The sequence below is a fragment of the Eretmochelys imbricata genome, chromosome 8, assembly GCF_965152235.1.
Source record: "Eretmochelys imbricata isolate rEreImb1 chromosome 8, rEreImb1.hap1, whole genome shotgun sequence".
Taxonomy (NCBI): domain Eukaryota; kingdom Metazoa; phylum Chordata; order Testudines; family Cheloniidae; genus Eretmochelys; species Eretmochelys imbricata.
In genome coordinates, this window is record NC_135579.1 from 592,381 (window position 1) to 658,786 (window position 66,406).

The window sequence follows — 66,406 nt, forward strand, 5'->3', positions numbered from 1 at the left end:
CCTCCTACCCCAAAGGATAAAAGCACCCTCTGGCCAATCACAGGCAACTTCCACCACTTGGCTCAAAAACACTCTGAGATATGCCCAGCTGCTGCTGGGCTTCAGTGTATACTTGGTCTAAACACTTGGTCCACAGCATCAGAGCTGATGTGGCACTTGGTCCTCCTGTACTGCTTCAGCCTTGGACTCCGTTCTGAAGCGCCCTCTTCCCTGTGGGGTGCTGCTCAGGAAGCACCTGAAGTGGGGCACCCGTGGGGACACTACTCAGAGAAGGAGAGTATGCCTGTGCAGTAATGGTAGTTCTGTGAGATGTGTCCCCCTGTGGGTGCCCCACTACCCACCCTCCTTCCCCTCTTTCTTGGGCAGTCAGATAGAGAAGGAACTGGGGCAGTTCGCCCGTGCAGCCCTATAGTCCCTCAGTGTGCAGCACAAGGTTGTACAGAGTGCATGTGTGGGCCGACCATACACTGCTAATGGAAAAGCTCTGGTCAAGGGTTTGCAAGGCTCCTGCATAGCTGAAGAGGCACACACATAGGGGGACATATCTCAAAGAACAACAATCACTGCACAGAGTGAGTGACCTCTTTTGCTGTGACATTCAGTGGTGCCTAGGTGTTGGACTTAGGCACCCAAAGTCCCTTTGTGAATCTAGCCTTTTGTCCAGGACTTGTTTTACACTCTCTCGCCCCCTCACTGCTTCAGCATCTGGTTGCGCTTCTCTGTGCTCCCTCCAGTTTGTCTGGAGTTCTAGTAATGTGTGCCGAGCACTGACAGCAGTACTCCAAGGGCAGGCTCCAGGGCTGCATGGGGAGGGCCAGGTACAGGCTGCCCTGGAATTGCACTGATGTTGTTGTATCATCATATTGTGTTGTAAACTTGTCTCATTTGCAGTTCTCCTCTCCTTAGTCTCCCAATCACTCCCGTTTTGCAAGGTTCCCCTTGCAAAGTGAAAAAGGAAAAGGAGTACTTGTGGCATCTTAGAGACTAACCAATTTATCTGAGCATAAGCTTTCATGAGCTGTAGCTCACGAAAGCTCATGCTCAAATAAATTGGTTAGTCTCTGAGGTGCCACAAGTACTCCTTTTCTTTTTGCGAATACAGACTAACACGGCTGCTACTCTGAAACCTTGCAAAGTGAGGAGCTGAGTTTCAGATCCTTTTTCCCCCAGATGGATTAAGTACATTTTTTAAAGACGATGCTCATTCTATTTCTGGCCCGTGTTTCTAATCACGGTCATCCTCTTCCACCTCCTGCTTCACCCATCAATTCTGTAATGATTTCAAAAGAAAGTAAATAAGATTTAGTCCTTATAACACACCCCCTCACCACCACTGCTTTTTCCCTTGGGACCATTAGATTCTCGTTCTTTATAGATATTTTTCTTAACATGTGCCATTTTCAATCACAAGAGAATTGGGGTTGATTTGACAGGTGCTAATTACCAGGATCACGCCTCTTTCCTTTTCTGCTCAGTGTCACATTTGGCTTTTCAGAAATAATTGCTAGTGGCTTGGCAAGTTAATTAGCTGTGTGATATAGATCACCCAAATCCACAGTTTCTTTCCAGCTTTCTTAAGCTCTTGCCATTTTCCTCTTGAGAACTGGGCCTAAGCATTCCAGTGTTTGGGGCTGCAGGGAGACAAAAATGAGACCTCCATCTCAGGGAGAGGGTGCCCACCCCCATCCAGGCAAGGTTAGGGGAGTCCTTAGGTATGTACAGTTGAGTTTCATGCCTCCTTCCAGACCCATGGATTTAACCAACATAAAGAGGCGCCTGTCCAAGGGCCAGATCTGGACCACAGCCCAATTCCAGCGGGACCTCATGCTGATGTTCCAGAATGCAGTGATGTATAACAGCTCTGACCATCACGTGCACCGCATGGCTGTGGAGATGCAGCGAGATGTCCTGGAGCAGCTTCAGCTGCTGGGTGAGGCCCTCCTATGCTCAGAGGAGAGGCTGGGCTTTGGGAGGATGTAGGAAGACGGTCAGATGAGGGGCCAGTTTTGGGGGGTAGTACCCTCCCCCAGCACTCTTCCAGACCCTGTTCCCCTGCCCTGCACTAGCAACCATTTCTCACAGCCCAGGAAGATGGATTAAAAAAACTAAATGCAATTTCTAGATTCCTGGGGCCTCCTCTGCCCTGGAAAGGACATCCCCTTCCTTGGCTTGGGGTGGGGCCGAGCACACATTCCCTGAGCTGGATGCCTCCTTCCTTGGCTGGGGTGGTGGTGATGTTCTCAAGGGTTGGGGACCTTTCCCAGGCCAGTAAAGAAAGATGGTGTCCCCAAAGAAATGAGCTGTATAGCCCTTGGTCCCTTTAAGAGTTCCTGTGATGGGCGTCTGTACCTCTGTCCCTGATTCATCGTTTAGCACAGTGGAGAATGAGGAAGGAAGGGTGTATTGGAACTCTGTCAGTCTGCATAGTTGAAAGGACAATACCAAAATTGGCAGAGACACAGCTATGCAGACTGTTCGTGAAATGCAGTCTCTGAGTAAGGTCATTTAAGCCTTTGAAAGGTGGCTGTTACGGCTCTTTGTTTCTACAATGTAATCCCTGTAATGAGGATATGAGGGGAAAAAACTACAAGGCCTTTAAAAATCTGTTTAACTTGAGGTCACCACACACTGAAGTGCCTTAATCATAATCATATGGCTACTGCATGATGTCACCACAGGGCAGAGTTAAGGTTGTTTAATGGTGCTTTTCCATCCCTTAACACATTTGGATTTAAGTGTAATCTAAACTTGAATTTCCTGGGTTTGTAATGTTTGGTTTGGGGATCATTACAACAGCTCTGTAAATGTTTTTACCCTTCCAGCACCGATATGTGTGCTTGCTTTTAACTGCATTTTTGGCTTGGAATCTAAGTCCGCTTGTAAACAGGGTAAAGCCTCAGCTTTTATTTCCATTTTCTCTGCTTTTAATAAATCTTGTGTGTGTGAAGTTGTGGTAGTCTCACACAGTTGTCCCCAGAAAGAACTCCTTAACTGCTACAGGGGGAAGTGTCTGGAACTCGCACGTGCCCCAGACTCAGCCCAGAGGTCCCATCCCAGCCAGCTACTGCCACGAGACCTCCCAGGGAGAGAGGCTTTGCAGTGCTTCAGGGCTTGTTCCCTGCCTTAGTCCGTCCTCCCTGCAGGTGCTGAGGAACCAGAGAGACTGGGCTGGGGTGAGGAGCTGGAGTCCAGACTTGACGCCTGAATTCCGTTCCGGTGAAAAGCCTGGCTGGTGTTCAGAGGTTAGGGAATCTGGTCCCGATCTGGATTCGCCCTGGGCCTGGGGCCGCTCCCTGGCACCCCCGACCCGGGCCCGCTCCCTGCCATCCCCGCCGGGTGCGTGGCCCGGTTGCGGCGGGGCGCTGGTAGCCCGGGCTGCAGCTGCGGGCTTGCAGCCAGAACCCGGGCCGGGCCGGGCCGCAGAGACCCGGGGCACGCGCACGGACGTGGCTCCAGCAGGCGCCTGTCTCCGAGGCGCGGGACTCACGCGCCTCCCTTCTTCCCGCAGGCGCGGCACATGGGACCGCGCCGCCAGGCCGCCGCCGCAGGGGCGGGGCACCCAAGGGAGGGCTGTTATTGGCTGGGGTGGAGGCGGGCGGAGTCTGTAACCAGGCCCTTCCCAGCGCGCCCCGCGCGCGTGCGGAAGTGGAGCCCGGGGCGGGCCACGTGTCTGTCGGTCATGGCCAGGGAGAAGTCGCTGGAGCCGGAGGCGGCGCCGGAGCCCGAAGTGGCGCCGGAACGATCGTACCAGGAGCTGCTGGGGAACCTGAACCCGATCGCGCGGCCGCTGGCCTCCCGCAGGCTCACCCGCAAGCTCTACAAGTGCATCAAGAAAGGTGGGGCCGGGGCCGGGGCCTGCGGAGGGGGCCGGGGCCGGGGCCTGCGGGGCAGGGCCCTGGGGAGAACCGCCGCGGGAACGAGACAGAGTCCCGTGCACGGGCCTGGGGAGCGGGGCCGGAGCGGGAGCCCCGCGGAGCCCGTGCTGAATCTGATGGCCGCTTATTTCTCTTCCAGCGGCGAAACACAAGCAGATCCGGCGGGGAGTAAAGGAAGTTCAGAAATTCATCAACAAGGGCGAGAAGGGGTAAGAACCCAGCAGCCCAGCTGCAGCCACCCCCAAAGCTGGGCCCTGCGGTATCTGACGGCAAGACAGGCGCTGGCCGGGGCCGAAGGACCAGACCCGTGGGTTCTCCGCTCCGAGAGCACAGGCCTGTGGCATCGTCCCGGGTAGGCTGCGTCCCACGGCCGGATACGCTTTGCTGGGGCACTGGCAGTGCTGGCCCCGGCCCCGGCCCCCTTCGTGACCAGTCACCGCCTCCTCAGCGCTTCTCGACGGGCACGTTCCGGTTCCCATCTCCCTGTCCACCGCTACTGATAAGTCGTCTCTCTCTGCTGTTTCAGGATCATAGTCCTTGCTGGAGACACGCTGCCCATTGAAGTTTATTGCCACCTCCCCGTCATGTGTGAAGACAGGTCCCTCCCCTACGCTTACATCCCCTCCAAGTCGGTAAGGTCAGGGGGCTCTCAGGAGTTGGGGGAATCTCCCCTTCGTGGGCACCAAGAGGGCATGAAACATTCCAGCAGGATAACAAGCTGTGGCTTAGGTGGTGCTTCCTTCCTCCCTCCCCGCTTTCTCTTTTTGGTGCTAAGAAGCTCTTGCCCAGGGCATAAAACCCAGGTCTTTGCTGCTCCTCCCCCATTCCCAAAGTCAGACTGAACACACGGGTGTCACTTGGCCTCCTGCACAACTCCCTAAAATCGACCATTTGAGCTAAGGGATCCCTAGCGGTGACACTCTACAGGCTGTTTGTCATCCTGCTTCAAGGGTGGGGCTGAAGGCGGGACACTGCCTAACACTGAAGCTGTTATTTTGCCAGAGGTAACACAGCCAGGCAAATGCTTTGAGCTGCCTGGGGTAATACTGTGAAGTGTGTTCTAGTCAAAGAGCTTTCATCTTTGTTCCTAAAGCATCCAGTTTTCCCCGCTGCAGCCAGGAGATCTCTATGTTCTGTTCTCGTCTGGCAGGTCCTTTAAATTGCCCAAATAGCAAAATAAAAAAAACCCCAATGGGAGCCCTGCACAATCTTCTCTAAGGGGGTGTCACCAACTGGCATCCTTAGGGCTTTAATATTCCTCCGACCTGGCAAGACATTGGCCCTGCTGACTTCATGCCATCCTTGCAGAGTACTGCTGGGCCCCATCAGGCCAGGTGCTGGATGTTTCTGGATCAGTAAGGACAGGCTGTGGGAGGAGTTGGGGAAGATAAGAAGTCCCTCTAATGCAGCCGTTCCCAAATGGGGTCGTGCCCTGAGCAGATGGGGCCTGGCAGTCCCTACTGTGCAACGGATGCTGTCTTGCTCTACACAGCGTGACCTCTCCTCTGGTGTGTGCAAGGTCACGGCAGATGGATAATGCCATTTTGTTCTGTGAAATGGCTTGCTAAGCACAGCATGACCTCACGCCACACAGCTACGAGGTCACGCTGCGTGGAGGATGCCATTTTGTGCTTCAGAATTAGGTACTCTGTACCCTCTGAGGTCCCAGAAGGAAATAATTCAAATGGGGTTGTCCCACAAAAAGTTTGGGACCCCTTGCTCTAATCTGGGGGGGCGGGAGGGTAAGAGACTGCTCAGTTGTGGGAAGGTTGCTTTACAATTTGGTTCAGTCACTTGGGGGTGGGGGTGACTGTAGGGTCAGAGGAGCCATACTTTCCCCTGTGGGGTGGAGTGCAGGGGTCTGCCCTCCTCCACAGAGGAGTGGTAGGATTCCCACTCCGCCCAGTGGGTGGAGGTCACCAGCAGCTTTCCTGGGCATCTCTGATATCCTCTTCCTCTTGTTCAGGATCTGGGAGCAGCTGGCGGCTCAAAGCGCCCAACCTGTGTGATAATGATCAAGCCACATGAGGAGTACCAGGAGGCATATAAGGAGTGTTGGGAGGAGGTTGTGTCTCTTCCTGTCCCCCTGTGAAGGACATGGGGAGTGCCTGCTCTGGAGCTTCTGGAAGGCTGGGCCTGCACTGCCCCAGCAATATTCGGTGGCCTCCGAGGACTTTACAAAATGAAACGTGAGCTGGTCCTGCAGCTACTTGCTGGGTGCTCAATGTGCGGGAGAGGGGGCTGCATGGACCCTGGGCTTTTTACCTTTAACCAAAAAAAACCTGTTCTGAAATAATTGAGTAGCAGCTGCTGAGGTTGAGGGCAGATGGTGACTGACCTCCCCCTTGAAGGAGGGGGACAGCAGGCTTACTGGACAGGCTAGCATTCCTGTGGGGGAAGAGTCCATGCCATGAGCAGCAAGTCAGACCTGTTCTGTGATGGATGAAATAAATGTATTTGTACAGCTGTTTGCTGTGGGTTTTAGTAAAGCAGCTAGGCCAGTGTCGGTGGCACCCTGGCTTTAAGGCTACATCAGAGCATGAGGCCACTGCTCCAGCATCAGCAGGGCTGGGCCTGAAGGCTAGATAATGGGGGAGGAACAGGGATGACTGTGTAGAAGTGACATTGACAGCACAGAAACCACTTTCTTTCTGGCCCACCAGCGTTTGCCCTGGAATAAATAGAGGCCATTCTGGGTGCAGATGGGGCTGGAGAGGGTTGGTGTCCCGTTCAGTTCAGTCCAGCCCCAGCTAGGTGGGAACCATTGTGTTTGGGGCCTGTGTTAGGAGGCAAAGTGGAGCGTGGGCTCAGTGAACAAAAGGCTACAGTGAAATTGGCTAAATGAATGTAAGGCAGGACCTGAGCCTAGCTACTGCACCATGCACTCCCCAACCATGGCACATGGCTGCCTGGTGGCCTCTCTGCATCAAAAATATCAGCCTCTTGCGGGATCACGGGGGGGAGAGGAATTTGGACTCATGTCCTTGGGGGCCGCTGCTTATGACCAGTCCCCACAACCCTTGGCTATGCCCAGCCTGCTGAGGGGGGTGGAGATGTATTGAAGTCTCGGACACATTTCTTCTCCCCCCTTACCACTGGTGGGGAGATGGCTCCAGCATGTGGGGTGTCTGCCAGGCAGTGGGGCTGGGGTCTCAACGCTGCAGTCAGCCACGCATGATGTGACTGTGCAGCATTGTGACACGTATTGATTCTATCCTACTTGGTGCAAAAAAAACCCTCCATCCTTTCCTGCCGTTGCCCCAGTGTGCCCCACTACAGTGCTGGCTGGGTCTAGGGGCAAACTGGAATGATGACAATTTATGAACCACCCCAGCCTCTGATTCAGCTGGGTCCAAAGAGCAGCAGAACCCGGGGTGAGGTACTGACCAACTACTGGGCACCTTGTACCAGGGAGCAGCACTCTCTGCACTCTGAGAAACTGATTGCTCTGCTGTTAGCAGCAGGTACTGGCGGCTATCCTGGATGTATAGGCTCGACCCCCACCACTACTGGACTCCATCCTTCACCGCCAGTTTTGGGTGATGAGAGACAGGGCTGCAGAGCTACTGCTGTCCTCATGCTCACACTGCAGAGTCAAGGCCAGGCTCTCAGCCTAGTCTCTGCTGGCCAGGCCAGCCTTGCCCCAAGAACAGCCCCAGCACCCTGAGCTCTAGACTAAATCGGCCAGGTGTAGCCATGCCCCACTTCTGTACACTCTGCAGCCTTTGAGACTGCCTCTGGGGCAGAACCAAAGGTGCCTAAGCCAGGGCACACTCAGGCTGCAGCTACACAAGGCAGTGAAACATTTCTCATTTCTGTACATAGCTCAGTGCAGCTGCAGTGCTCAGATGAACGAAACTCTCGGTCGAGATGCAGCTAGGACAACAGAAGAATTGTTCCATTAACCTAATTCCTGCTGCTCAGGGAGGTAAATTAGGCACAGAAAAACCCACCATTGCTGTAGCAAGTGCTTATGTTATGGCACCTCAGCGGCACAGCCCTTGATACCATCTGCTCATCAACAGGGCAGTAGTAAGTACCAGCAGGGAAGTCACCGTGAGCTGGAAGGCCCAGTATTACAATGGCAGCTGCAGTGCCCGGGTGCCTGCAAGTAACGCCCCTGCAGCCCTAAGCATGCGTGGAAATGCTGTGTGCCTAGAAGCCGGAAAGCCACTGGAGGCTAAGGAAACTATTGCTCTGCACTCAGCAGTGGCAGGCCCAGAAGCCCCAGCTGTACACACTGCATCCCATGCAGATGGTGGGGCAGGCAGGAAAGGGGTGCATAAATAATGAAAATGTTTGAGGATCAGTGTGTCCCTAGAAAACATGTTACTTGGGAAAGAGCTATTCAGGCTAAGAACACAGCAAAGGGAAAACAGAGGGATTTGTCACAAGACTAATTTTAAGTTAGTCCTGTGAATAAACGCTCAAAGACTAGATCGTCCCACTTGTAACAAAAAGTGAGTCTGAACGATTACTAAGTATGATGGCTCTGACATGCCAAGCAGCAGAACGTACACAAAAGATGCCGAAAGAAAGGCACAGAGCATGTGACTGAATACCATAGTGAAATCAGCAAGGCAAAAGGTCACAGAAATTAAAATTGGGCGAGGATAGAAAAATGGAAGCAGAAAATGACGTCAGTGATTTGGAAACCAGCATGAGTAAAAGAAATGGCCAGGATTCAGGCACTTGGTCAATGATTTAAAGCCCATTCAGACTTCATCTTCAGTGCTGCGATATTTTGCCCCATCTACAGAGATGCTTCAAAAGGAAGGCTGGGTGTGTCAGGGGACTGACTGGTTGCCAGTCTTTTATACATACAGGGGTATGAGAGCCGCAGAGAGGCTGTATACACACAGAGAGCCACTAGGTCTGGCATATTTCACTACTTTCTCTAGTGTTGTAGCTTCAAAGTAAAAACTGACCACAAATCACTGATTGCAATACACATAAAGAGACTTGAAAAGCATCACCAAGGATACTGAACCCTGAGGGGGGACCCAATCACGCTTCAAAGCTGTGAAAGGCTATTATAAACAGGACAGGGATCAGTTCTCCATGTCCACTGAAGGTAGGACCACAAGAAATGGCATAATCTGCAGCAAGGGAGATTTAGGTTAGATATTAGGAAAAACTTCCTAACTAGGCTTCGTGAGAAGGTTGTGGAATCCCCAGCATTGGAGGGTTTTAAAACCAGGTTGGACAAACACCTGCCAGGAATGGTCCAGATTTACTTGGGCCTCTCTCAATGCAGGGGGCTAGACTTGATGGCCTCAAAGTCCCTTCCAGCCCCACATTTCTCTGATCCTTCGGAATACTCAATTAGCAGCTATAGGACAAACAAAAGACGACTAAGGAGTCTGGGAAAGTGAGGCAAAGCCTACCCCACTTAAACACAAAGATTGGAGAGAGAGCGGCAAGATGGGCACTGGCCAGTCAAAGCAGCAGCGACCAAAGAAGAGTCACCTTAGATTCAGTGAGTACAGTCAAAGCAAAATCTTACCCTGGAATTGTAAGCATCTGCCATGATACCCAACAATGTGGCCACGACAAGTGAAGTGAGAGCAGACACAAGATGGAAACAAGCCACAAACTGACCATGAGGTGGACCAGCCTTACAGACCAGGGCTTGCCCAAAGAGAGGTTGCAGATGGGGAAGACTGCTGAAATGCCCTCAGGGACAGAGTGAGACGTATTAAGTGTTAAAGCAACCTGAAGGTGGTTAAATCAGTACTGTATTGGTTATAGTTTAAAGATAACAGTGTTTTAGTTCAGTAAAGAGATCTAAAAGAGGGACCACATGCTATAGAATAAATTCTCCAGGACGGCTAGCCATGCCACACTCCTGTACACTTTATCCAGTCTTTGGTTTCCCCGTGATCCCTCCGGCTGGGGAAGAACCAAAGGAGCCTAGGACAGGGCAGTCACAGTAGAATGTTTGTTACCTGGTTCTGTTTAGAATAAAGGGTTTATCTCAACACTGGTCTGCTTGTCATAAAGCTGCTACCCCACCCCCAGACTTAGTGTCCTGGAGCCCCCATGTGCCCCCTCCCATTCTGTCTCCTTACATCCCCTCTACATGCCCCCCACCTCACCCCTCCATTTTTCAGATCTAACAGCAGCTCTTCCCCCTCACTTCTGTGCCCTATTTCATAGGCTGATGCAGGGGAGGCGGGAGAACAGTCCCAGAGGGACAGCTAGCCCCAGCCCCCACATCAGAAAGCGGGTCCCCTCTTACAGTGGGGTTCATGTCATCTTTGGCCCCAAGCTGTTAAGGACCAGCCCTCCTTTCTCCCAAGGCGCTCAGAGAGCAAGGGGGAAAGACTAACAGGCTTTATTTTCTGGAATTTATAAAATGGCTCCAGGCAGCTCCCGCTTTAATATTTACAATGCAAAAAATATCAGTAAATGCACAAGGGACTGTACAGCATTGCACTGGCAGAGGGCTAGGAATGCTCCCGTAGCCATGTTTGAGGCCAGGAGGGGCTCTGCCTATTACTGAGCAGAAAGACAGCTGCCCAGCAGGCCAGACCGACAGGATGGGAGCACAGAGTGAGCAGGGCAGCGTAAGCCAGATCACTAGGAGAGCACACACTCAGGCCTCCCGGAGCTCACCGCAGCAAGCACGTCACACTGCTGCTCTGTCCATTTCAGCTCCCTTTCTCAGGCGGCGGTCAGGCTCAGGTCCACTGCTCTGGACTTTGCCCTAGCTCTGCAGGAGGAAGGGACCCCAATGGGGCTGCAGTGGACAGAGCTGCTCTCAGACCCACAGCCTAAGAGGCAGCCCACGCCCTGCTGTGGGCAGCACCACCGCCTCTCGCACTGCGAGGGTGGGACAGGCCACCTAAGGGGAAGAGCAGTGACCTGTTGCCACAGCCCTTCCAACCACACCAGCGTCAGAAGATGATGCGCTTCCCATCAGCTGGGTTCTGCTCCATGGGGCAGTAGGGACACTTCAGCCTGAGGAGAGGTCCAGAGACAAAGGCATCAGGTGGGAAGGCCGGGGAACACAGAGAAAATGGTAGAGCTCTGGGGCACTGCAGGGCCGACAGCAGCAGAAGTCTGCCCCTCCCGTCACAGCCCAGTCCCCAAGGCTCAGTCTAAGGAAGGCCTGGCATCCCCCAGGGGCACAGGGTTGGCCATGGGCAGGCAGCAGCACTGCGTGTGCACCCTACTTCCCAGCACCAGAGATAACAAGCCCTGCTCATCAGCATCCACGGCACCCAGCCCGTTCAGGCTCACTGCTACCTGCAGCACCGAGCTGCAGGAGAGCAGGGGGGCTGGGGAAGGTGATCTGGCCCAGACTAGCACAAGGCCAGCCAGGAACCCTGGCGGTACAGGGCACAGGCCAAGGGATCTTCAGAGCACTCACACTCCCATGGCACCAGGCTGCATCACACAAAGTGATGCCAGGCGAAGGCCCAGCCTGCGGGACAGGGGCTGCAGGGCAGAGGTGGGTCAGGGTCCACGGGTGAGCGTCAAGAAACCAAACTTACTTCCCCCCATTGATGAGCTTGTTGAGCGCGTCCCGGGAGATGACATGCCCGCAGATGAGTTTGATAGGCGGATTGGAGTCAGTTGTCTGCTGGCGAAGGATGGGGCAGGCAAACACTGAGTGGTACCAGCACTTCATGCCCAGCTCAATTTCAATCTGCCAAGAGAGCACAGGGAGGTCAGCCCCACTGCCCCACCCCACCCCGCCGCCCCACGAGATGACACTTACAGGCAGCTCATCCTTGTGGCTCCAGACACCTGTGCACTGTCTCTGCTCAATCACTGCCTTGATGTTCATCAGCACGGGCAGTGCCACACATCCGGACGCAAAGCTGCATGAAAGGGAGACGCCTTAGAACTTGGTGGTACTGCTAAGGGGGGCCCCACAGGCCCTGGCCTGGGGCTTACCTGACACTGAGAGGGGATTCCACCGAGAGTCCCAGCAAGGCACAGGCGTCGCGGGTGAAGGTCTCGCAGATCTCTGTCCAATGCCGGGCATCCAGCAGGTGGCAGTACGGGGAGTTCTCAATGCCCAGAGGCAGGTACACCAGGCTGCCCATCATGACCTGGATCTCTGAACAAAACAACACCCTGGTTGGCCTCAAGAAGCAACGTGGCCACAACCCCCCACCCTGTCCTATCAGTGCCTCCAGTACGGGGCTAGTGATGGGGCCCCCTGTAGCCTGGGAACGGGGCTACCCAGTGGACAGTTCCGTGCCCCACTCGGAAGGCCAGTGGCAGGGCCCACCTGGCACAGTCTCACCTCGCTGGTGCAGGCGGGCAAAGGGCTGGAAGTGGCGAGCGTAGCTCAGGGCCTCCAGCTGCTTGTCAGGGCCGCCAGCCAGGAGCCGGATGAAGTGGAGACGGTGCAGCTTGAATTCCAGGGAGCTGTTCAGCTCCAGCAGATGCTGCCTGTTTGAGATTGCCCAGCTGGATAGGAAAGAACAGGGGGCAGCTAAGTCCTGACTGTCCGGGGAAGGTGGGCCAGGACAGCCAGGAAGTTCTCGCTGATGCCCAACCTGACAAGACGAGGGTGGGGTTGTTCCCATTCCTGGAGACTGTTCTGTGTGAAATGCCCCTGGCCGGGCTGGCCTAGAGGGCTCCTTTCCCTCCAGTGTCTGTAATTCCAGGGACTACCCAGGTAGCACCAGAGTCAGCTGGGGTGAAAAAAGGAACATAAGTGGCTCATGGGCAAGAGGGTGTGTGTCAGGCCCTGCACATGGCGCTGCCCCAGGAGGGCTGGTTGGGGTGTTAAGGAGCATTGTGCTTGTAGGCCTCATTCTGACTGGGATGCAAGGTGCAAGGAGCATGCTCCAGCAGGCAGGGTGAGTGCGATCATCACATGTTAGCTGGGGTGCACCGTGCTCCCCCTTGACCAGCCAAAGCACCTCATACCCCAACCCAGACTCGGTGCATGAGTCAAGCAGAAGGGGAGGGGCCACTTTCAGTAAGGATGCGGAGGCTATGGGCAAGGAGGAGCACTGGGATGCTCAGCGCTCCCAGATGATTGGTTCTTACTCCAGAGCTGGACGCAGGTCCTGCTTGTGCAGCGCTTCCAGGATCCGGTTCAGCTCCAAGAACGGCTGCTTGAAGTCCAAGTCCACATTCAGGGTGGACTCCTGTGGAGAATGAGAGCCAGTGGTCACATCCCACCAGCCTCTTGGGGAGGGCGGCATACAGCAGGCAGCACCGGGGCGGAGGGGTGGTGCCAGGAGAGGCTCCCCAGCCAGAGATAGGCGAGGTTTCCTACCCTGCATGATGGAGAGAGGCCCTCCTCCTTGGAGCACAGAACACATGCAGGGGAGCAGCAGACTTGGCAGCCGCAATTCGGTCCCTGCAGAGCTGGGGAGGGCCTCATACCAACGGGCCTGGGTTGGCTAGAGGTGCTGGCCTGGAGCGAACCTTGCCAGGGGCGAATGCTGAGTAAGGCCCACTCACCAGAGAGCAGGCCCACAACACTGCTGGTGTCCCTGCCCCAGGGAGGCCACGCCCTCCCTCACACAATGCTGCTGTGTGGCAAGCTAGGACCAGTGTTGTTACCAGCAGCCCTGGTACCTGGGACAGCTCCTCTGCCACGCTCAGCATGCCCTGCTGGTACAAGTGCTCCACAATCGCCATCTGCAGAATCTGCTGCTGCTGCTGCTTCTCCCGCGACTCCCACACCGAATCCGAGACCACGCTGCAGAGCTCGGCATCGAAGTTCTGGAAAATGAATGAGAGGAGTCAGTGGTGCCCCTGAGAATGAGGCGATGCCCCCCCCCATCTATCACCTTCCGGCCTGATCACATGCTCACAAACAAAACCCCTGCAACTTCCTGCAAAGCCACCCCACAACAGCACGCTCCCACCCAAACCACTACAGCCCCTGCACTGAGCTGCTTTCAGTTGGCTGACTGGATCACAGCCTCAGAGCCACATCATCTCATTTCTGGGTGGCATAGTAGTAGAAGGTCATGACACTCTGTACCTCAAAGCAGCACCCTGGACCCCCCATATACACCCCATCATATAAGTATGATCTATTTCATACAAAGTATGTCATGTAAGGAATCATATGAAAGGTCATGATCCGCAGAAACCCATTGTTCTGACCAAATATGTATGCTGTTATTGTGTGTGAAGTTGTGAGATTTTGCTATATGGTTTTTACTGAAATATGTTGCTAGTTCTCTAGTGACAACAAAAGAGGTGATCCCCACCCAGGAGGGTGTTAAGTGTCCATTAAACAGCAGAGGAGTTGTAAACAAGGGATTTACAATGCAGTAAGAGGGCTGCACAAGCATCACACAAAGGGGGATTGCTCAACTCTGTGACTCAGCAAAGCCCACCTGGGCTGATGTTTTCCAGGCACATGGACTGAGGATATAAAATAGAGGACAATGGACTCATGCTTTGGCCTTTCTCCTCCCCCACCTATGCTGGAAGCAACAAGAACACAGGGAAGACAAAGACTTGAACTGAGGAGACTGGTCCCAGGCTTAAAGAGGAAGCCTATGTATTAAGAAATATCACCTACTTGCAACATCCAGTGGGGTGAGACAAACTGCTTGATCCAAATACTGCCTAATGTAATAAGGTTTAAGATTTAGACTGCACACTTAACTTTTATTTCCTTTGGTAACTATCTCTGACCTTTTGTGGCTACCACTTCTAATCACTTAAAATCTCTCTGTAGTTAATAAATCTGTTTTATATTTTACCTAAAGCAGTGTGTTTCAATTGAAGGGCTTCGTAAATCTCAGCTCAGTTTACAAAGGCTAGTGACTGTCCTCTCCACATCGAGGGAGGGGCAGACTGGGTAGTAAACATACACTGGTCAGGCTTCTAATCAGGGCAAGACGGAACAGCTTTGGGGTGCAAGGCTGGGGGCTTGGAAGATTTGCTGGTACCTTTCTCCATGTGATTCATGAGTAGTTCAGGGAGCATTCATGCAATTTAGCTAGGCGTGGTGTCCACATGCTGTTAGGATACTGAGTGATAATAGCGCCCGAAGGGGTTTGCTGCTTTTCACTAGCAAAGCATTGTGAGAGACAGCCCAGTCTGGAGAGCTAAGGGGGCACAGCAGTACCCCAGTTCCAAGTTGTACCCTGGGGAGTCCTTCACAGAGGTGAAATGTGAGCTCCTTAGGGCCAAGAACACGTCAGAACAGGAGGGCCCCGATCCTGACTGCAGCACATAAAACAGGCATGAACCCACAGGAGCAGGAGGCATTCAGGACCACAGAAAGCCCAACACCATGAGAACAGGCTCCCACCATGATGTCACTGGGCACCAGCAGATGAGGGAGACCTTGGGGGATATCTTCTCCCCATACTCCAGCCTGCAGAGGGCCAAAGAACCAATGGGAGTGAAAGCCATCACTAAGGCAGGGATTCCCATCTGGGCCCCTAGGTCCAACCCCTGGATCCTAGACAAAAGGGGGTACTCACCCTATCGATGGCTTTGCCCACCCTGGAGACACTGCTGTGAATATCTTTATGGTCCGAGGCCAGTTTCTGCACCGTGTCCTTGATCTTTCGACAGCACTGGGCCATCATCAGGGAGAGCGTGGCAGACAGCGGTGCCCCCTGCAGGGCTGCAGCAGAAAGGGTCTTCAGACCTAGCTGCGGGGACTAGCCAGGAGCCTATTCCAGGAAGTGCAAGTCCCTTACTGCCAAGGCTTTGCACCAGAAAAGCAGCAGCTTTGAGCTACATCTGCCAAACACTGCACCATGCACCAGAACTCCCCCTCCTCTGCCAGAACAATAAGCCACTAGGCTAGGCTTCAGTGTGACTTCTGTTTAACTAAGCACCACTCTAATCCACCATGAAGTTTGGGCAACTGCTCCCCGCTGCAGGACTGGGGTCAGGAGCACCCTGAGCGTCCGGGGGCCAGATAACGCAGAACTGATCGGGAGCAGCTGGAAATGGCTGGTGCAGCCGAGGACTTTGACTAGTGCTGGTCTAGAGCAACAGCCTCAGCTACTCAGTATCACCCTCTGCAGGCAGATGCCTCACAAGCTCACGCCCTGACAGAAAGCTCTGCCAGGATTTCACCCCCCAAGAGCTGGTGTGTCCCCGCACTGGCCTACAGCCACCCCAGCCAGAAGCGGGGCTGAGCCACAGCGCTGTCTGCTCAGCAGATGGAAGTGGAGGTCAGTCTCCATCCATAGATCTGTGGTCAGCGACCACCCCACCTGGACCCGGCGCTCTGCCCCTTAGCACCATGCTACGGTTTGGGAACAGGCCCGGCTGCAGGAGGAGCACAGTGCTGCGTCACTGCCCCACTCCAGTGGGCTGGCTGGTACCTGTGCTGCTGAGCTCCTGGCGCAGTTGGCTCACGTAACAGAGCAGCTCCTCCAGGCTCCGCTCACAGTGCTGTCCATAGCTCAGGAACTTGTGCAGCACTTTGTCCAGCTCTCGCTCCACAAAGGCGCACAGCTCCATCATCCGACGGACCCTACAGGGAGAAGCACAACACACAAGCCCACAGCTCCATCATCCGACGGACCCCACGGGGGGGAGTGCACGGCGCAGGCGCACAGCTCCATCATCCGACGGACCCCACGGGGGGAAGCGCACGGCACAGGCGCGAGGCTCCATCATCCGACGGACCCCACGGGGGGGAGCGCACGGCGCAGGCGCGAGGCTCCATCATCCGACGGACCCCACGTGGGGGAACGCAGGGCGCAGGCGCGAGGCTCCATCATCCGACGGACCCCACGGGGGGGAGCGCACGGCGCAGGCGCACTGCTCCATCATCCGACGGACCCCACGGGGGGGAGCGCACGGCGCAGGCGCGAGGCTCCATCATCCGACGGACCCCACGGGGGGGAGCGCACGGCGCAGGCGCAAGGCTCCATCATCCGACGGACCCCACGGGGGGAAGCGCACGGCGCAGGCGCGAGGCTCCATCATCCGACGGACCCCACGGGGGGGAGCGCACGGCGCAGGCGCGAGGCTCCATCATCCGACGGACCCCACGGGGGGGAGCGCACGGCGCAGGCGCGAGGCTCCATCATCCGACGGACCCCACGGGGGAAAGCGCAGGGCGCAGGCGCGAGGCTCCATCATCCGACGGACCCCACGGGGGGGAGCGCACGGCGCAGGCGCACTGCTCCATCATCCGACGGACCCCACGGGGGGGAGCGCACGGCGCAGGCGCGAGGCTCCATCATCCGACGGACCCCACGGGGGGGAGCGCACGGCGCAGGCGCACTGCTCCATCATCCGACGGACCCCACGGGGGAAGCGCACAGCGCAGGCGCGAGGCTCTATCATCCGACGGACCCTACGGGGGGGAGCGCACGGCGCAGGCGCGAGGCTCCATCATCCGACGGACCCTACGGGGGGGAGCGCACGGCGCAGGCACGAGGCTCCATCATCCGACGGACCCTACGGGGGGGAGCGCACGGCGCAGGCGCGAGGCTCCATCATCCGACGGACCCCACGGGGGGGAGCGCACGGCGCAGGCGCACTGCTCCATCATCCGACGGACCCCACGGGGGAAGCGCACAGCGCAGGCGCGAGGCTCTATCATCCGACGGACCCCATGGGGGGGAGCGCACGGCGCAGGCGCGAGGCTCCATCATCCGACGGACCCTACGGGGGGGAGCGCACGGCGCAGGCGCGAGGCTCCATCATCCGACGGACCCCACGGGGGGGAGCGCACGGCGCAGGCGCGAGGCTCCATCATCCGACGGACCCCACGCGGGGGAGTGCACGGCGCAGGCGCGAGGCTCTATCATCCGACGGACCCTACGGGGGGGAGCGCACGGCGCAGGCGCGAGGCTCCATCATCCGACGGACCCTACGGGGGGGAGCGCACGGCGCAGGCGCGAGGCTCCATCATCCGACGGACCCTACGGGGGGGAGCGCACGGCGCAGGCGCACTGCTCCATCATCCGACGGACCCCACGCGGGGGAGTGCACGGCGCAGGCGCACTGCTCCATCATCCGACGGACCCCACGGGGGGAGCGCACGGCGCAGGCGCGAGGCTCCATCATCCGACGGACCCTACGGGGGGGAGCGCACGGCGCAGGCGCGAGGCTCCATCATCCGACGGACCCTACGGGGGGGAGCGCACGGCGCAGGCGCGAGGCTCCATCATCCGACGGACCCCACGGGGGGAAGCAAACCACCACCAAGCGCGCGCCCCCCCGACGAACTCCCCCCCCCGCCGCCGCCGGCCCCCACTGCCAGGCCCCCGTCAGCACGCGCTGCCCCGCCCAGACCCCGCCGAGCGGGGGGTTCCAGCGCCGAGGCCCGCCGGGCCCGGCCCGCTCCGCTCACCCGGCGCCTGGGCAGCTTCAGCGCTTCCGGCAGCTGCCGAGTGCGGGGGCCGGACTGTCCCACTGCGCGGCGGGATCCCCCTCCTTGGGAGGCGAGCAGTGGTAGGTTCCTACGGCAGCCGGCGTGGGAGGGGGCGAGACTGGCCCATTCCTACGGGAGGGGCTCACCTAGCGACCAGCCCTCTGTCTCCCGAGCTTGGTACCGCCCGTCCACAGTGCGGGCAAACCATCCTCGCCGGGCGGGGGGAAGGGGAGGGCGCTGGAACGTACCATTTCCCGGGTGTTTAACCCGAGAGTCCGGGCGCCCAAGCTGCAGCGAAGCGCACGGCTCCTGGCGGGGGCGGGCAAGGGGTGGAGGGAACGGTGCCGGGGGGGGTCAGTGTTGGGGGGAGGGAATCGTGCCGGTGGGGGGGGGAGGTCAGTGCTGGGGGGGGGTTTCACTCCTGGGGGCAGGGAATGGTGCCGGGGGGGGGTTCAGTGTTGGGGGGAGGGAACGGTGCCGGGGGGGGGTCAGTGTTGGGGGGAGGAAACGGTGCCGGGGGGGGTCAGTGCTGGGGGCAGGGAACGGTGCCGGTGGGGGGGGGAGGTCAGTGCTGGGGGGGTTTCACTCCTGGGGGCAGGGAATGGTGCCGGGGGGGGGTTCAGTGTTGGGGGGAGGGAACGGTGCCGGGGGGGGGTCAGTGTTGGGGGGAGGAAACGGTGCCGGGGGGGGTCAGTGCTGGGGGCAGGGAACGGTGCCGGTGGGGGGGGAGGTCAGTGCTGGGGGGGGTTCAGTCCTGGGGGCAGGGAACGGTGCCGGGGGGGGTTCAGTGTTGGGGGCAGGGAACCGTGCCGGGGGGGGTCAGTGCTGGGGGCAGGGAACCGTGCCGGGGGGGGTCAGTGCTGGGGGCAGGGAATGGTGCCGGGGTTCAGTGTTGGGGGGAGGGAACGGAGGAGGGGAGGGGTCAGTGCTGGGGGGAGGGAACCGTGCCGGGTGGGGTCAATGTTGGGGGGAGGGAATGGTGCCGGTGGGGGGGGAGGTCAGTGCTGGGGGTGTTCAGTCCTGGAGGCAGGGAATGGTGTCGGGGGGGGGGGTTCAGTGTTGGGGGGAGGGAACGGGGAAGGGGAGGGGTCAGTGCTGGGGGCAGGGAACCGTGCCAGGTGGGGTCAATGTTGGGGGGAGGGAATGGTGCCAGGGGGGGGTTCAGTACTGGGGGGGGGGTTCAGTCCTGGAGGCAGGGAATGGTGCGGGGGGGGGGGGTTCAGTGTTGGGGGAAGGGAACAGGGGAGGGGATGGGAGGGGTCAGTGCTGGGGGGAGGGTATCAAGGCCCAGACCAGCTCTGCTCCTGTGGAGGGAACAAAACCTGGTGGGTCAGCAACCTAGCAGGGAACCCATAATACCATTTGTGATCTCATGCCCTTCGTCCTGGCCCCACCAGCCCCAAGGGCCTGGAGTGGGCGTCCCTGCCCACTCCCCCCGGTGCTCCCTGCCTCATGCCCACAGCACAGGTGCTGCAGCTGCACTCTGGGGCTCCTGCCTCGTGCCAGGCCCTGGGGAAGGGTGAGACAGTGACCAGTGTTCCCTGGGCCCAGGTGAACACAGGAGCTGGTAAGGGGCCCAGGATTCTGCAGTGGGCCTAGCCCTCAGCTCAGAGCTTTGGGCTGCCAGGCCAACCCAAGGAAACACTTCTGGCTTCTCTGGAGGCATGCACAACTTGAGCAGTGCTGCGCATACCATGGTCTGAGCACCAGCCCAATGAGGGGCCCCGGGGCCAGCCCTGACCCTCCCGGCCAGGAGCAGACAGGGAGTGGCATATGCAGATCTAGATCGGTTTTCAGAGAGGAGACATGCAGCATCCAGGAGAGAGCAGGTTAGGACCTCACATTTCCACTGGCTATAACCCTACCTGAGGGGGAAAGGGAGTTGTACAGGAGCTAGATGGGGGTGTAACTAGGAGTGAGGGGCTGGAATCAGGCAAAGGAGCTGGCAGGCTGAATAGCAGGAAAAACTGCCCCTGCACTTGATCAAACTCCGGAAGCACCAGCCTGTTTCAGTTAACTTTGGACCAAGCCCTGGAGAAGGTACTGCTGCCCTGGCCACACCAGCTGCACTCATGCCTCTCTTCCTAGTGCCCTAAGAGGAGAGCATTTTGCTAGGGTGGGTTGGAAAGGATTCCACAGGGGCCCTTTGGTTCAGTGATGATGCTTGGGTCAAAGAGAGATGGTGGTAGCATGAGGGTGTCTGCACCGGCTAGAAGCATGTGGAGGAAGGGCTGGCGTAGCCTGAGGGTCCCAAGCAAGGGCAAGCTGCTCTGCAGTGCTGTTGGAGAAGGGCCCCTGCAGGAGGGCCCCCATCTTTCACAGAGGGTGAATCAATGTTGTGGAATTCAGTAAACCGGTTTCACCACCAACCCAATAATCTAAACACTCGATTCTTCCTGAGACGCCACAACTCTGCCCTGTGGCATCTGCAGCAGGAGCTTGGTTTCTGGCTTCCCTGCCAAGTTTTGGTGCCGCCCTCTCCTGCGTCCCACCTCACCTCCCCACGGCTCTAATTGTTGGGTGTAAACCTGCTGCAAGGATCAGAGCCCGGCACCCCAGAGCCCTGGCCTGATGTGGGCACCAGCAAACAAATGAGATTTCAACAGCCAGCTGGCCCAGAACAACAAACCTTCAACAGATCCCGAGCTCCAGCTCCTTAAAGCCAAGCCCCACTGGGCTAGCAGCTGGGAGCACTGCTCTGTGTGCACTGCTCTGTGTGCACACAGCCTCAGTCAGATGAATGGTAGGTCTATGGCATAGACAGGTGCCAAGCCAGGTCTATGGCATAGACAGGTGCCAAGCACCACCGTTGACAAGAGGTGATTTAAAAGGAGACCCTGGCCAGTGGTTGAGGGTACTAGAGCTGTTGGCATCTTGTGTATTTCAGTTCCAAACAGAGTTGAGAGGGTGCTGCCAGGACGAGGCCAGAGAGATTGACCCTGCCAGCCCAGCAGCACCTGTGCCCAGCAGAACTGAGTAGATCAACTCACAGAAGCCAGTTTGGTTCCTCTCCACCCATCAAATAACCTGCAGGTGGGAGAGGCAAGTGGTGCTGCACCAGGACTGCTCGTGGGGGCTTGTGTCTGACCTTAAAGAGCAGCATGTCACTGCCAGGCCATTAGAGACAAACCAGAGCCCCACACTGCAGCAGCAACATGGACAATGGAGCAGGCAGCTGCTGTAGGTGGGGCCCAGCATGGGCAGCTAGGGGCCAGGCCATGTGGAGCCCTGTCTGCATCAGCCTCAGAAACTGGGCCTATGGTCTGTCCCCACGCTGGGAGCACTGCTCCCCTTCCCAGACTCTCCTGCCTTTTGCTCAACCTCCCTGGTCAGCAGCAAATGGAGCTTTGGCTGCAGCAACCTCCTGGAGTGAAGAGCAAATACCAGCTTCACTGCTGCGATATACTGTCAGCCGGGAGGCCTGTAACTCACCCACGTGAGCATCCCTTGGACAGCTGCTGGGGTCACCCCCATGGAGGGAGAGAAAGAAGCAGCCACAGGAGCCAGAAGTACCAAATTCAGATTTATTCCAGGAGAGGCTGAGGAGAGCCTTGCTAGGCCTGGACCTTCATATCCAGAGCACCCAGCTTCCCGCCCCACCCCATGGTGCTAGCCAGCCCTTGCCCACCCCTCAGCACCAACCCACAGCCTGCCTCCTGGTGAAAGAAGGCTCTGCGAGGCAAGCTTCATACCCAGACGTCGGCTGGGCAGGGGGCAAGGATAGGCCTGAGTGATGGTGCATGCTCTCTGGCAGGAGCTGCTTTCCTTCTCCCCTTCTCTATGGCAGGATACCTACCCAGCTCTTCTCCATCTCTGAAGCAGCACGAGAAGCCCCAGCACAGAGGCCACAGCCCTGGGTGGCATGCAAAGCCCCTGCACCTGTCCCCCGTGGCATGAGCCCTATAGTCACTCCTTTTCTCCTGCTGCAGATACTCCAGCAGAGCCAGGTGCCAGGGCAGCTCTAGCCCTGGCAGGAAGTGCTCCCAGCATCCGTGTTTCACATTTCCCAGGCCTCAAGCCCAAGGCCAGGCTACCTGCAAGGGCACCCAGCACAGGCACAGCAGGGCAGGTTCACTCTGCCTGCAGCTCTCAGGCTGGACTGCCCACTGGCCCCAGCACTGTGTGAAGGACATGGAGCAAGACTGGCAGGCATGCAGCTTGGACAGCGTAAGGAGACGAAGTTGGGCATTTCCCTAGCAGGGCCAGAGCCCTCACTGGGGTAGGAAGCAGCAGGGGATGGGGGAGGAGGAACAGGAAATCCCACTTGATGCTGGGCTTCTGTTTGCTGGACAGTAAGAATCATGGTGCAAACTCGCCCTGCTGTTGTAGCACATGCCCCTGCTGCAGAGGCAGAAGTAACACTTGCTCTTGAGACTCCCACAGGGATGGCCCTGCAGTGGTCACAGATTCATCAGTCTGAGATGGAGAAGCCCCCTTGGCTAACCCAGTCAGTCCATGGTGCAGCCTGGGTACCATCCCAAGAGTTCTTGCCCCTTCCCAGTCCAGGCTGCTGGCTTCCTATTCAGATTTTTGAAGACTCGACTCTCTCGATCCAGGGTGAGTCGGTGTCGGGGTCAGCATCTCTGGGCTCAGCCCGCAGGTACCGCAGCTCCCTTTCCAAAGCCTGGCTGCGCTGGTACATCTCCATGTAGCTTGCCTGGATCTCCCTCTGGTAGCGCAGCACTTTCTCCTTCTCCTCCTGCCAGGTTTTCCGCTCCAGCTCAAAGTTCACAGCCTGCAGCTGGGCCTGGCGCCGCTCGCGCAGCAGCTCTGCCCACAGCCACTCCACCTGCCTCTCTGGGGGCTCCCCACTCTCGCTGTGAAGACCCCAACACTTGGAGTCATCAGTTTCACAGCCAGAGAAGTCCTGGCAGACTGGCATGGGAGCATCCCCCAAAGGGAGGGAGGAGCTGGGCTCTGGTGGGGCCTGGAAGGAGTCCCCTAGCTGAGCCAGCTGCGAGTCCTTGGCTTGCACCTCTGCCCGGGCCTCCCGCAGCTGGGTCTTCAAGCTGAAGATCTCACTGAGTTTCTGAGCCATCTCCTCCTGGGAGTCTCGAAGCTGCTGCTTGAGCAGTGAGATCTCAGCTGCCTTCTGACAAACCTGCAGGAGATGCAGAGAAAGGGTGGGGAGAGACAGAGCAAGAAATGAGATGCACAGGAAAAGTTGGGGTGGGGTTTAGAGTTGTTGGGATTGAATGGGGGTTTCCTATCCAGATGCACCCAACTCTGCCAGGCAGGGGCATAGAGCATTAAACCTGCCATGTGGCAGCCATTACCAGACAGCACTCTCAGGATTTCCACAGGCAGGAAATGGAGGCTTTGCAGGGGTGTGAAGAATGAGAAGGGATGGGGCGGGGCGTCGCTAGGCTTTTGGCTCTAGAGCCAGGTCCATAGCTGCATTAAGCCACGGATGACAGTGGCTCAACGTCTCTCTGCTTCATCCTGAGAGAAAGTTCCCCCACAAAAACCCCGGAGAACGGTACAGTTGGAGCCTGTGCCTAGGGCTGAGGCTGCGGGTTGGGATTGAGGGGCGCTGGGACAGCTGCTGGGGCAGAAGGGTGGAGGAGAGCTGCAGAGCTCTCCTTTACTCACCTCCCACCTGGTCTCTTCTAGTTTGGGGCTGACACGTTCACACTGCTGCTGCCACTGCCTCAGCTCCTCACACTGGCCCTGGTGCAGGCTCAGCTCCTCCTGCAGCCGCTTCTTCTCCTGCTGCGCTTTGTAGAGCTGCAGCTGCAGTGCCCGCTGGCTGCGCTGGGCCTGCTGGGTCACCTGCTGCAGCTTGGCGACATACATCTGCTTCAGCTCATCCAGTGCATCCACCCACAGATGCTGTTTGTCCTCAAAAACCTGCTGGCACAAAGAGAAGTCTGTGCCCAGCTCCTGGGACAAAGTGCCAGGCAGCCCAGCCCCCTCCAGCAGCTCAAGGTCTAGGGTGAAGGATCCCATCACTCCTTACAGCCCCAGGGGCTCAAAGGGAGCAGCCTGGCCCCATGACACTGGAATGGGAAGCAGCAGCTCTAAGAGTCACCGCCCAGCAACACACAATCCATCTCCAAGCAGGATTCAGCCAGGACGGCACTGGACCATTCTCACACTAGTACGTGCTTCTGAAATGTAGTCCGAGACCAAATGTCTCCGTTTTCTCAGAGAGCAGATACAGGCTGGGCAGCTGCTCCTATTGGCTACCCCAGCCTCCTCCCACCACCACCTTGGTGCAAGGCGGAAAAGGTTCCTCTTGCATGGAGATTTCCCAGTCCGATCGCTCTGGAGCAAGCCGGATGCTCTGGCACTGGGAGCAGCAGAGCCCAGGCTCCCCATTGCCCAACAGGTCACTGGATTCTGGAGGTGAACGTGCCCTTCCCCAGCCCTGCTCGCACCGGACACAACACGCTGGCACACTACTGCCAGCACAGTGCTCCAGGGAATCATAGACCACGCACAGACCCCAGCACAGTGAGCTCCACACAACAGCACAGGGGCAATGCATGAGACACTAGCCTCCCTGTTTGGGGGGGCAGAGGGGGCACTGGGATGGGGTGAGAAGCGGGCCCAGGGCCCTGCACCCTCAGGCCTGCCCCACTGCACTCACCTGTGTGAAGGGGTCTTCAGTCTCACTAAGGCTCCTCTTCAACTGCCACAGCTCCCCACTCTTCTCGTGCAGCCGGTCCTCTAGCTGCTTCACCACGTCCTCCAGGGAGTAGGTGAACTCGTAGGGGGGTGGGGGCTCCCCAGAGCTTTGCAGCCGGCTTAGCGTGGCCATGCTCTTGCAGGACAGAGGCGCTTTCTCCACTGCCAGGGGGTCTCTGGGGCCCCAGGAGGCCCTGTCAAGGGAGCCCCCAATGTGGTTGATGTGGCCCATGGAGGCGCTGAACTGGCCCTGGGCAGGTTTGAAGTGGGGAGGGTAGATGGGGAAGCTCTGGATGGCGTTGTGGTTGGAATTGGAGGCCTCGTCTAAGCTGATGGTGTGCAGCAGGTGGGTGTGCAGGGGGCCATGCTGGGAGGAGGGACTGGTGCTGGTGCTGCTCTGGGACAGGAGGGTGTGCAGGTTCCCGTTGCTCTTTGACAGCTTCTGCCCTTTGGATGAGGCCAGGCCCTGCATGGACACCAGGCCTTTCCCAGCCACTGCCTTGAAGGCCGATGGCCTGATCCGACACTGAAAGACAAGGGAGCCAAGGATCAACCTGGTCTCAGCAGAGCCGCTCAGCAGGGAGAAGAGCTGGGGAACCCCAGTCTGTGTCCCCAGCTGCAGGATGGCTCAGCGCTGCCCCACCCCTTTGCCCTGGACACAGATATGAGGCTTACGTACAAGGACCTCCCAGCTTCTATCTGTCACAGCAGATACATGGGCCCAGCACCACCTGGCCTGCCAAGAGCTAGGGGGCTGTCCGCAAGGGCCCCCTCCTCCCATGCTCTGCGCCAGCCAGCTCCCATTTGGTGGCTGCTCTCCACTCTGGAGGCAGCTGCATTTCAGGAGCGGTTGGTGCGATGCACTTGTGGAAAACATCCCTACAACTAGTCATGTGGATCCCTAGCCACATTGCCTGCCCCAGCCCCAGCACCCAGGGGCCTCACCTTGTCAAAGCGGCCCCGCTCCGGCAGCGAGCTCTTGGAGAAGTCTGCCCCCCGGTGGTGCTCACGGGAGTAGCGGTCAGGGGACTGGTTCTCACGGTCGCTCTCGTAGTCCCGAGACGCTCCCGGCGCCTGGTGCTTCCTCTCGGCCCGGGGCTCCTTCCTGGCACCGTGCAGGTAGCTGAAGAGCTCCCGCTGGCTCGGGCCCTTCCGGAGCAGGCCATCCGGCTGCCGGAACCCCCGCGAGCCCCCCAGCACCGCCCTCAGCTCCACAGGCGTCAAGTCCTGTTTCTCCACCAGGCTGCCCACGCTGCCCATGCCGCAGCCGCAGCTCCCAGGCGCAGAGGCTAGGGAAGAGTCAAGGAAGCAGTTGCCAGGGTCACAGGTCACATGAGGGACCTGTGCTGTTGCCATGGAGAATTAGACCAGCAGGTGGGACCAGCACTGCCAAAGGAGGGAACAGACAATCAGCAAAGGGGTGTGAGTGGCTGGGGCCACCCTATGTCCACCAGCCCCACCCTGAGGGGGAGAGCCGTGCTCCCTCCCCCCCATCCCCATGGATGCACAGCCAGCCAGAGGGGAGGCAGAGCGGCCACATCTCCCTGTGTCACGCAGCGCCCACTACTGCTCCCCCCTGACAAGTCCCTGATCACCCCAGCATTTACAGCAGGGCCCCAAAGAATCATCCAGGGTCCCCATGCAGGGAGGGGAGTCAGTCTCCATGTGACCATAATCCTAGCCCCACCCCACCCCCTGCTTACAAGCAGCCTCTGGCGGAAGTGGGTCTGTACCGAGCCAGCTGCTCCCTTCAGGCCTATAAACTGAGGACGCAGGTGCCTTCTTTCAACTTCTGGAGCTGGGAACCCCAACAGGAGCCAGCCGGACACCAGCATGTTCCCCAGAGATAAAGCCACTCTGCCACTCACCTGCTCCCCCCAGGCAGCCAGAGCCGAGCCCCGGGGAGCAGCACATCGGGAGGATCCGGCTGGAAGTCGATCTGCCCTGCCACCCAGCCAAGGCTGAACTGCTCGCTCCTATCTGACGTGGTGGTTCCCACACCCAGCTCCTCCTCCCGCCTGGGGGGCTGGGGAGGGAAACCAAAACAAGCACATGCCACCCAGCCAGGCAGGCAAGCTCCAGAGCTCCTGTCACCTGCCTGGACTCTGTCCCCAGGCTGATTCCTGGACAACTGGTCCACACGGGGCTGTGGCTGCCCTCTCCGAGCTCAGACGGGACCCTGGGCCAGCAGCATGACCTTTCACGTACTGCACGCGCTCACGCACCCAGCAGCCAATGGTGCTTCCAGGAGCCTTTGCAGACCCAGGCCACAGCACCGAGTTGGGGTGGGGCTCCTCAGACCAGCTCAGGGGAGAGCAGTCAAGAGGGGTGCGGGGGATCCAGCCCAGCTGAGCAGACAACACCCCTCCATGGCTGTTCTGAGGCCTGGGACCAGCAAACTGGGGTCTCAGTAGCACAAAATCCAGCATCCAGCTTAGCTCCCTGTTGGCAGCTACAGCAGAGGGGCCAAGGGCTGGCTGGGCTACAGAGGCTGCTACCCCCTGGCTCCCAAGGAGCGGGGCAGTGTTCCTCTCTGAGCTGTGCCTGCTGTGGGCATGACTGGCTCCCCCAGGGTTGTTAGGCCAGCACCTCACCTCCCCATTAGTGCAGCAGCTCTCCCTTCAGAGGAAGGACCAGAACCCAGCTCAGGAGCTGGGGGAAAGAAGCCCAGCACCTTTCAGCCTTGAAGTGCGAGTGCAAGGTACCAGGGGAATCCCGCACAGGGGAAACATGGCCCTTTGCTGGAGGCTGGGCCACTGATCATGCCGAGTGCTTTCCTAATGACAGCACAATACCAAAGCCCACAGGTGGCAGATGCAAGTGCCCCCAGGGCAGCAGGGCACTGCTGCGGCTAGGATGGAAAGTCTGGCAGGGGAGAAGCTCCGCACATGAGCCAGAAACTCTTTTTCCATTCGGTCCTGATCCTGCCCCCACTGCACTTAATGGACAAACTCTTGCCAAGTCCCATGGGCTCAGAACAGGGTTCCTACCCCACCTCGACCTTCTGGGCCTGACCAGCTGCACCAAGAGGAGCAAGGCAAATTGCAGCCCAGGCCTCCATGTACCCAAGGCCCCATGTACCCATGGCCTGCACTCCCTGCGATCCTCCCCACGCCCCCGCACTCCATCCTCTCGAGGATGGACACAGGGGCTAGGCGTCCAGCTCCTCCGGACAGTCCTGCCCCAGCCCCGAGGAGGGGAAGGGCTAAGATACTCCATTTCAGGCAGCGAACAAAAGCAGATACTGTGGCATGGGGGCTGTGGGGCACAGGCCAGATGGCACGAGCAGGGGAGGCAGGAACAGGAAGGACGTGAGGCAGGAAGTGGCAGTTTCCTGAGCAGGTTCTGGGCTGCACACTCTGGGCCCTGCTGGGCCTGGGAGGAAGCCCAGGAGGAAACAGACAATGCTGCTAGCAACTGACAAGCCCCTCACCCTTCCCCTGAGGCGCAGCAGGCAGGAACAGCCCTTACCTCCCCAGTGCTACCCAGCCCAGGGCAGTGGTCAGGCCTCCCCCTCAGTGCATAGGGCTACCGACCCCAGCATCACCCCCAACTTGGTCCACTCCCCAGGCTGGCTCCACCCCCGAGGGAGCAGCTGCCTGTTCCCCTCTCAGTGACCTGCCCTTCAACCCTGGGCAGCAGCGGGTGCAGCGAGACCAGCCAGTTCTAGGGCCTGCTGCCGCACCAGAAGGGAACACAGGTAACCCAGCCCAACCTAAGAACCGGCATGATGCCCACAAGTGCCGAGCTGGGAGAGCTCCTCGCTCTGGGCAGCATTTCCACCTGCCCAGACTGCAGAACTCAGCCCAATGCCCCCGAAGGCCATTGCCCACTCACTGCAGGCTCATGCTTTGCCTTGGGCACCCAAATCAGCAGTGGCATCTCCACTGGCAAAGGCAGTCTCCAGGGGCTTGCCTCCAACACCCTCCCCTTGCCAAAGACTGCAGAGCCAGCGGGGGCACAGTTCACTAGAGGCCCCATTTTACAGACGGGGAAAGTGGGGCAAAGCAGTTAAATGACTTGCCCAGCAAAGACCAACCAGCCTTGGAATAACGTCATGACAGCCAAAAATGAACAGGCTAAGCTGGGAGCGAAGGCCCCCACGGGAACAGCACAGCTGCAGGCTGCCCATGTGGCAGAACTGCCTGGGCCGGGAAAGCACAGACTGTGCCATGAGTCTCACTCCTGGGTTCTCCAACACTCAGCCCTGGATACCCGAGCATCCGGGGGCGGGGATCTTCCCTTCAGAGCCCCAGTGAGACCAGGACACCCAAGCGTGGGGGCGAGGAGATGAAGCTGTCCAAGGCCCACAGATGGGAACCTGTTACAAGTCTCTGCACCACTGAAGCTTGGGAGACAAGAGGAGGGATCTCAGCCTGCTCCAAGCCCAGCACTGCCAGGGCCCGACAGATCCCTGCTGGGGGCCCTGGGTCAGGAGCTGCAGCTCAGGTGTAACGCCCCAGCTCTCTGCACCAGGCACTGTGTAAACAAACAACTCCCCTTTAATCACTGCCACGCACAAACCTGTCTGACAGCTCCTGCCCTGCAAGGTCATCTCCCTCCTAGGGAACCCAGGATCTGCTCCCACGAGCCGCCTACATACGGCTTTCAACCTGGGGAGGAGAGACCCACGCTCCTCAGGGGAGCTGGGCCACCCTGGATGCCGCTGGGAGCTCAGAGGGGTCTGCAAGGGTTCTCGCTCCTCAGAGACTGGGCAGGGCTCCCTGCACCTCAAGCACCAGATTCTCCAGCAGCAGACCCCACATCCTGAGAAAGCTGCTGAGACCAGACCCCACAGCCAATTCCCCCTATGAACCACACAAGCACCCCAAGAAGAGGTAGACTGCCTCTGTGGGCGATGAATGGTCTGCGGAGCAGCTCAGCTTGCAGGAGCTCCTGGGCCCGATCTCCTCCCTGTACCCGAGATGCCACTGACACCTGTGCCCAGTGGGCATCTCCCTGTGAGGGCACTGCTCTGGGAGACCAAGGCAAGTGGTACCCAGGTGCCAGCCTTCCCCTTCTTAGAAGGGGCTTTTTGGCTGCCTGAGGGGCACATGGCAGGGGCAGGCACCATGCAGTTCCAGGCCTCTCAGCCCACTGGCCCCTTGCTCCCTCCTGCAGCAGCCTCTCTGGGTGAACCATGTCAGTGGGGTGGCCCACCCCAGAACAACCCTGTACACACCTCCATGGAGGGGATGGGCTCTGAGCTGGATTTCCAGGTATGCTGCACTGGAAAGTAACTCTCAGCCCCAGCCGGGACACAGCTGCCCTCCTTGGGCCCTAGGGTAACCCCACACACTTTCACACAGGAATAACACACTTCAGACTGAACACAGGGCACAAAGTTTTTACAGGGAGGGGAATTAGCCATTGATGCAACTTGCAGGGTTAATTCTCCAGTCATTGGAGGCTCTAAATCAAGACTGAGTGTCTTTTTGTAAAAGCCCAACTCTAGCTCAGCCAGCTCTGGGCTGGCCGCAGGAACCACGAGAGGTTGCATCGTCTGTGCTCCACAGAGGTTCCGCCTGCATGGTCAGAATGATCCCTCTGGCCTTAAACTCTACGAATCCCACGCCACCCCCCCCGGTCAGGCACTCTCCCTTCTACAGCTCCATGCGCTCCCAGAGCTGAGCCAGCAGTACGGAGCTACCCTCCGGGGGACTCAGCTGAGCCCCGAACCCCAGAGGGGAGGCAGAGGTCAGGCTCTGTCCCTCACACACCCCAACTTGTGATGCCTTAGGACAGACAGCTGTAACCGCAGCACCTGGGGCTGTGAGGAGCCCCCCGCTCCATGGGGCAGCCGGCCCAGAGGCAGCCCCCTTTTGCCAGGGGACGGACCAGCACTGCATCCCGTTCCTTCATGGCTTCGCTCAATCCTGCAGCACAGAGAACCTCTGAGCCGGCTTTGTCCAGCCAGCTTCTTGTGATTTTGGCTACGGATACAATGATCCCAAGTGGTCAGGTGCCATTTGACATCACCCCCAACGTCACTCTGGGGCAGTGGGGTCAGCACCTACTGCGAAGAGAGAACATCCCGTACTGTCCTGAAGCACCTGGCTGTTCCTGGCAGGTGAGCTGCACTGGTCCTGCTTAGCACTTCAGAGATCACAGGCTCAGGAGGCCTGGCTAACTCCCAGCCCCCGCTGCAGACACAGACAGGGAGCAGCCTGAAGGTATCCATGACACACGGACCTGAGGAACAGTCTCACCTGCTCCTGGGAACAGGGAATGCTCAGTGAGTGACTCCCCAGCCCCTTCCTTGGGTGGCAGCGGGTTAGTGAGGTTTATCCATTGCACAAAACACTGCATAGCCATCAGAGCCCTGCCCTGGCAGCCACAAAGCAAGGATATCCACTCCCTCCAGGTGCCAATGGGACACACCCCAGCCCCTCTGGAGTCCACAGAGTCTTGCCAGGACCTGGGCCTGTATCCCGATTGGTCTGGAAGTTCCTTTCAAATCAGCGTCTGGGACCTGCCGGGCTCCAATCCCACTGGGCTGGAAGGGCCCTTCCGGACTGGGCAGGTCTGTGCAGCGGGTGCACATGCATTCCGCAAAGCGAGCCTGGGGAAGGGCTCGTGCACGTGCAATGCAGCAGAGCTTGCGGGCTTGATTCAATGGGAGCTTGGCCACAACTTCACAAGGAGCAGGCAGGGCCCTGGTACCCTGCCCTAGCTTTGGAGAGGCAGGCATCAGCAGAGCCTGTCTCTTCAGTAACAAAAGGGACAGGCACCGGGACTGCAGGAGAGACCCTGGGTGGAACTAAACCACAGACACCTCCCCAGGGTCATGGCCACAGCACGACTCATGGAGGGGCATTGAAGCTGGGGCTGCATTCCAAGGGAAGGGGCCCATCCACCCACCAGTGCTGTGCTTGAGGGGCAGGGACAAACAGGGACCAGCCATGTGATGACACAAGCTGCCCTGGAGCAGCATGGGAGTGGGGTGGGAACCACTGAGGCAGGGTGAGAGAGCAGCCCCATCCCACGGCCACACAGCTAGAACACTTCAGCCCAGTGGCATCTGCAGAGGGAACATTCGAGCTGGGAAGATGCTGCCGAGGCCAGTACAACATAGCCTGGGACTTAGAGCTGGCCAGCACAGAGCCCAGACCAGGGCCCAATCAGTGGCTGTACCCACAGGGGCAGGCTCTGCAACCCACGCTTAAGATGGAGTTTTTAAAAGTAGATTCAGCTTTCAGGCCTTAGGGGACTAGACTGACACCCCGTCCCGCAGCTCTTCACGCAGGCCACCAAGCCTGCAGTCTGGGCTGCACTCATGCCAGCAACCTGGAAGGAAATGGCCCAATCCCTTGAGTCCTGCAAACCCCAGTGAGCTGGGCTTTGTTGGCTCCTGAAGACTGGCTTTGCCAGGCTTCCTCCCCATGCCCTGGAACCACAATGAACAGCAAGAATCCAGCAGCCCCAGGGAGTCTGTCCCAGGCAGGGTGGCTGGGGGTTATTCTCCAAAACCTGACAAGAATCTTAGCACTGGCTGGAAACACTAGACCAGTGGTTCTCAAACTGTGAGTTGCAACCCAGTTTTAATGGGGTTGCCAGGGCTGGCTTAGACTTACTTGGGCCTGGGACAGAAGCCAAAGCCCGAGCCCCACCACCCAGGGCCATAGCCCAAGAGCTTCAGCACTGGGTGGCAAGACTCAGATTACAGGCCCCCTGCCTGAGACTGAAGCCCTTGGGCTTCTCCTTTGGCTTCCCAGCAGCAGCAGCGGGATTCAGGCAGGCTCAGGCTTCAGTCCCCCCTCCTGGGTCATGTAGTAATTTTTGTTGTCAGAAGGGGGTCTCAGTGCAAAGAAGTTTGAGAACCCCCTGCTCTAGACAGTCGCTGCTCCATCCCCCTGCCCTGGGCAAGTTCCCTGGGAGCCACGAGCTATTTACCAGCCCCAGGTGCCGGGCGGCGACAGGATGCTCAGCACGGGGCCGCCCATTCCTTCTGACTCCAACTGGAAGGACTAGGAACCGGCAACATCATCAACCCCAAGGGAAGATGGGCACTTCCATGGGCAGCCACAAGATGCCTGTGGCAAGCAGAGGCAGTAGCTCCAGACCAGGAAAATGGCAGGCGTCTCCTGGTTTCTTCAGCCAGACCTTGTGGGTTGTGAAATCCCCAGGGCAGGTGAACAGCACCACTTGGGACCCCCACCTAAGCACCCCAGCTACTATCCCACACGGAGTCCCAGAGCACAGCACAGCCTAGGAACTGTTCAAGCACCGGACAAGGCATTCAGCCACCCATACCCATCCCACACGGCCCAGGGATGACTCCTGCCACTACCCTGCATCCCCCGCTTGCCAAAGCCTTGCTGTCAGACTCCATATGCAACAGAGACGCACTAGCAGGTTCTGTAACCTGAGTCCCACAGACACACCACTTCTCAACGGTGACGGGGAGACAACACCTGCGTTCCCCATCGGCCTGATCACCCTAGCTCTAAAATGACCAGCAGCGCTCAGAACGAGGGACATATCTGCGGGGACAGGAGGGGGATCTTCAAGCGTAAAATCCCAGTAAAACCCAACACATGCTGTATAAGCCAAGAGTCCAAGTCAGCAAACCCTCACTGACCAACACCATAAACCCTGAGCATCCCGCGTAAGGCGCCTGGTGTGAAGACCCCATGCAAAGAGGCAGGAAGGGCTGGTGTTCTTCCCTGGTTCCCCCGCACCACAGAACAGCCGCAGGAGGCCTGGGGATTTCTGTGAAGCAATCCAGGCTGAAATATGGACACATTCTTGCTGAAGGGGGTCACCTTTAGCTCCAGACCCACACTCCTGTCTGAACACTGTTCATGTCCTATTGCCGCAAGTAACAGCTCAGAACACAAGGACTGGAGGAGGAGGAGACATTCCCGTTGTGTTGTCTCTGTGTGTTTGACAGCACCTGGTACAGTCTGTTCCCCTGTCTCCCCTGGGCAGTTGTTGTTTTTCCCCCATTTGCAGGGTCTTTCACATGGCCGCAGAGGAAAGAACCTGTTTTGAAAATCTAAGTCTTAAACTCGGCAATCACAGAGCTGCGGCCCCAGAGACCCTGAGCTGAAGAGGGCAGCACCGGGGCCGCCGCAGCCCGGGGCTCTGGGCATGCGGAGGAACCCGGAGCCAGGCGGGGCCCGGGGGGCCGCAGGTCCGGAATTCTGACTCAGAGCTCAAGCCCGGAGCAGCCTTTTAACGGGGGTGGGTCCCTCCAGCCGGAGCAGACAGGCTGGGTAGGAGCAGGGCGGCTGCCGAGCAGGAGCGCCCTCCTGTCCGGTGTCCCGGCACTAGCCATAGTGACGGAGAAACGCCGTTTCTCGGCTCCCCGTCCTGGGGCAGCCCAGCTCCCCGGCTGCAGGCCGGAGCACAGCGCTTCCCCCGGGATTCCCGCAGGCTGCGGGGACCAGATTTCCCGCTCGGGAGCCCAGCAACGCGTGGCCGAACCAGATCGGCCCGGAGACCCCCAGTGCCGGGGTAAGCGAGGCAGAGACCCCTGCCTTCGAGCCGCTCCGCAGCCCGGGCCCGGCCCGCCCCGGCCGGCCGGGCTCCCCCCGCCGCCCAGCAGCTGTTCCAGCCCCGCGCCGGCTCCTCTCCCGGGGCGACCCAACTGCTCAGCCTCCCACCCTGCTCGGCCTCGGCCCCGGCCCCGGCCTCGGCCTGGCCGGCCCGGAGCTGGCGGGGCAGGGGGGTTCAGCGCACCCGGAACAAAGCCAGTTTCCTGCCGGGCCGGGCGCCGCGGACCGGGCCCGAGGCTCGGCGGGACACGTGCCCGGCGGCCGCCCCGGGACTCACCATGCTCGCGGCGCGGGCTCGGCGCTGCGGCTGCAGCTCAGCCGGGGCAGAGGCAAAACCCGGCCTGGACGCGGCTCCCGCCCGCAGCCGCATCACGGCCGCTCTGGGAACCCAACCCGGGGCGGCAAAGCCCGGCCTGGATCGCAGCCCGGGGGCGGGGCCCTGCGCTGCCCGCCCCGCCCCACCCCTCGGGGCCGCTGCCCGCCGCGGTTTCCAAAGGGGCCGGCACGTGCGAGGGTGGCTGGGCCGGCAGCTGGACCCCTCCGCAGGGAAGTAGCCGCTGGCTCCTACAGCCGCGTAGCCCCGCGGGCAGGAGCAGATTAAGCAATTGCTTAGAGCCCCAGCAGCTCAGGGGGCCCCTATTCGCTTTTTATTGGGGGGGGGTAATCCTGTTTAGTGCCCCTCCCCGTTAGCACCGCCTCTGCCCGCAGGTACCTCCGGGCAGGCACATGGAGGCTCCGATCCACAGAGCCCTGCACAGCCCCTACTGCCCAACCTTGCACTGTATGCCAGTTAACTTTTAACTACCTCAGCCACTGGAAAGCCTCGCCTAACCCGTCCTTGCCAGGGTCTGCAGCGAGCTGCCTGCCCCAGAGCACCCACTCCCTCTTTCCAGCCGCTCCCGCACACCCAAGGCAGCTAGGAATACGCTAACGCTGGGCAGCACCGCTCAGCTACCTGGCGGATTGCTGCTGTTGGTGCAAAGGTGCTGGGGGTCTCGACTGGGAGCAGAGGCAGCCCACCAGATACTGTCCGCATCCACATGTGCTCCACGCTATGAGCCCCTGCCCTGTATGTCAGGGACTCAGGAGCAAAACAAGTATTCAGTCTTAGTGCCCCTTTGGCCTCTCTGCCAGCCCCGTGCTCACACCCTGCACCAGAACGCTGGGCTCTGTCATGGGGGGGCCTCTGGAAGGGTGGTGTGATTCCAGCTGGCTGACGGGGCCTGTTTTGATTATTGTCCTTTACAGCTGTCTAGGTCCCCATTTCACAAACAGCACCAGGACTCAAGACAACCTAAAGACTAGGGCTCCAGCTGGACCAGGCTAGGGAGTCCCGGAACAGGTCACCCAGAACCCCCCATTACAAACGTCTGATCCATCCCTCCATGCCACTACTATTCCCAGAAAGATGGTATGTACAGGGGGTTCTGTTCCCAACTCTGCTTCACCGTGGTGGTGCAAATCTCATCCCCTCCCTGTGCCTCAGTTTCCCCCTTTGCACAAAGGAGATAACAACCCTTCCCTCCAGGGGAGGGGGTGGTGATTACGAAGCTTTACGAATAGACATCCCCGATGTGCTTGGAGCCCTTGGCTGGCAGGAGGGAGAGATGGGTAGAGGGCAAGTACTATTACTAGAGGAATTAGACAGATCTGCTCCCTTGCCCTCCGGGCACTGGAATTTCAGCCATGATCAAGCCCTGTCCCCCCAGAAGGTTGCAAGGATACAGGCAGAGCTAGGCAGGGACACACGTACTGTAGGCTGCTTCAAGCCATGCCTCCAACTGTTTACAGGGGCAGCATCACCACATCCACTCGTGGGCAGTGTGTGTCCTTGCACATCTGTGTCCTTTATTACAGCCATAGCAGCAGGGAGCCTGTGTCCCTAAGGGTCAGTTTGTTCCAAGGTGAAATGATGCTTGGCCTCACAGCCCACTCCCTACAGGAGAAAATCTGCAGCTTAAAAGGGGAAGGGAGCTCACAAGCAGGAAACTATGATCTGTTTCAGTAATCAGCAGGTGCCCTGTCCCACAGTTAGGACACCCAAGGAGCATACAGCACTGTGGGGAGAGCCTGGCTCGCCTTGCTGCAATAGGAGCCACCTGCATGTGTGCTTGGCCCTGGTGGAGCATGGTGACGGGCCCTGGCTCTCCACAGAAGGTGTACGTGAGGAGTTCAGTGCTGCCAAACTTGTTCGCTGCACAGCCCTGGGGCTTGGCACTGGACATGTATCATTGGGATTTGTATTGTGAAACCCATTGAAGTTGATGACAGGAAACAGAACTGGCCAGGGATGAAACATCTGATTGTATGAAGCATCCAGAATTTCCAGCCATGCACAGTTCAGAGCCTGGAAGCACACCTAGCATTCCTGTTCACGCATTACCGAGCTGCAGTGATATGGTCTCAGTGGTAATGGAACTGCAGGGGCTCCCTCCTTTGCCCCGTTTATAAAGACCATGTTGTCAGCACCAGACTAAGTGGCACCTCTCTCACTTCTCCATGGAAGTCTTGATTGCTGAGAACACGTGGGCGAGATCAATGACAGCCCTTTAATCAGCAGCAGTAATTTTAGAATGTGGCCTTGCCTGAGAGGAGGCTGCATGCAGAGCCCTGATTGTGCTGAACGGGGGTGGGGTAGGAGCAGAGCAGCATAAGGGTTTTTGCTAAACATTCTTCAGCATGCAGCCAGCATGGCTCTGGGCTCACTGGGTTTCACCAGCTCAAAGGGGAGGGCAGCTAAGGTGTTTCAAAGGGAATCCCAGGGAGCCTCTACTGCTTCCAATGTCAGTTACACAGAGCACAGCACAGAGATGAGCTCTCTCCTTGCCGCACCTGCCTGCTTTAGTCATGAGACATGATACAATCAATACCTCTGAATCAGACCTACTCCCTCCCAGCCCATGCTTGGTTTTGCTACTTTGTGTCCCCTCCCCAGCTGTCACCATTCAGGGAGTCAGGATTCTGGGGCATGATGATGGTTGCAGCAGAGACAAGGATGCAAGCACCAGCCGAGCTCATTCCGAAACAGGGACCCAAGCAAAGCACCAGCACCTTCACCTTCTAACTCAGTAATTATATGCACTACGCAACACATGCATGCCTCCAGGCAGAGACCATGGCTACTGGTTCTGAGAAGCTCACCATTTTGAAGCCAAGAGCCTGATTTACTGGGGCCTGACTTGGTTTTTAAACGGTTGGGGTTGCTAATGCTCAATTAGGCACCAGGGAGGGGCACAACAACATTGCCCTGCAGCAAGGGGCAAAATGAAGGCCTGAGCTTCCCTGAGGAATACTGCAGTCCCATAGGCTCTGAACTACCCTGCCACCAAGGTCCACAGCATCCCCTCTTCCACAGTGCAGGAAGCATCTGGGGCTGCAAGAGCCAGAGGAGGGAGGGATGGATCTGGGGTGGAAGGAGGTCTGGCCAAAGTGTGCTTGCATCCTGCTGATTCTGCAGCCCTGAAATGGCCTGTAAGCCTCTTAACACACACTCACTTGCAACCGTGTGCATATACAATTTGCCTCAGCAACTCCCCATCTCTTTTAAAATCTCAGTAAAATGCGTCTTCACTCCCCCCCCCCCCCCATCTTGGCTCTCTGTGTGACTACAGTTTTCTGGGGTGGATGCCATAACATGTTGAGAGACCCAGTTTGCACAAGACCCTTTACACAATTTAAACCTGCACTAGGTAGTGCTCACAGAAACACACACTCCCACACCCCGTGCTGATTACACCTTGCGCAGACATCTGAGTAGCACAGCAGTTTGTCTGGAAAGCAGGGCAGTCTGTCCAATGCATCTTCTGGCCCAAAGGCCACCTCTTCCCCTCCCTGCCTTCATCAGTGGGTTATCTATTTCAATTGTGATCCCTTGGGACATGGATCTGCCTCCTTATGTGACATGCAGCCCCAGTTTGGGGTGTTGTAGGATCAATAATAGGAAAGTCTCAGAGTAGGTTAAATTCCCCTGGTAGCACAGTCTAGAGCTCCATGTGTGCACACAGAACGGGCATTAGTCATTCGCTCACTTGGTATCCCTCAGCTTCCCAGGCCAGGATGGATGGGTATGTACTGGAGCAAGTGGTAATGCCGTCAGCCCCACTGCCTCAGCCTGGGCAGGTTTTGGGGGCCCAGGCAGAAAGAGCTAGTCGTACTTGGGACCCTGCTGCTACAGGTCCTTTAGGTCTCCCCTCTTGGAGGTTATTGAAGACGGTCTGGCTGGGACAGCGTAAGAGTGGCTGAGGTGGAGCAGTGAGATGGCTTTCACTACGACCTTGTAGTCCATGCTGAGGAGCGAAACTGGGTGCCACTTCCTTAGCTCAGAGTTTCCCCTTCTTCGGCAGCAGGGTGAGTACAGCTTGCCTGCGCGACAGGGAGGCACCCTGCTCCCTAAGGACTCAGCCCAGGTGGTGGCAGGGCCAGGCTGAGGGCGGACCAGAATATGCGGTAGAACTCTGCGGTCAGCCCATCTCCCAGCTGCCAGGACTTGACCTGGCTGGTCCCTGAAGCTCTTACAGCAGATTTCATTGGCACCTCAGCTCCCCCTGGGGGAAACCTGAGCTAGTGCAATAGCCAGTGATTTGCTAAGGAATGCTGCAAACTTACCCCTGCCCTACTGCAGTCAAGTGGGAGTTTTCCCCAGGCAATGGGGAGCTGCATAGGCCTGTCTCCCTGCCCCTGGCTCAGTCCAGCCCTTCCTTCTTCTGTCCAGGGCTGGGCTGAGGCATAAGAGCCCTTAACGCTAGGGTTCAATCAGCAGAGGATTCTGCCTGCACCCCATGGAACGAGCCTCCCAAATACCCTGGGAGAACCTGTTTCAATACAGAACACCTCTAACTGCACCCCCTAAGTTGTCACCTACCACCCCACATGGGGTATCAAATAACTACAACCCATCCTCAATGGGGACCCCATCCCAAAAGAAACCTTTCCCAAACCCCCTTTTCTGTCCTTCAAACAACTTCCCAAGCTCATCATCAGAAGCAAGCTGCCTACAGACCAGCACACCCCAAAACAGCACCAAACCCTTCCAGGCAACAGATGCAAAACCTGCAGACAAGTCTCTAATGCTACAATGAGCAGCCCCCCCACAACACAGCACTCAAGATCCATGGGTCCTACACATGCCTATCACGACATGTGGCCTACCTCAGCCAGTGCCCTGCATGTCCCAGTAGCAAGTATGAGGGTGCAACTAGAGGACCACTGCGCTGCTGTGTCCCTCACACAGGGAAATGATAAATGACAAACGCCCTCCTGAGGCCGCAGCCGGGTGGGAGCAGGAGTCTGTGCCCGGGGGGGGCGGGCGGGCAGCCGGCTGTTCCCACCGCGCCCCGGTGCCAGGCCGGTCCCTGCGGCCCAGGTCTCGGACATCGCCCCACTCCCGGTCCCGGTCCCGCCCCCTCTGCCCCCCCCGTCCCGGGCCCCGCCCCGCCGGCTCTGGCCCCCCCGTCCCGGGCCCCGCCCCGCCGGCTCTGGCCCCCTCGCCCCGGGCCCCGCCCCGCCGGCTTTGCCCCCCCCGCCCCGGGCCCCGCCCCGCCGGCTCTGCCCCCCCGTCCCGGGCCCCGCCCCGCCGGCTCTGCCCCCCCGCCCCGGGCCCCGCCCTAGTCAGCGAGGGGGTGGGCCAAGCTGCCCCGGACGGGTGGCGGGGGGGCTAGTCAGCGAAGCCCTCGGGCCCCCCCTCCCGGGCCCCGCCCCTCACCAGCTCTCTCCGCCATTCGCCGGCTCTGCCCCGCCCCCCTTAGCAGGCCTCGCGCAGTCTCAAGAGGTCCGTGGGCGGGGCCAATGGCCCGATTTGGCCCCGCCTCCTGGAAGACTCCGGCCCCAGGATCTTCTGGCCTGTGTAGGCCCCGCCTCCCGCGGCTCTGTGACGTTAGCAGGGGGCGTGTCGGTGCCACGTGGGCGGGCCGGGGAGCCCCCATGGAGGCGGAGCACGGAGCCCAGAGCCCCCGCCCGGGGTAAAGAGCCCCTGCCCCGCCCCTCCAGGGCAGCTTGGCCCGCCCCCTCGCTGACTGGCCCCCCCCCCTCCAGGACAGCTTGGCCCGCCCCCTCGCTGACTAGCCCCCCCCCACCCCTCCAGGGCAGCTTGGCCCGCCCCCTCGCTGACTAGCCCCCCCCACACCCTTCCAGGGCAGCTTGGCCCCCCCCCTCACTGACTAGCCCCCCCCACACCCCTCCAGGGCAGCTTGGCCCCCCCCCTCACTGACTAGCCCCCCCCGCCACTCCTCCAGGGCAGCTTGGCCCGCCCCCTCGCTGACTAGCCCCCCCCACACCCCTCCAGGGCGGCTTGCCCCCCCCCCTCGCTGACTAGCCCCACTCTCCCCCCCATCCCTCACCAGGGTCTTGCCCTCCGCCATCTCCTGACACCAATCTCCGGTTTGTCTGCATTCGGGGTATGGGCAGGGGCTGGGGGGCACTCCCCCCGTGACCCTGCTGGCTCATGCAGATTCTCAGCCCGTGGTGGGCGAGGGGTCACTGGGGACTGACATGGGCTCGTGTCCTGCAGCGTGGCCGAGGCGGAGGAGTGGCATCCAACTCACCTCCGCCTGGCCGTCCTGAGCGCCCGGTCGCTGCGGGCCAAGGGGGGTGCTGGCTCCAGCAGCCCCTACGTGGTCATCCAGCTGCAAAAGCAGAAATACATGACGTCAGTGGTACCCCACAGCCTGACCCCTGAGTGGAGGGAGGAGTGCACACTCCAGCTGCCCAGCTGGCTGGATGTCACGAAAGAGCACAGTCTCGTCCTCACTGCCATGCACCACTCTCTCCATCGCCCCGACCAATTCCTGGGCCGGCTCTGCCTTCCCCTGGCACAGCTGTTCTGCGACAAGGCAAGGAGGAAGAATAAGTGAGTGTCGCAGGGCCCCCCGTCCATGGGGCTGAGACTTGGGGCCAGGGAATGGAGGTGTCCTGGGGAACCATGCACCTCCTGCCCTTCTGTGGTTGACCTATGAGCCAGACACATTACCAGGACTCAGTCACCTCTTCCTCCTGCACTTTCTCCTGGGGTCTGTGTGGGGTGCAGCAGGGCTTCTCATGACTCCTGGTGCCCCAGAGCACAGAGCTACTCTACGGGGAGCTTTACCGTGTGGGGTTGGGCTCTCTGGTGCCAACATACAGAGGAATGGGGGCTCTGGAATCTCCTCTCTGGCAGGGTCCAAGGACTGATCAAGAGGAAGCCGAAGCCTGCCATAAATGCGCCTGGCCAGGTGTGCGGTGGGTGTGGGCCTTTCCGACTAGCTGGTAAAAGCCCCCTAGAAAGCACTGTCTTAGCTCGGGTGCAGAAAGCCTGTGACCGGGGAAAGGAGAAGGGCTGGAGGGAAAGGAGAGGGCAGAAGAAAGTGGCTCAGGGAGCTAGAGACCAGAACCAGGGGTGGGTGAGAGCAGAGCTGCTGCACCACACACGATGGGCTTTCCCAGCCCTAGTTCTGAAACGGGAGGATCCCATGCTGGCCCAGAAGTAAATAGCTCTCCAGGCAGGGGACTTAGAAGGGACAAATTCCTCTGCACACGACTGGGGAGCCTGTGTGGCCAGGGCCGGGGGGCTTTTCCCCGGGGCAGTGAGGTGTACCCACAAGATATAACTTTTAAGAGCAGGACTCAGCACAATATTTAGCTTCCTTTGCCCGCAGCCCCAGTCCTTAGTGGGCTGAACTCTGTGAGTTCAGGACAAATAGAGCGGTGAAGGCTCAAGCAGTTTCCTCCATGGTTCATGGCGTTGTCTGGCGCAGATGGTTCGGGCTGCAATCCAGACGTGGCAGACCTGACAAGGTGCGAGGGCAGCTGCAGCTCGACCTCCAGTTCATGCAGATCCTGTCTCCTGGCAGCGAGGATTCACCCCCTTGTGAGGTGTGTAGATTTATCCTGCATCCTTCCCCCATTGCTATGCCAAGATGGGCATCCAGCTCTGGGAATTGGTCTCTCCACCACCCCCTTCTTGGCGCTGCCTCTAGTCATAGGTGTCTTTGGTAACGTGGTACCCAGATACCTCAATGATGGGCACAGTATAATGACACAGAGGGAAAGGAGCACAGCATTCCAGGTACAGTCCCAGCCCTATTACAGGCTTTCCCTTCCCCCCATCCAGTGCTTCTGCACGTGCAGCTCCAAAACACAGTGACCAGCTCGAGTCTCTTTCCCCTCTCTCCTCCCAGACACACGCCCAATGTAACTCCTGTGTTCTCTCCTCTCCAGCAGCTCCTGCTCTGATGGCTCCCTCCCCGTGCACTAAGCTGCAGCTAAGGACCTACCTCTCCAAAGAGAGGGCCTACCAGGCCCCCTCTGCCGCAGCTAAGCACCCAGCTTCCTCCCACAGCCAGCCTGACCAGTGGGTCGCCCTGCAGCAGCACCCTAAGAAATCCCAGCTGCTGGAGGAGGGGAACACAGAGTCATTGGGCAACTCCCCCGAGACACCTCAGGCCACTTGCCCACCCCTACATGGGACACAGGAGGATGGCAGCTCCCCACAGAGGTCACAAACCCTACACGCCTTCACGATGAGCCTTTCCCACCCTACACAGCTGCGCCCAGAGGTGCCAGCTACAGTTGCTCAGAGGCTGCCACGTCTGCTTGAGATGCTTTGGCTTGAGACTCAAGCCCTGACCCGGGTGCTGTGGCTTCCCTCCGTTCCCACTCCTGGGAGCTTTACAAATTCATACTATTTGGAGCAGGAAGTGCTGGCAAGACTGGTAATTCCATAGTGCATGAGATACCCCCTCCCAAAGCTCTACCAATCAGTTACCCCAGCCCTCAGCACTGATGGCATGGACCCAGGCAGGAGACTTTCTGCCCAGCCAGAGCTAGAGGTGACCCTCTGAGCCCTTAACTCCCTCCTGGACCCAGAGCTTTCCCCTCTATCCAACCCAGACCGGCGTATCCCACCACCCCACCCCACCCCACCATCACCTGTCCCATGATGGTTATGCATTCCTCAGGGTGGAGCTAAGCACTTCGCCCCCTGAGCTCTCCTCCCCCACGTGCCCCAACCCAGGGAGGGAACCCCGCCCCCTCACAGCAACTATCCCCAGTGCCAGTTCAGATGCGCAGAAAAAACCTTTTGAGTTTGCCATGAAGCGACAGGTCCGTCCTGTTCCCTGGGGCTGCTCCCTCATGCTCCTGCAGGGGATTGCAGGAGGGCAGCAGATCCCTGCTTTAGGGGGTATTACCAGGGGCCAGTCCAGCTTGTGGGGGCCTAGCCCATGGGCTGAGCCTTGTAGTCCCACCCCCACCATGTGCAGCCCCCCACTCTGAGCAGAACATGGCCCTTCTCTAAGAGCTGATATCAGGCCCTGAGCTAAATGGGCTTTTCCACCAAAGCAGAGCCTGGGAGGAGGGTGGGCACGCCCCACAGCTGGTCCAAGACCTCCAGCTGCAAGGTTGCTGTTGCATTCAGCATTGTGTGATGCACCCAGCAGGACACTGTCATGCCTGGCCTGATTGCTGCATGGAAGGACGGAGTGAAACCCTCCTGCGGGCTGGAAGAGCTAGCTTTGCTTCCTCCCCGCATCTCATAACAATGAAAACAGGTTGGGGGTGAGAGGTTTAGACCCAGCAGAAGAAGCCACCTTCTGCGGCACTGAGCCTCCAGAGGCTGCAGGAGTGGAGCCCAGCAGTCCTGGCTCTACAAGCCATGGGCCTGGCAGTTATAGGGCTGCAGGTCCTTGGGCTAGCAGAACCCAGCCTATGGAGCAGCTGCTGTTGGCTGCAGCTGGAGGGGCTGGCCAACCTCTTGGTCCAAGAAGGAGGCTCAGTTCAGAGATTCCAAGGTCAGGAGGGACCTTAGTGATCGTCTAGTCCACCCTACTGTATAGCACGGGCCAGAGACCTATCCCCAAACCATTCCTGGAGCAGAGCTGTTAGAAAAACATCCAACTGGGATTTAAAAATGGTCAGTGGTGGAGAGTCCCCCAGGGCCCCGGAGAAGTTGTTCCTGTGGTTAATTACATACAAACACCCCCCTCTGGTCCTTCTCTAACCAGAAACATCCACTGGCCTGTGCTGTTCCTCGGGGTAGGCATCTCAGAACCTTGCCCCCTGCAGTACAGGAAGCCCCGTCTCTAGATGCTGGGGAGGAGCCCTGGGCTGGATTCTTGCACAGACACCATCCATGGTTTCACTGGCTTTAATGCCACCACTGCTGTGCATTAGCAGCCGTTACATTCCAGGGGAACACACAGTACAGGATTTCCTAACCAGAGCTGGGAGAGGGCAGGGCCCAGGCTCGGTCCCTTCAGGGCCCGGGGGCACTAGAGGCCCAGGCACCAGATACTCACTCAAGTCCCATGGAGAAGGCTGGAGTATGGTCTGTACTGTGGGAAGTGGCAGTGGCATGGCTGTGCTCTAGGGGATGCAGCAGGTGAGCAGTGACATGCTCACTAGCTGGGGTTCAGCAGAAACATGACCTTACGCCACCAGAAAGCAGAGGTGGGCAGCAGGCCCTAGAAGCCGCATGAAGGGGAATGGGAAGTTCTGGGCAGTATTGTAGCCAATACGTCCCGTTCTCTGCTGAAATCCCAGCCCGTGTTAATGAGGTTCTGGGCACCAGGGCCCCACTGCATCAACCAAACCTTTCTTGTGAGCCTCCTGCGTGACTGGCCCCCTGCCCTGACGGCTGCAGTTCCAGTGTGCCTGCCAGGGAGCTGGGGCACTGTCAGACACTCACAGCCCAGTTTCCATCTCTGCTTCCTCTTGGAATCACAGAGCAGTAGGGGAGCGAGGAGCAGGAGGAGCAGGGATGGTGCCCGCCTGAGGCTGGCATAGGGGCACTGGTATGGAAAGCAGGGCGTGGCTAGGTGCATCGACCTCACATGGTCCTGATGCGTCTTTATTGTCCCCTTGGAGTACGGAGGCGGCTCTGCCATGGCCAGCGCAAGGAGGGAGCGGCCTTCCTGCCGTGATGCCAGCACTTGTGCTGGGGGCCGCAGTGTCTTGGTCTCAGTTCTCCCCTCCCAGCTGTACTGACCGAGGAGCTGGGCTGGCTCCTCAGCCCTCTTCTAGCCTGTCGTCTCCATGCCCCAGCCCTTGCGCTCAGCTGCTGCAGTGAACCTGCCCTGCACCGAATGGCCCCGCTGCGGTCCCTGAGTATCTCAGCACGGCAGGCATGACTGGAGCCTCAGGCAGGCTGCTCAGCTGAATGTGCACCAGGGGGTCTTGCTGGCATCACAGTCCAGCAGGATATTGAGGACAGTGCAGGGAGCTCCAGCCACACTCAGCGCCGTCCGGGACTCGATCTGATACCTCACATTGTTCAGCCCCCCATCCCGATCCACCTTGAACTGCTCCTGAGGAAGACAACACGGCATTCAGTTCACACACAGCAGAAAGGACAGTGCATAGAGCCAGCAGGGACAGGGCTAGAGCAACAAGCTGGGCTGGATCAGACCCATGCAGCCGCATGCAGGTCACAAAGAGACACCATTTCCCTGGGTGCCCCTTCTCCCCTCCCCTCCAGTGCAGAGGTCAGAAGGGCCCCTGCCCCGCCCCAAGGGAGCAGCTCACACCTGCTTCTGGGTAGCAATGCGCTTCTGGTCTCGCTTCCTCCAGGTTGGGTCATGCAGGTGCTGGAAGGTCTTGTATCCAGTCTTTATTCCCAAGGGGCGGAAAAGCTGGGGGGGAGAGCAGAGCGTGCATTAGTCACTGGAGCCCCTGCCCTAAGCCAGGTGCCCAGGCCCAAAGCTTCCTGCACCCCATCACCTCCTCCCCTGGGCTCAGCAGGACCTGCGGGAGGCTAGGCAGAGGGGCCAGCAGGGAGCTAGGCTGTCCTCTCCCAGGCACTGGCAAAGATCCTGGTGGCCATGCCTGGGGAACAGGGTGTTTTCTCTGGCCAGGAGCCTGGAGAGGATCCCTACCTGGAGGCCAGCTCCTTTGATCCGGCGATAGAACTCATCATCCTCTCGCCCCCAGCCCCAGAAGCGGTTGGACATCCCATTGCACTGAAATGAGAGTGTGTCACAGGGGTAGAAGCTTGTGATGTCCCCCTCCCTCAGCATCTGCCTGATGCACAAACCCAGCCTAACCTCTGCAGCCAGGCAGGAGAGCAGCCCCATGGGGGAGAGCCACGGCCAGAGCACAGGGAACCACAGACAGAGCCCAACCAGCTCAGCCCATGAGCCCCCATTCCTAACACACCCTGTAGCTCCCTCCCTTTCATGTCGCCCCTTTCATATTTCCAGGGTGGAGAAAAGTGATCCATGAACAAGCAATCCTCCCCCAAACAGACGAGGACGTCACCCCACTGTGCGCCGGGACTTACCATCTCATAGTGCTGCTTGGTGAGCAGGAGGATGCCGCCCACGTAGGTTTTGTAGTGGTACAGTGGGTGCAGCTCTGGGGATGCCACATGGAAGGGCCCTGCCTCCGGGAAGCCGTAGTCCAGCGCCTCGTTGCGGGGCAGGAGGTCGACGTCATGCATGGCAATGTAATCAGTGTCATTGCCGCTCTCCAGGAAGCCGACGTTGATCAGAGATGCTCTGTTAAACCTGCTCAAGACACCAGGAAAATCTTGTCCCAGCACCAGGAGCATCAGGCCTTCCGTAGACGCAGCAGCAGCAGGAGGCTCAGTCATCCTCCAGACAGGCTTATTCACTGTTACATCATTACCCAGCCCACCCTATGCACCAGCAGTCTCTCCTGGCTTCACAGCTGGGATCTCAGGCTCCAGGTGCTGCAACTCAACACTGAAACTACACCCATGCAGGGGGGTCAGTAGCACCTGGCCACTATGGCTAGTAAGGGGCTAAAGCAACTAACAGTCAGTGCCTATTCTAAGGGAAGCCCTTTGGGAAAGTGGGCTGGAGACTGGAGAGATGTTCAGCAAGGAGATGACATGTAAGAGACAAAGCATTGGTGTGGCTGGCATGTTGTAAGGGCCACCTGGAGGACAGGCAAAGCCAACATGGTGTGGCCAGCAGGGAGGGGCTAAACACTGGTACCACCATCCAGGTAAAGTGGGCTCTTGGAAGGGATGACCCAGATGGGTGGGCATACGGGGGAGTATTAAGGCTGTTCTGAGGACACTAGCGAATATTGCATCTTGTAGCTTTCCCCTGGCCCTCAGAGCTCCAGCCTCACAGCGCTCATAGTCAGGAAGAAAGTCTAGAAGCCTACAGTTAAATCTTCCTCTCCTGCTCAGGTCTGGCCCTGGGAAAGGAGGATGGAGAAGGAAAATAACCCTTTACCTTTCTACAGGCTCTTCCACACAGACTATCATAACCCTTCACCGTCTACAAAACTGGGCCCACCTTCAGGCTCAGAGTAGCTGAAATTCCAGCTGCTCACACCCCAGCTCTCCCCAGTCCCCACATGCTCAGACCAGCAAAGAGAAAAGAAATGGTCCTCACTAAGCCCTGAAGGTCAAAATTCCCCCATCCGAGGACAGTGTGATCCCCATTTTATAGCTGAGAAATCTGGGATATGGGTGCAAAGTGAGTTGCTCGGGGTCACAGAGCGAGCCTAGAACCCTCCGAAGTACAAACAATGCCCTGGGGAAGGGGCTGCTCCAAGCCTGGTACCTTGGGCCTCCAAAGTGCTCTGGTAGCACAGGGATAGAACCTGGGGCAGAGCTTAGCTCCGTGGGTGGCAAAGGACCATACCTGTAATGATCCACCTGGTTGAGCACGAAGATGTGGTGGCGGATCCTCTTCCTGCTGAGGAAGTGATGCATGTGGGGCACGAAAGCCAACAGCTCCTCGAAGCGTTCCCGGAATGGGATCAGCAGCGCCAGGCGGTGGGGGCCCCACGACAGGTCCTCAGCCCATGGGGCCCGGGACTCTGGGGGGCAGGGCTTCAGGGGGTCGGGGGCAGCTGCCCCGCGGCCCCGACGGGCCACGTCGCCCGAGCAGCTGAGCTGCAGCCACAGCAGTGAGGCAAAGCCCAGAAGTAGCGTGACAAAGAAGAGCTGGAAGACGGAGCACTTCTGTGGCAGGAGGGCCAGCAGCCGGCAGGACCTGGGGCAAGGGGGAGTCAGGGCCCAGGCCCAGAGTGCGCTGCCCCCCGCCGCTCTCAGACCTCTTCCCAGCCCCCCAGAGTCCGACCCATCCTACTCCTCCACCCACAGACCCCCCCCCCGCTGCCCTGTCCCGCTCTCCTCAACCCCCTCCCTGCCCCGATCCCCTCCCACAGACCCCGTCCCGCTCTCCTCAACCCCCTCCCTGCCCCGATCCCCCCCCCAGACCCTATCCCACTCTCCCTGCCCCAATCCCCCCCAACCCCACCACAGACCCCGTCCTGCTCTCCCCAACCCCCTCCCTGCCCCCCCAGACCCCGTCCCGCTCTCCTCAACCCCCTCCCTGCCCCGATCCCCCCCCACAGACCCCGTCCCGCTCTCCTCAACCCCCTCCCCGTCCCGCTCTCCCCAACCCCCTCCCTGCCCCCCCCACGCAGACCCCATCCCACTCTCCTCAACCCCCTCCCTGCCCCGATCCCCCCCCACAGGCCCCGTCCCGCTCTCCCCGCCCCGATCCCCCCCCACAGACCCGTCCCGCTCTCCCCAACCCCCTCCCTGCCCCCCCGACCCCGTCCCGCTCTCCTCAACCCCCTCCCTGCCCCCCACAGGCCCCGTCCCGCTCTCCCTGCCCCGATCCCCCCCCACAGACCCGTCCCGCTCTCCCCAACCCCCTCCCTGCCCCCCCCGACCCCGTCCCGCTCTCCTCAACCCCCTCCCTGCCCCGATCCCCTCCCACAGACCCCGTCCCGCTCTCCCCAACCCCCTCCCTGCCCCCTGGCGCCTGCCCCAATCCCCTCAACACCCCCTTCCCCCCGGCGCCTGCCCCCCCAGACCCCATCCTGCTCTCCCTGCCCCGATCCCCCCCAACCCCCCCCAGCTCTCCCCAACCCCCTCCCTGCCCCCCCGACCCCGTCCCGCTCTCCTCAACCCCCTCCCTGCCCCCCACAGGCCCCGTCCCGCTCTCCCTGCCCCGATCCCCCCCCACAGACCCGTCCTGCCCCCCCCAACCCCCTCCCTGCCCCCCCCAACCCCGTCCCGCTCTCCTCAACCCCCTCCCCGCCCCGATCCCCTCCCACAGGCCCCGTCCCGCTCTCCCCGCCCCGATCCCCTCCCACAGGCCCCGTCCCGCTCTCCCCAACCCCCTCCCTGCCCCCCCGACCCCGTCCCCGTCCCGCTCTCCTCAACTCCCTCCCTGTCCCCTGGCGCCTGCCCCGATCCCCTCAACCCCGTCCCTACCCCCCCCCACAGACCCCATCCCGCTCTCCCCCACCCCCTCCCTGCCCCGATCCCCCCCCCAGACCCCGTCCCGCTCTCCCTGCCCCGATCCCCCCCAACCCCCCCCAGACCCCGTCCCGCTCTGCCCCACCCCCTCCCTGCCCCCCAGAGACCCCGCCCCGCTCTCACCCGGCTCCCTCCCGGCCATACACCGCCGGCTTCCTGCGGGACGGGAACATGCTCCCGGGCGGCGCCGGGGGCGACTCCCGGCTCCCTCCCCCGGGCCCGGGGCTGCCCGGACACGCTGGCTCAGGCACCAGGTCCGGCGCCGAGCGGGGTCCCCCGGCAACACGGCCCGGCCCCGCCGTTCCGCCTCCAGGGGGCTCCAGGCGGCGCGACCTGCCGCCACGTCAGCGGCCCGGGCCGGGCGTGCCCCGCGAGGGCCACGTGCCGTTACAGGAACCCGAGAGAAGGGCTGCCCGCCGCCACCCCATACGCCCGAGGAGAAAGACTTCCCTCTCCCTTTTCCACCGAGCAGGCTCAGAAAGCAAGAAGCTGGGGACACACACAAGCCCGTCCTCAGAGCGCTCTTTATTAAGAATCCATGATACAAGACAAAGTACTCAAAAGTCAGTAAGCAAGGGACCCAACACCCCCTTTGCCTCCCCGCTGTACAGAGAAAGGATGCACCAACCCATCTACTTCACTGCTGCACACGCACCAGGCTGGGACCAGGGATACCCCGCAGCCCCCTGGAAGGGGAGAGCTGGCTGCAGCGCTGCGGAACAGGAAGCTGAGTATGACCCCTCACCATTCCCCTAGGAGCAGCAGAGAATGGTGCTAAGTAGCACACTTACACCACCTAGAAAAGGAATGACTGCTGAAGTGGGAAGATAGGACAGCTTTGCCTTGTGTGCCCAGATCCCTGCTAGCAAAATAGGAAAACAAATACTACACTAAAATACGCAGCCATCCCTGCACAGAAACTTGTGGGGTTCTAATCCCACAGTCCTCCTATTCTACAGTGATCAGCACCTTGGAAATACCCATAGCAGATACACAAGGCTGTTGCCTCAGCCCCAAGGCAGCTAGTTCCAACCCCTGTACAGTCCCTTCACATTACGCATTTTACACAGATTAATACACACTCAGTGCTGGGACAGACCTGGAGCCTCAGGGTGCGTGGTAGTGCAGAGCCCCCCGTGCCATCACAATCAGTTCTGTCCTCTCTGGGGTGATCCAATGGCACCATAGAGCAGCCAGTTCAGGACACAGTCATGCAGCTTTCAGCACCTGGCTGAAGGTTCTGTGTACAAGGGAGCTTTTGCTCAAGCTTCTGCCTCCCTTTATACCAGCTTCTTGGCTGGAAGAAAATACTTGTGGTTCTAGTCGAAGGGATGAGGATTCCAGCCTTCTTGGAAAGGGGAGCACAGCTCATTGTAGGGGGTGAGCCTTGGGACAGGAGGAAATCCACAGGCAGACAGACAGACTCCACCTACATTCCCAGAGAGTTCAAATGCCACTCAGAGGAAGGAAGGCCCAGACTTCCTGGAGAAGGTTAGTGTACCTCAGAGGAATCCATGCAGGATAAACACTCTACCCCTTATTCCCAGGAAAGATGGTCCAGTAGTTAGGGTGCTAGCCTGAGACTTGGATTCAAGTTCCTGCTCTGCCAGAAACTTTGTGCAGAACCTGAGGCAAGTAACTTAGTCTGTGGGGCTCAGTTCCCATCTGTAACATGACAATAGCAGCCATGCCTGCCTCCCAGGGGTGCTGAGGATAAATGTATTAAAGACTCTGAGGCTCTCAGATAGTACACCAATGGGGCCACATAAGCACCACAGATTGAATGCAAGTGACTGAAACGCCATAACAAACCAATACAAGGAAATCCCACCCAAACTAGAAGTGAGGGAAGTGGTGGAGGCAGGTGACACTTAGCCCAGTCAGCTGGACAGTTGGGGGAAGGTGGGCGTGACCAGTCCAAGCTGCTGAAACTCGGATATTTGGCTCTGTTAAGAGAGGGCTGTTTGCTCATGCTGTGTGCTCTCTTTATACCAGTTTCTTGGCTTCAAAGAAACTCTTGAGGTGCCTCATCTGCCATACACCAATGGCAACGAGAATGAGGGTCTGGACAATGGACCACCAGAGAACCCGCTGGTTGGTGCTCTCACTGGTCTGGCGGAACCGCTCCTCTCGCCACTGCAGCAAGGAAACAACAACAGGTCAGAGAATCAGAGATCCTCCCAGGCCCCAGAGGTCAGTGGCTTCTCATGGCCCTCAGAACTCTCTAATAGTCACTGTCCAGTTGGGTAGGCCCCCCTCCCAGGAACCTCCTTCCCAAACCATGAACACAGCCCCTGCTGCATCTCCCGTGTAGAGCGCTGGGCTGGCCAGGCTGTTTCAGGTTCCTCACCCGCTGGTAGTTCTGCTCCTTCTGGATTTGCTCCACCTGCTCAATGAGCTGCCGCACCCGGAGCTGCAGCTCACTCAGCTTGTCCTTGGCAGCAATCTCAGCATAGTCATTTGCATGTTCCCCCACCTGGATATCCAGATGTACTCTCTGCAGCAAGACAAGAGAACACAATCAGGTGTTCTGCCCCAGCACAATGCTACATGGACTGGGCCACCCCTCCCCTCTCTATCCCGCATGGGCCCCCCTTACCAGCATACCCCCTGCAAAGAGGGAGAATTTGGTGGAGTTAGAATGCAGGCAGATCTGATGCTCTCCAGGAGTGTGCGAGGTGAAGGTGAATCTGCCCTCAGAGCCGTACTGCCTCGACAAGATGACCTGGAAGAGAAGGACAGGGCAGTAATGGCAGGCTCCAGAGTACAACCAATCCAGGAGAATTTGAATGCAGTACGTCTGTGGGTCTGACAGCAGGGTGCATCAAGCTTTCTGGCAGAACACTTGGTACTACAGCTAAAGGGTCTGTCTACCCAAAGCAAATTGTTTAGTGGTGAGATCTAGGTAGCAAGGCAGATTTACAGGGGCTAGAGACCGTCTTCAAATCCCCTGTGCTATCTGCCCAGGTGACAGTTAAAGCATCATATCGGGCCAAGAGCACAGGGCCAGATCAGCATTTCAGTTAGTTGCTCTCCTGAGATTCCATTCTACTGAACCTTAGAATCTGTTCATTAGCAATTTCAAAACAAGCGGGGCTCCAACCAAATGCACTGGGGAGGAGGAAATGGGAACTGCCAGATAAGGAAGGTTGGTCCTAGATGGAGCTCTATGTTCAGGACCAGACCATCAAGAAGTCTACGATCTTAGATATGGAGTTTAACTAGACTGGGCAGGGATGGTGGCCCTAGCCTCTGTTTGCCAGAAGCTGGGAAATGAGCGACAGGGGATGGATCACTTGATGATTACCTGTTCTGTTCATTCCCTCTGAAGGACCTGGTATTGGCCACTGTCGGAAGACAGGATACTGGGCTAGATGGACCTTTGGTCTGACCCAGTATGGCTGTTCTTATGACTGGAAGTGAGTGGGCACTATGTACCACAGGGGTCAGCAGTCACTGCACTGATTAGAGCAGCTGACTCTGCAGAAAAGCAGCTAAAAACGAGATTTTTTTAATTTCGTAGTTCAAACTGAAAAGGCGTACTTGTGGCACCTTAGAGACTAATCAATTTACTTGAGCATAAGCTTTCGTGAGCTACAGCTCACTTCATCAGATGCATAAAGTGGAAAATACAGTGAGGAGATTTATATACACACAGACCATGAAAAAATGGGTGTTTATCATACACATTGTAAGGAGAGTGATCACTTAAGATGAGCTATTACCAGCAGGAGAGTGCGGTGGGGGGAGAGAAAACCTTTTGAAGTGATAATCAAGGTGGGCCATTTGCAGCACATTTCCAGGAGTTAACAAGAACATCGGAGGAACAGTGGGGGGAGGGGGGGAGGGAGGGAGGGAGAGGGGTGAACAAGGGGAAATAGTTTTACTTTGTATAATGACTCAACCACTCCCAGTCTCTATTCAAGCCTAAAGTTAATTTTATGAATGTTGTAATTTTTGACATCTGATGTGTGTCCATTTATTCTTTTACGTAGAGACTGTCCAGTTTGATGAATGTACGTGGCAGAGGGGCATTGCTGGCACATGATGGCATATATCACATTGGTAGATGTGCAGGTGAACAAGCCTCTGATAGTGTGGCTGATGTGATTAGGCCCTATGATGGTGTCCCCTTAATAGATATGTGGGCACAGTTAGCAATGGGCTTTGTTGCAAGGATAGGTTCCTGGGTTCGTGGTTCTGTTGTGTGGTATGTGGTTACTGGTGAGTAATCGCTTCAGGTTGGGGGGCTGTCTGTAGGCAAGGACTGGCCTGTCTCCCAAGAGCTGTGAGAGTGATGGGTCATCTTTCAGGATAGGTTGTAGATCCTCGATAATACGTTGGAGATGTTTTAGTTGGGGGCTGAAGGTGACGGCTAGTGGCGTTCTGTTATTTTCTTTGTTGGGCCTGTCCTGTAGTAGGTGACTTCTGGGTACTTTTCTGGCTCTGTCAATCTGTTTCTTCACTTCAGTAGGTGGGTATTGTAGTTGTAAGAATGCTTGATAGAGATCTTGTAGGTGTTTGTCTCTGCCTGAGAGATTGGAGCAAATGCGGTTGTATCGTAGAGCTTGGCTGTAGACAATGGATCGTGTGGTGTGGTCTGGGTGAAAGCTGGAGGCATGTAGGTAGGAATAGCGGTCAGGAGGTTTCTGGTATAGGGTGGTGTTTATGTGACCACTGCTTATTAGCACTGTAGTGTCCAGGAAGTGGATCTCTTGTGTGGACTGGTCCAGGCTGAGGCTGATGATGGGATGGAAATTGTTGAAATCATGGTGGAATTCCTCAAGGGCTTCTTTTCTAGATTCAACATCATGTTGCTAAAAACCTCTCAGAACCAGACAGCAATAGAAAATCACGCAGATAGACCTAAAACCACAGCTTGCCCACGTGCCGCAAAGACAGCCAAGGCAGAATCACTAGTATCTATGGTGATTTCAAACAAGGGAAATGTTGTGTCTCGAGTCAACAGGATACATGGACAAAGCCTTAATGGTCTGGGTGTGGCACCTGTCCAGGGAGGTTCTGGAATCTCCATCACTGAAGATTTTTAAGAGCAGGTTACACAAACACCTGTCGGGGTGGTCTAGAATAATACGAAGTCCTGCCAGGAATGCAGGGGACTGGTCTAGATGACCTCTCAAAGTCCTTTCCACTCCTATGATTGCTCTGTTTCATAGAATCAAAGTTAGAGCCTAGGTAAGACAATTCAGTGAAACTGCAAGTAGATGCAGAAGGGGTGCCCTTCACCATGGGCACTGGCTCTGGGCTGCTCAGTCCCATTACCGTGATGCTGTAGCTTTTGGGCCCCATGGGATGGGTAGGAGAGCATATTCAGGTTGGGGAACCAGAGCACCTATTCTGATCCTGGGCTGAAAGAAGTACCAGTATGTTCTCTCCCCAACCCAGGTACCTTATCATCAGGGTCCTTCACCTCCACGAACATGCCAAGCCCAGGTGTGGCAGGCATGTAATCCTCCCGTTGCTTATCATATAGCTGGGTACGGTAATTCCCTGCAGGGGAAGGCAACACTAGGAGAACCACCCTGGTCAAACACATAACCCCCAGCACCATGCCCGTGTACCCGCCCCTCCCCTCCCCCCAAACTTTCCTATTCCCCACTACAGAGTCCCCAGTAGTCTCCCCGCAGCACTTATCTCCATACCCCCTACCCCCGCGGCACCTAACCCCATGCTCTCCCCTCCCCCCCCGGCACCTAACCCCATGCTGTCCTTCCCCCACCATGGCACCAACCCCCTCCCCCCCGGCCATGGCACCTCCCCCCATGCTGTCCCTCCCCCGCCATGGCACCTCCCCCTCCGGCACCTAACCCCATGCTGTCCTTCCCCCGCCATGGCACCTACTCCTCCCCCCCCGGCACCTAACCCCATGCTGTCCCTCTCCCACCATGGCACCTCCCCCCCCCCCCCCGGCACCTAACCCCATGCTGTCCCTCTCCCGCCATGGCACCTCCCCCCCCCCCCCCCGGCACCTAACCCCATGCTGTCCCTCTCCCGCCATGGCACCTCCCCCCCCCCCTCCGGCACCTAACCCCATGCTGTCCTTCCCCCGCCATGGCACCTACTCCTCCCCCCCCGGCACCTAACCCCATGCTGTCCCTCTCCCGCCATGGCACCTCCCCCCCCCCCCCCCGGCACCTAACCCCATGCTGTCCCTCTCCCGCCATGGCACCTCCCCCCCCCCGGCACCTAACCCCATGCTGTCCCTCTCCCGCCATGGCACCTCCCCCTCCCCCCCCCGGCACCTAACCCCATGCTGTCCCTCTCCCGCCATGGCACCTCCCCCTCCCCCCCCGGCACCTAACCCCATGCTGTCCCTCTCCCGCCATGGCACCTCCCCCTCCCCCCCCCGGCACCTAACCCCATGCTGTCCCTCTCCCGCCATGGCACCTCCCCCTCCCCCCCCCGGCACCTAACCCCATGCTGTCCCTCTCCCACCATGGCACCTCCCCCCATGCTGTCCCTCCCCCGCCATGGCACCTCCCCCTCCCCCCCCGGCACCTAACCCCATGCTGTCCTTCCCCCGCCATGGCACCTACCCCCTCCCCCCCCGGCACCTAACCCCATGCTGTCCTTCCCCCGCCATGGCACCTACCCCTCCCCCCCCCGGCACCTAACCCCATGCTGTCCTTCCCCTGCCATGGCACCTACCCCTCCCCCCCCGGCACCTAACCCCATGCTGTCCTTCCCCTGCCATGGCACCAACCCCCTCCCCCCCCGCCATGGCACCTAACCCCATGCTGTCCCTCCCCCGCCATGGCACCTAACCCCATGCTGTCCCTCCCCCGCCATGGCACCTACCCCCTCCCCCCCCGCCATGGCACCTCCCCCCATGCTGTCCCTCCCCCCCGGCACCTACCCCTCCCCTCCCCGGCACCTACCCCATGCTGTCCCTCCCCCGCCATGGCACCTACCCCTCCCCCCCCGGCACCTACCCCATGCTGTCCCTCTCCCGCCATGGCACCTCCCCCTCCCCCCCCCCGGCACCTAACCCCATGCTGTCCTTCCCCTGCCATGGCACCTACCCCTCCCCCCCCCGGCACCTACCCCATGCTGTCCCTCCCCCGCCATGGCACCTCCCCCTCCCCCCCCCCGGCACCTAACCCCATGCTGTCCTTCCCCTGCCATGGCACCTACCCCTCCCCCCCCCGGCACCTACCCCATGCTGTCCCTCCCCCGCCATGGCACCTACCCCTCCCCCCCCCGGCACCTACCCCATGCTGTCCCTCCCCCGCCATGGCACCTAGCCCCATGCTGTCCCCCGCACCTATCACCATGGTCTCGTCCGGGATCTCCTCAATGAAGCAGCGGCGCTCCGTCTCGCCCAGGTGGAAGTAGAGGCCGAAACCGCGGGACACGGCGCTAGCGAGCAGCAGCAGGCCCAGGCCCAGCAGTCCGCCGGGAGCCGCCATCTTGCCCGCCGAACGCCACGTCAGGCCGCGCGCAGCTCACGGGACGGGACTACAACTCCCGGCGGCCCCTGCGCACTCAGCGCCGCGTCCCACCAAACGCCACGTCATGCCGCGCGCAGCTCACGGGACGGGACTACAACTCCCGGCGGCCCCGCGCGGCGCGAGCCCGGCAACAGGCCTCGCGGGGCCCCCGGCCAGGCTCGGCTGGCAGCGGACTTTCACCCCCCCTCCCGGGCCGCTCTGGGGGCGGCACCGGCCAGCACGGCACGAGCCAAGGGCAGGCGGGAGCCGCGGGGTGCGGGGGAGAACCCGCCCCGTGTCTGTGCCCCCCGCCCACCCCGCAGACACGCGCTGGGTTCGGCTCGCTCACCCCTGCCTGCTTGTTCGACACACGCTACCTTGGAGGAGCTAAGGCAGAAACAAGATACCAGAACTCTGTTATTTCTCCAAAAACAGCTTTTTAGAAACCAGAGTTTTGTACAATCCCCCATAGAAAAGATCCCGGCCGGAGCCGGAGCCGGGGCCGGTCCAGCTCCTTCACTAGTAAAAACGCTTGTTCCGCTCCTGCCGTCTCTGGAAGACCACGGCCCCCACCACAGCACACACAATGATGCCCAGCAGGGCGCAGAGCAGCAGCAGGAACACCTTCCAGCCAGTCAGGGGCCCACTTCGGAAATTCCCTGTCGGGTCATCCACGTTGTCTGTGGACAGAAAAGAACAAGGCTTAGAGCAGAGAGATTTACCTCCACCAAGTCTCCTATTCCACCTTGAGCTTGGGATCTCCCATAGTTAACAAACGGGCTAATGCTGATCTGCCAAATCCCCCTCCCAAAAGGGTGGCTTTTGGACAAGTCAATGTCACATGTCTACTGTTACTGTGTTAAGAGCAGGCAGGGAGATCCCATTGCACAGGCTGGGGTAGAAAAATCCCTGTACACCCCCAAGCTGTATGTGAGAAATGCCCTCCCACCAGGGATGCTATGCAGTGTTGGATCTCACACTGCTTGTGGCCGAGGGCCCAGCATTGGTCTATTTAGGTCAGCGCTCAGCAGGCCTGAAGGAATGACACAGGAAGCATCTATCATGGGTCTCCAGAGCCCAGAAGATTCACCTTTTGGTGACTTAAGGAGGCTGACACTGGGCTCAATCTTTGTCCAGTCGATGTTCTCTTCCTCTGGTGGATGCTGTACCATCAGCTGAAATAGCTTCATTGAGATGATGTCATGATTGTCTAGGAAACAAGCATCAATTCGATGATGGCACAGCCCTTTCTGAGCTGCATGCCCTCAAAGACACATGAAAAGATTCCTCTCGTGCTCTGTCATGTCCTGGTCTCCCTCAGGCCCACCCTCCCGGACTCAGAGACCTGGCTTCCACTGGGGAGGCTTTCCCTTGCTGCCTAACCAAAGAGCCTGCTCTCTTTCCCAGTCTGCTTGTCTCCTCTCCTGCACAGTTAAGAACTCCAAGTGCTCAGCCTGCTGCAAGAAAGCACTGGAAAGCCACTCCACCCACAGCACCATGCCCCAGCCCCCAAAGCTGGCTTGGGCTGAGAACATATTCCAATTCAAAAGGTGCTCTCACCAGACAGGTCCCCTGTGCCAGCAGAAGCCCCAAAGAAGTAGCCAGTGGGCAGTCGGACTCCTGCAATGTCAATGCAGTTCTTCCACTCATTCTTGTCCTCCACATCGGTCATCACCTGCCAGGAAAAGGCAATGTCAGTTCAGGGAATAGAACCAAGGGCGTCAGAGCCTTCTGAAGCCAGAAGCAGGAGTGGGGCCAGGGAGCCCACCTCACCTCCCATCCAGGGCCAAAAGCAGCCCCCTGCCCTGGCTCCATGTCCGGCCCATCGTAAGCATCGGTGGGGGGTTTGTATTGGCTCCTCACAGCCACCTGTGTGGCTCTCCCTGACCCAGCTCCAGCAGGGGCCTTAGAGCTGCAGCCCAGCCATAAAGGCAGCGCAGGCAGTTGTGGGGAGGCACGGCACGGATCCTCCACCTGCCGGTGGTGTCAGGTGTCCACCGACAGCAGCCCCTGGCCTGTGTCCCGGCCCCCCAGGGCAGGCAGAAGGTCCAGGCTGCAGCTCCCCATAGCGGCCTGTGCGGCTCTTAGCATGGCCGGGCTGTGGCTCTGAGGCCTGCCCTGGTCAGGGGGAGACATGAGCAGCTGTGGTGAGCCGGCACAGAGTCATGGACCATCTACTTCCAGCGGGCTGGGAGCCCGGGGGACAGGCCAAGAGCTGCTGTCAGCCCCCCACCCCATGCAGGCAGGTGGAGGGTCCACATGCACGGCTCCCACAACTGCCTGGGCTCCCCTCCCCGGCTGGACTCCACAGTAGCCTGGTGGTGGGTCCTGGGGGAGGGGGTTGGGAAGAGGAGGGGAAGGGGGTGGGTCTGCCCCAACAAAAGTCTACTTTGAAAAAGTGGGAGAGCTTTGGCCCCTTCTGTTCTAGCACCACGGTGCAGAGTCCTGCCCAGCCCAGCCTCACCCTCTCTAGAGCCACAGTGGCAAGAGGGCAGGTTGGCTGATCCAGGTGTTGGGAGGACAGCCCTTTCTCAGCATATCACCCCTTGGCCTTGGCAGTGCTGCCATTCCCACCACTATCCTTCCCAGCACAAAGTCAACTGCTCGGCTCAGAGAGCCTACAACAGGCATGAAGCTCAGCACCATCTCCGAACACATCTCACCGTCAGCCGGCCCCTGGAGTAACGAACTGCCAGGAAAGTGTCATGGTTCTGATTTCGAAGATCAGCCGTGCAGCCAGCTAGCTCTGTCCAGCGCCCATCCTTACTGTGATCATAGGCCAGGGAGCCGTTATTCACCATGGCAGAGATGTATGGGAACACACGCTGTAGGTGCGGAGAAGGAGAACATTACTCTGAGCCTTCTACAGGCCGGGAGAGATCTGCATTCGGGACAGATGTGTCCCACAAGCCTGAGCCTCCACCTAACAGGGCCCGTGTGCATACCCCATAGGACTAGGCACCTAACTGGGGCACAGACCTGCCATCCCCTGTGGCACTGAAGCTATGGCTTTGCCTAAAGGGGCCTAATGAAGAAGAGCAGCAAATAAGTCAAAGGTTCTTTTCTAGGTTGACGTCAGGATGTATTTTGTTGAGGGAAACAGATATAGAGAGATCCTTCTATCCAGTCCTTAGGCCATTCATTTCCCAAGTGTCTCAGTTGGAGCACACAAAATGATCAGATGAGCACAGAATTAGGAAGGCTCCAAGCAAGGGAGCAGTTCTTTCTGCCTGCCCATCCTGAGCACAGACAATGACCTGCTCCATCAGGTTTGTAGTGAGAAATAAACATCCCTCCTAGCATTTTCCTCCTCCCTAACATGCTTCTGACCCCTTCGATACAGGATGGGCCACCTCAGATCTTGATTATTTTTATTACTTGGATTCCAGTAGCACCTAGGAGACCAGGATCACACTGTACTAGACACTGTACAAGCACAGTTCCAAAGAGTTTACAATTGAAGTATAAAACAAGAGACATCAGATGGTCATAGACAGATGTGGAAGTACAAGCAAACAAGACAATACTGGTTGGCATAAAAGGCAGCGGTCTCTGCACACTAGTGGCTTAACCATTGTCAAGCTTTTTTTTTTGCAGTCATCACAGAAAAGGAGAGCCTTTGGGAGAATACTGAAGGAGCTTTGCGGATGCTCAGGAAAAGCTCCTCCCAAATATGAGGGGCAGCATGGGAGAAAGCACAAAGGTGTTCATTTGAAAATGTAGACAAACGAGCAGTGGAAGTGAGCATCATGAATCACTCAGATGCGAGCATCCAAAGATCATTAGTGGAGGACAGGTAGTGGGGAGAGGCCACGAAGGGCCTTGAAAGTGAAGACAAGCAGCTTGTGTTTGATGAGACAGAGAAGATGGAGCCAGTGGATCTTGTTAGATGAAAGTTACCATGGCAGCCAGAAGATGTAACAAGACTTGCACACACATGGGAGAAAGGAGGAGAATCAACAACAAAGATACACCCCCTGGTGAGCATGTTTTGGATGGCTTTCTGCCAAGCTGAGCTGTGGTCTTAAGAGTTAGTACAGGAACGATTAGACAAAAGTTTTCCTTTTACTATTCTTTTCCATTTCCATCGTGTGTGTTTGCAACCAAGGGCAGGACTAATCTGGCAGGATTAACCTATGATCTAACAATGGACATTTACTAAATTGTCATAAGGGCTGAAAGCTCCCTAAGAAACCTGGATGAAGTGGGGGAACTCAGGGCAGATTTTCTTTGATCTGCAATTTTAAGTTTTTCCTTTATGTATTTAGTAAGTGGCGCGAGGGTCGTGTTTCTTCCTTGCATCTCTCCCCTAGGTCAGCAGGAATCAGAGACCCTGAAAATAGGTTCTTTCTAGCTAGGAAATCTGGCGTGTGCTAGTGACTCAACATGTCCTTACCCTCCCCTTTTTCCTACTACATACATCTCTTCCTTTCCCTTCCACTGCAGGAAGTACAGTCAGGCTAGCCACAGCCCCTTGCCCCCACAACAGGTGATGTGCTAAGACCACATAGCAAGAAAAGACACCTCCTTGGTGCTAGTCACAATGAGCCCTGTCCATGCTGCCAGGAGCCTCAGACCTCCCCAGGCTTCCTGTCACCACTTACCTCTGTTGCTTCATCATTGGGGTATGTGTCCAGGAAAATGGCCAAGCCATGGAAATTATCCTTGCTACCAAAGACAGGGCCTAGAGAAGCAAAGCAGCACAAGGTTAATAGTGCTCTGACAAAGGGGCTACGCAGATCTTCAAATCACACCTACCCCTCATGATACACAAGGCAGATTTACTTTTCCAACTCAACAAGAGATGGAGGAGAAAGGGCACTAAGGACCCTCCAACTCTGCATTGCAGTGACCAGTCTCTGGTGAACGTCTCACCCCATTGTTAGCCAACGTGTGTTATACATATTACTTTTACCACTATCTATGAAGTGCATGTAATGAATACTCTGTGTATAAGTGTTGGCTATTTATGCCAACTGACTTGTACTATTTTTCCCAACAATGCTGTTCACTCTTATTCACTGGTATATTGCACAATACCTTTGAACAGGACAACTCAGCATTTGGCCTAAGTGGATAGGAATACTGTCAAAGGCAAAATCCATTAATATTCTGCCCTGGTATGAGCTGGGCAGCTAACTTCATGGATCAATACCTGGAATGTTAATGTCCAAAACAAAGATAAAATAAAGGTACAGAACAATAAGTTCAGGAACTGGTACAAACTGGTGGGTTGAATCTTAGGTATCTCATAAAATGCTTTGTTACTTGTCAGCAACTGTTCTCTACGTAGAAGTGGTTTTGGTGGCGTATCCCTGAAGCGCACATTCCGTGTAAGGTGAACATGCTACAGGACAAGAATTGCTTCCCAAAAGGAGGGAAATGTTTACTTTTTGTACTGTAATGCTTGGTCTTTAGAAAATAAATTTGGTTAAGTTTATTATTTGGGCTCTTGAACATTTTTAAGAGCAATCAGCAAGTGTAGTCAAACATTTGGCTATGCTTTTAATGAACAGACTAAGGCAGCTATCAAATCCGCCAGCTGGGTTTTATGAAATGCTCCCACACAGAAAAATCACATCTTTCAAGCCGCTTCAACCCAAGCAACGTGAATAAGTAGTCTTTAATTCATTGTTACAAGTAACTTCTATAGAGAAAAGCGCTATTGGAGATCTTAGGTGCTAGAGACTAGTAAGACTGATACCAAGAAGAAGCAGCGAAAGCCACGTGTTATACAACAGGGACAAACCAGCCCAGCTTTTGTCAGGGTAAGTCATGAAGTGAGGCATGGCTCAGAGCTCAGAACCCTAGCTTGCCATAGACAGCAAATAGAGGCGAATCTTGACACACACTTTGGAGTTAGGTTTCAGAGTGGTAGCCGTGTTTGTCTGTACCAGCAAAAACAATGGAGGAGTCCTTGTGGCACCTCAGAGACTAACAAAATTATTTGGGCATAAGCTTTCGTGGGCTAGAACCCACTTAATCAGATGCATGGAGTGGAAGATACAGGAGCAGGTATAAATACATGAAAGGACAGGAGTTCCCTTACCAAGTGTGAGGTCAGTCTAACGACAAGTTACTTAACAGCAGGATACCAAGAGAAGAAAAATAACTTTTGAAGTGGTAATGAGAGTGGCCCATTTCAGACAGTTGACAAGAAGGTATGAGTAACAGTAGGGGGAAATTAGTATTGGGGAAAATTAGGTTTAGGTTTTGTAATGACCCAACCACTCCCAGTCTTTATTCAGGCCTAATCTGATGGTGTCCAGTTTGCAGATGAATTCCAGTTTTGCAGTTTCACATTGGAGTCTGTTTTGGAAGTTTTTCTGTTGAAGAATTGCCACTTTTAGGTCTGTTATTGAGTGAGCAGAGAGTGCTCCTACTGCTTTTTGAATGTTATGATTCCTGATGTCAGATGTGTGTCCATTTATTCTTTTGTGTAGAGACTGTCCAGTCTGGCCAATGTACATGGCAGAGGGGCATTGCTGGCACATGATGGCATATATTACATTGGTAGGTGTGCAGGTGAATGAGCCTCTTATGGTGTGGCTGATGTGATTAGGTCCTATGATGGTGTCCCCTGAATAGATGTGTGGGCAGAGTTGGCAATGGCTTTGTTGCAAGGATAGGTTCCTGGGTTAGTGTTTTTGTTGTGTGGTTGCTGGTGAGTATTTGCTTCAGGTTGGGGGCTTGTCTCCCAAGATCTGTGAGAGTGAGGGATTGTCCTTCGGGATAGGTTGTAGATCTTTGATGATGCTCTGGAGAGGTTTTAGTTCGGGGCTGAAGGTGACTGCTAGTTACTTTCTTTGTTGGGCCTGTCCTGGAGTAGGTGACTTCTGGATATTCTTCTGGCTCTGTCAATCTGTTTCTTCACTTCAGCAGGTGGGGTATTATAGTTTTAAGAACACTTGATAGAGATATTGTAGGTGTTTGTCTCTGTCTGAGGGGTTGGAGCAAATGCGGTTGTATCTTAGAGCTTGGATGTAGACAGTGGATCGTGTGATGTGGTCTGGATGAAAGCTGGAGGCATGTAGGTAAGTATACCAGTCAGTAGGTTTCCGGTATAGGGTGGTGTTTACGTGGCCATCACTTATTAGCACTGTAGTGTCCAGGAAGTGGATCTCTTATGTGGACTGGTCCAGGCTGAGGTTGATGGTGGGATGGAAATTGTTGAAATCATGGTGGAATTCCTCAAGGGCCTTTTTTTCATGGGTCCAGATGATGAAGATGTCATCAATGTAGTGTAAGCAGAGCAGGGGCATTAGGGGACAAGAGCTGAGGAAGCGTTGTTTTAAGTCAGCCATAAAAATGTTGGCATACTATGGGGCCATGCGGGTACCCATAGCAGTGCTGCTGACTTGAAGGTATACATTGTCCCCAAATGTGAAATAGTTGTAGGTGAGGACAAAGTCAAAGTTCAGCCACCAGGTTTGCCGTGACATTATCAGGGATACTGTTCCTGACGGCTTGTAGTCCATCTTTGTGTGGAATGCTGGTGTAGAGGGCTTCTACATCCATAGTGGCCAGGATGGCATTTTCTGGAAGATCACCAATGGACTGTAGTTTCCTCAGGAAGTCAGTGGTGTCTTGAAGATAGCTAGGAGTGCTGGTAGTGCAGGGTCTGAGGAGAGAGTCTACATAGCCAGACAATCCTGCTGTCAGGGTGCCAATGCCCAAGATGATGGGGCGTCCAGGATTTCCAGGTTTATGGATCTTGGATAGCAGATAGAATACCCCTGATTGCACAGACACATCCCTAGAACCACAGATTTGTTCCTGTGCTTTTTCAGGGAGTTTCTTGAGCAAATGGTAGAGTTTCTTTTGGTAATCCTCAGTGGGATCAGAGGGCAATGGCCAGTAGAATGTGGTGTTGGAGAGCTGCCTAGCAGCCTCTTGTTCATATTCCGATGACAACAGCACCTTCTTTGTCAGCCTTTTTGATTATGAAGTCAGAGTTGTTCCTGAGGCTGTGGATGGCGTTGTGCTCTGCACAGCTGAGGTTATGGGGCAAGTGATGCTGCTTTTCCACAATTTCAGCCCGTGCACGTCGGTGAAAGCACTCTATGTGGAAGTCCAGTCTGTTTTCTCGACCTTCAGGAGGAGTCCACGCAGAATCCTTCTTTTTGTAGTGTTGGTGGGAAGGTTTCTGTGAATTAGTGTGCTGTTCAGAGGTGTGCTGGAAATATTCCTTGAGTCGGAGATGCCGAAAGTAGGATTCCAGGTCACCGCAGAACTGGATCATGTATCTGAAATGGGCCACTCCCATTACCACTTCAAAAGTTATTTTTCCTCCCTTGGTATCCTGCTGCTAAGTGAATTGTCTCATTAGACTGACCCCTCATTTGGTAAGGAAACTCCTGTACTTTCACGTATTTATACCTGCTCCTGTATCTTCCACTCCATTCATCTGAAGAATTGGGTTCTAGCCCACGAATGCTTATGCCCAGATAATTTTGTTAGTCTCTAAGGTGCCACAAGGACTCCTCGTTGTTTTTACTTTGGAGTTAGCTTCCCAGACCTGAGGAAGGGCTGTGTGTAGCTTGAAAGCTTACCTCTCTCACCAACAGCAGTTGGTCCAATACAAGATATTGCCTCACCCACCTTGTCTCTCAGACTTTGGACAGAGATACTCAGCAGAGTGGACTGGCAACCCCCACTCTTTGCACCCTAGAAGGAGATTCAAAAGGGAGCACCCCAGTGCTCTGTGGCACACTAGTTACATTTCCCCTTCCTGAGCTGCTGCTGGCAATTACTGAAAGGATGAAGTGTAGAATCCATTATGACAGGAAACTTGCCCACCCCGCCCCCACAGTGGGAGAGACACCTCTCCCTCTAGGAGTGCATGCACCATCCCCTACTATGTACCTGGCATGAGGCGCTCCTGGGTGTACCACAGGGCAAAGCCATCCCCGTGTAGGTTCTTCTTGCCTGCTCCATGGATCTTGAAGTGGACATGGAGCTCCCAGTCCTTGAGGAAGCAGGGCTGTGAGAAGGAATCACACTCAGTACCATGGATAGCATTTCATGGACACCTCCCCCACCCATGGGGACTCCCAGACAGAACTTCTTAGCCATTGCACCCTCTCTCTTTCCTTTCAAGGACATCAGCTATAGCCCCCACAGAAGCTGCAGCGTTCACCCTCATTCAGGGCTTGGAACTCCAGCTCCCGAGTTACCCAGATGGAATCCCCTCCATCTCAAGGCTGCACTCACCACACGGTTCCAGATGGAACCCTCTTTGCTGCGCTCATCAGGAGTCAGGCGGACATACTGGCTGGTGAGCATTGTGCTCCCCTGGAAGTCCCAGAGGGGCATTGAACTGGAACCAACCCCTAGAGCAGAGAGAACGGGTACAACAGAGATCACAAGCTAAGATGACAGGGAAGGGCTGCAACGGCTCTGGGAGCCACAGAGAATGACCGTGCTGGGGGCAGGCCAAG

The 66,406-nt window shown here is 57.7% G+C and overlaps 6 protein-coding genes across 9 annotated transcripts in view; 1 reads left to right on the top strand and 5 right to left on the bottom strand.

Annotated features, from left to right (window-relative positions):
- The first annotated feature begins 3,622 nt into the window (after positions 1-3,622).
- On the top strand, positions 3,623-6,342 carry NHP2 (NHP2 ribonucleoprotein). Its single transcript, XM_077824579.1, has 4 exons — positions 3,623-3,836; positions 4,015-4,084; positions 4,402-4,507; positions 5,842-6,342. The coding sequence occupies exons 1-4, from the start codon at positions 3,680-3,682 to the stop codon at positions 5,965-5,967; spliced, it is 459 nt and encodes a 152-aa protein (XP_077680705.1). The 5' UTR covers positions 3,623-3,679; the 3' UTR covers positions 5,968-6,342.
- Positions 6,343-10,196: 3,854 nt separating this feature from the next.
- RMND5B (required for meiotic nuclear division 5 homolog B) lies at positions 10,197-18,340 on the bottom strand. Of its 3 annotated transcripts, XM_077825019.1 has the most exons (10): positions 18,145-18,340; positions 16,160-16,311; positions 15,302-15,447; positions 13,428-13,574; positions 12,891-12,991; positions 12,136-12,302; positions 11,781-11,946; positions 11,602-11,704; positions 11,375-11,529; positions 10,197-10,838 (listed from the first exon to the last, which is right to left on the bottom strand). In XM_077825019.1, exons 2-10 carry the CDS (start codon positions 16,299-16,301, stop codon positions 10,775-10,777), a joined length of 1,191 nt encoding a protein of 396 aa, XP_077681145.1. In that variant the 5' UTR covers positions 16,302-16,311; positions 18,145-18,340; the 3' UTR covers positions 10,197-10,774. The 3 variants fall into 3 exon arrangements, with proteins under 3 accessions (XP_077681145.1, XP_077681144.1, XP_077681146.1); XM_077825018.1 differs by having other exon boundaries at positions 11,375-11,704; positions 18,312-18,336; XM_077825020.1 differs by lacking the exon at positions 18,145-18,340 and having other exon boundaries at positions 15,302-15,496; positions 16,160-16,269.
- Positions 18,341-21,784: 3,444 nt separating this feature from the next.
- On the bottom strand, positions 21,785-34,708 carry N4BP3 (NEDD4 binding protein 3). 2 transcript variants are annotated; one of them, XM_077825124.1, is made up of 5 exons: positions 34,573-34,708; positions 25,741-26,181; positions 24,758-25,321; positions 23,758-24,015; positions 21,785-23,266 (listed from the first exon to the last, which is right to left on the bottom strand). In XM_077825124.1, the coding sequence occupies exons 2-5, from the start codon at positions 26,149-26,151 to the stop codon at positions 22,688-22,690; spliced, it is 1,812 nt and encodes a 603-aa protein (XP_077681250.1). In that variant the 5' UTR covers positions 26,152-26,181; positions 34,573-34,708; the 3' UTR covers positions 21,785-22,687. The 2 variants fall into 2 exon arrangements, with proteins under 2 accessions (XP_077681250.1, XP_077681252.1); XM_077825126.1 differs by lacking the exon at positions 34,573-34,708 and adding an exon at positions 26,664-26,818.
- Positions 34,709-44,396: 9,688 nt separating this feature from the next.
- Positions 44,397-49,776, bottom strand: B4GALT7 (beta-1,4-galactosyltransferase 7). Its single transcript, XM_077824941.1, has 6 exons — positions 49,639-49,776; positions 47,882-48,235; positions 46,543-46,768; positions 46,139-46,222; positions 45,791-45,895; positions 44,397-45,571 (listed from the first exon to the last, which is right to left on the bottom strand). Exons 1-6 carry the CDS (start codon positions 49,686-49,688, stop codon positions 45,416-45,418), a joined length of 975 nt encoding a protein of 324 aa, XP_077681067.1. The 5' UTR covers positions 49,689-49,776; the 3' UTR covers positions 44,397-45,415.
- Positions 49,777-50,021: 245 nt separating this feature from the next.
- TMED9 (transmembrane p24 trafficking protein 9) lies at positions 50,022-56,982 on the bottom strand. Its single transcript, XM_077824592.1, has 5 exons — positions 56,801-56,982; positions 54,926-55,026; positions 52,115-52,240; positions 51,866-52,012; positions 50,022-51,651 (listed from the first exon to the last, which is right to left on the bottom strand). The coding sequence occupies exons 1-5, from the start codon at positions 56,943-56,945 to the stop codon at positions 51,502-51,504; spliced, it is 669 nt and encodes a 222-aa protein (XP_077680718.1). The 5' UTR covers positions 56,946-56,982; the 3' UTR covers positions 50,022-51,501.
- Positions 56,983-57,383: 401 nt separating this feature from the next.
- LMAN2 (lectin, mannose binding 2) overlaps positions 57,384-66,406 on the bottom strand; it is a 9,841-nt gene continuing 818 nt past the window's right edge. Inside the window, exons 2-8 of the mRNA XM_077824773.1 lie at positions 66,180-66,298; positions 65,832-65,949; positions 61,571-61,650; positions 59,630-59,791; positions 58,527-58,641; positions 58,057-58,176; positions 57,384-57,646 (exon numbers count right to left, since the gene is read on the bottom strand). Of these exons, the coding sequence (XP_077680899.1) occupies positions 57,486-57,646; positions 58,057-58,176; positions 58,527-58,641; positions 59,630-59,791; positions 61,571-61,650; positions 65,832-65,949; positions 66,180-66,298 (875 nt within the window). The 3' untranslated portion in view covers positions 57,384-57,485. The remainder of the gene's footprint in view (positions 57,647-58,056; positions 58,177-58,526; positions 58,642-59,629; positions 59,792-61,570; positions 61,651-65,831; positions 65,950-66,179; positions 66,299-66,406) is intronic.

Bases quoted from the DNA above. Each gene is read 5' to 3' on its own strand.
- B4GALT7 (XM_077824941.1), bottom strand. From the start codon at position 49,688: ATGTTCCCGTCCCGCAGGAAGCCGGCGGTGTATGGCCGGGAGGGAGCC. The intron at 48,236-49,638 runs GTGAGAGCGGGG...CCCTTGCCCCAG, and splicing joins TATGGCCGGGAGGGAGCCGG to GTCCTGCCGGCTGCTGGCCC. The intron at 45,572-45,790 runs GTGTGAGCTGCT...TGTCTTCCTCAG, and splicing joins GCATTGCTACCCAGAAGCAG to GAGCAGTTCAAGGTGGATCG.
- NHP2 (XM_077824579.1), top strand. From the start codon at position 3,680: ATGGCCAGGGAGAAGTCGCTGGAGCCGGAGGCGGCGCCGGAGCCCGAA. The intron at 3,837-4,014 runs GTGGGGCCGGGG...TTTCTCTTCCAG, and splicing joins CTACAAGTGCATCAAGAAAG to CGGCGAAACACAAGCAGATC. The intron at 4,085-4,401 runs GTAAGAACCCAG...CTGCTGTTTCAG, and splicing joins ATCAACAAGGGCGAGAAGGG to GATCATAGTCCTTGCTGGAG.
- RMND5B (XM_077825018.1), bottom strand. From the start codon at position 16,301: ATGATGGAGCTGTGCGCCTTTGTGGAGCGAGAGCTGGACAAAGTGCTG. The intron at 13,575-15,301 runs GTGAGTACCCCC...TTCATTTTCCAG, and splicing joins TGGGCAAAGCCATCGATAGG to AACTTCGATGCCGAGCTCTG. The intron at 10,839-11,374 runs GTAAGTTTGGTT...ACCTCTCCTCAG, and splicing joins AAGCTCATCAATGGGGGGAA to GCTGAAGTGTCCCTACTGCC.
- TMED9 (XM_077824592.1), bottom strand. From the start codon at position 56,945: ATGGCGGCTCCCGGCGGACTGCTGGGCCTGGGCCTGCTGCTGCTCGCT. The intron at 55,027-56,800 runs GTGCGGGGGACA...CTTCCCCTGCAG, and splicing joins GGACGAGACCATGGTGATAG to GGAATTACCGTACCCAGCTA. The intron at 52,013-52,114 runs GTAAGGGGGGCC...GTCTTGCTGCAG, and splicing joins TCTTTGCAGGGGGTATGCTG to AGAGTACATCTGGATATCCA.
- N4BP3 (XM_077825124.1), bottom strand. From the start codon at position 26,151: ATGGCAACAGCACAGGTCCCTCATGTGACCTGTGACCCTGGCAACTGC. The intron at 25,322-25,740 runs GTGAGGCCCCTG...CTTGTCTTTCAG, and splicing joins AGCGGGGCCGCTTTGACAAG to TGTCGGATCAGGCCATCGGC. The intron at 24,016-24,757 runs GTGAGTGCAGTG...TTGTGCCAGCAG, and splicing joins CTGAAGACCCCTTCACACAG to GTTTTTGAGGACAAACAGCA.